The 72,089-nt window shown below is 36.3% G+C and overlaps 5 protein-coding genes across 7 annotated transcripts in view; 3 read left to right on the top strand and 2 right to left on the bottom strand.

Moving 5' to 3' along the window:
* Positions 1-227: 227 nt before the first annotated feature.
* LOC306846996 (histone-binding protein RBBP4) lies at positions 228-5,835 on the bottom strand. The gene is made up of 12 exons (XM_079380729.1): positions 5,676-5,835; positions 4,885-5,032; positions 4,342-4,487; positions 4,059-4,232; positions 3,607-3,722; positions 3,285-3,445; positions 3,020-3,146; positions 2,843-2,920; positions 2,683-2,759; positions 2,528-2,585; positions 2,296-2,406; positions 228-1,289 (listed from the first exon to the last, which is right to left on the bottom strand). The coding sequence occupies exons 1-12, from the start codon at positions 5,689-5,691 to the stop codon at positions 1,227-1,229; spliced, it is 1,275 nt and encodes a 424-aa protein (XP_079236855.1). The 5' UTR covers positions 5,692-5,835; the 3' UTR covers positions 228-1,226.
* A 1,698-nt stretch (positions 5,836-7,533) lies between these two features.
* Positions 7,534-25,873, bottom strand: LOC306847167 (eIF5-mimic protein 1). 3 transcript variants are annotated; one of them, XM_079380971.1, is made up of 12 exons: positions 25,822-25,873; positions 21,908-21,978; positions 19,662-19,838; positions 14,680-14,783; positions 12,139-12,204; positions 11,875-12,010; positions 11,598-11,707; positions 10,228-10,398; positions 9,958-10,104; positions 8,185-8,323; positions 7,981-8,103; positions 7,534-7,897 (listed from the first exon to the last, which is right to left on the bottom strand). In XM_079380971.1, the coding sequence occupies exons 2-12, from the start codon at positions 21,969-21,971 to the stop codon at positions 7,869-7,871; spliced, it is 1,266 nt and encodes a 421-aa protein (XP_079237097.1). In that variant the 5' UTR covers positions 21,972-21,978; positions 25,822-25,873; the 3' UTR covers positions 7,534-7,868. The 3 variants fall into 3 exon arrangements, with proteins under 3 accessions (XP_079237097.1, XP_079237098.1, XP_079237096.1); XM_079380972.1 differs by lacking the exon at positions 25,822-25,873 and adding an exon at positions 22,173-22,384; XM_079380970.1 differs by lacking the exon at positions 25,822-25,873 and adding an exon at positions 25,432-25,746 and having other exon boundaries at positions 7,535-7,897.
* A 370-nt stretch (positions 25,874-26,243) lies between these two features.
* Positions 26,244-32,588, top strand: LOC306847029 (ankyrin repeat and MYND domain-containing protein 2-like; the record flags this gene model as incomplete). The annotated part of the gene is made up of 10 exons (XM_079380762.1): positions 26,244-26,319; positions 27,120-27,184; positions 27,912-28,050; positions 29,143-29,241; positions 29,312-29,472; positions 30,835-31,049; positions 31,133-31,268; positions 31,595-31,723; positions 32,085-32,205; positions 32,449-32,588. The coding sequence occupies 10 exons, from the start codon at positions 26,244-26,246 to the stop codon at positions 32,586-32,588; spliced, it is 1,281 nt and encodes a 426-aa protein (XP_079236888.1).
* A 3,422-nt stretch (positions 32,589-36,010) lies between these two features.
* Positions 36,011-37,592, top strand: LOC306847110 (sclerostin domain-containing protein 1-like). The gene is made up of 2 exons (XM_079380893.1): positions 36,011-36,225; positions 36,695-37,592. The coding sequence occupies exons 1-2, from the start codon at positions 36,030-36,032 to the stop codon at positions 37,105-37,107; spliced, it is 609 nt and encodes a 202-aa protein (XP_079237019.1). The 5' UTR covers positions 36,011-36,029; the 3' UTR covers positions 37,108-37,592.
* Positions 37,593-70,769: 33,177 nt separating this feature from the next.
* Positions 70,770-72,089, top strand: part of LOC306847054 (homeobox protein MOX-2-like) — a gene marked incomplete at both ends in the record, with an annotated part of 8,097 nt that continues 6,777 nt past the window's right edge. The window contains one exon of the mRNA XM_079380795.1: positions 70,770-71,259. Within this exon, the coding sequence (XP_079236921.1) occupies positions 70,770-71,259 (490 nt within the window). The remainder of the gene's footprint in view (positions 71,260-72,089) is intronic.

A 72,089-nucleotide genomic window follows, 5' to 3' on the forward strand; every position in this document is an offset into this window, starting at 1 on the left:
CCTTAGTAAGATTCTCATTGTATCATTATAAGCTACTTGCAGCTTCTGTAAACTAGATGTTCTGTAGTTACACCACACATTAGCAGTATAAAGTGTTGTAAAGTATGCTTTGAAAATTGACACTTTCACCTCATCTGAACAGAAACTAAACTTACGTAAAAGTATATTCACCTGCATATACATCATACGGCATTGCCTTTCAATATCCTCATCATCTGTCATGTGTTCAGTGATAAAATGTTCAAGTTTATTTGTATAGCGCTTTTTACGATACAAATCATGGCAAAGCAGCTCTACAGGAAATTAAGTTTTGCAGAACCTTAATATATTTAACTTAAGGCAAAATTTGGTAATTCTGCATGATGTCTGAACTTTGGCATCCTCTGAGGTCCTCTGAGGGGTTGGCATCATCTCTTCTCAGGTGTTTTTCCCGGACTCGCACACCATTAGCATGCAGTCGCCTACAACTTTTCTGATTGGTTAACAATGGTAATTTTCTGCTGCCTGGTTCAGGCACAATTTCTCACATTTTGGAACTTGGTAATTTATGTAAGAGATATACACTGCACTTAACGTAAAAAAAAATCTTACAAAAGCTGTCACCATAACAAAATAAATTATCAAAAACAGTTTATTCATAATGTTCTGTACAACGGTATGGACATACAGGAGAAAAACATTGAAAAGTCACAATATTAAAAAGACATTAAACACCACCTGACTGATCCATGAAGCTCAAAGTAAAAAGAGTGCACAAGAGCTTAAGTTATCAATACATCTAGCCAGTAATTAAATGGATACTTAAATGGGAAAATGCATTTGTAGGGCAAGTTTAAAATAATAATAAAATAAAAAAATCTACTGAACATCAACATTGTACCACTGCACTCTGGTCACAATATACTACACACCTGTATACACTTTTCTGATATCAAGTAATACTTTAAGTATACTTGCAGTTTAAGGATATCTTCATAAGACACTGGTGGGAAGGGATGAGAAGGTTCATTTGTCTCATTCAGATATTGACAAATGATCCACTGACATTTTTCTTAGAAAAATACTCTTTTAACATAGTAGTAGAAAATGCCTGGTGGGGAAATAGTCAATTATTCCTTTTCCATTACTTAGGGGGAGAGCAGTTAAGTTCTTCACTTGAGTGTAGCCAGACAGTTTTTAGAAGAGTTTTGTCTTATGCTGAGAGTGGGGTGGTATAAAGAGCCGTTTTATCCCTGAACCTCAGTGTCTGCTGCCCCCTCTGGGTCCTCATCATTGTAGATGTTCTCTGCCTAAATAAAAAGAAATATGCATATAAAACAGAGCTATAAGATAAAACGGTAACACACTATAATAACTGCACGCTGTGAATCATTAGGTAAGCATTAGTAAATAGTCAGTTCATCCTTTATAAAGCATTGTCCCAACATTAATAGTCATTAGTAAGCAGTTTATAAATAAATCCTTGATCTTGATTTATAAGCATATCTATTACAAAAGGAGATTTAAAGGCTCCCTTATCTTCCTAACAGAAAAAATAAACACCAAGGGATAGAGAACTCAGAAACATTTATTTCAAGATGCAAAAAAAAAAGAAACTATACTACTGTACACTTGAATTTTTTTTTTCTTCTATGAAATTGCAGAGGTTTATTTTTCATTTTTTATCAAGTGTACAGTTTAATTTTTTACATCTTAAAAAATGTGTGTGTTCTGGATCTTTCTGTGTTGTGTTTGTTTAACTTTTCTGTTTGGAAGATAAATGAGCCTTTAAATCTCCTTTGTAAATGCTTTACAAGGTATAAATAGTCCTCACTTTAGATGAGCTCACAAAAATAGATGGCTGGCAACTGCTAAATGTTTTATAACTACCTGACTTAATGAATTACAGCAGGAATGTGCGTTCATAAACCATTTATTAACACGCTGAGCAACTATTATCATGCATCTAAATAAGATTTATAAATGTACATTTAAATAGTTTATTAATCATTTACTTAAACTTTCTAAATGATCTTATGAACCACTGACGACAACTAAATAACTTTCGTAAATAACGTAATTTAGAAAAGATAAAGGATGAATCGACTATTTACTAATGCTTAACTAATGATTCATAGTGTGCATTTATTATAAAGTGTTACCGATAAAACTAGAAAGGTTATGCTAAAACTTTTTCCCCCAACATCCATATTAAGGGGTGGCATACACTTGAGCTGATGTTTATTTATTGCAGAGGAGCTGATGGAAAATTCAAAGTTGTAACAAATAGGCTTAAAAAGCTGAAAGTGTCCTTACCATCTGCCAGACTTGCATGATGTTGTCCTCAGACACGGAGCAAATCACCCACGGTTCATTTGGATTCCAAGAGAAGTCAGAAATCTTGGCTGTATGGCCTCCATGGATGAACTAAATTTTTTAGAAAATAAAATGTGAATAACATGACCTCAGAGAACAGCACAATAACTTTATCTAAATATATATATATTTACATACACTTAAAATAAAACTGAACAACATTACTACTCACCAGTAACTCTGGAGGTCCATCCTCTGCATCCTCTGGTGACTGTTCCTCACCGATTTTACTACAAAAACAATGAATTCTTGTTAACCATGTAAAAAGATACTAATTATAAAGTATTTTACATTTCAGGGAAGTAAAACAAAAATGAGACAACCCACCTGAGGTCCCAAACATTGAGTCGCCTGTCTGTTCCACTAGAAGCCAGAATGGTCTCATTATGGGGTGACCACTGAACCTGTGGACACATTTGAAGAGTTTATCACCACACTCATTTATCTTTAATTTCATCTACAATCATGGCAAGACGGGATTTGATACCTGAAAGATTTCATCTTTGTGCGATTCGAATGAGTGAAGTTTCAGCTTCAGGTTCCGCAGATCCCACAATGCAACAGTCTGTGAGAGACAAAGCACAATTCAGAGGTCTAAATATAGAAGCACATTTAATAAGTGTTCACAGGTGTGACAGAACCAATTGCTCAATGTAGTTCTCACTTTGTCAGCAGAACCGGTGGCCAGAATGAACTCGCTGTAGGGATTGAAGGACAAACAGTTGACCTCTGCAGTGTGGGCATCTACTGCATGACTGGGTTTGGATGTGTTATTGGAGCGTGTGTCCCAGCTAAAGAAAGGGGAGAAATCAGATTAAAATACTGCTCGCACTATATAACCACAATTCAAACTGTTACATGCCTTTTTAAATTACATGTGCTAAAAGTCATTCAGAGTACAGAAACACACAGGAAGACAAGGAACTTACATCATAAGCTTCTGGTCATCTGCAACAGACCCAAAGAGGGACTCATGCAGCAGGTGCCAAGACACGTCCTCCACTACAGCCGTGTGACCTGTGAAAATGGTCTTAGCATCCACTATTTTCCCCTCTTTTGGCACTGTACTAATGTCCCACAGACAGATGGTCTGCAGAAAAAGCAGAAGAACTTGAATATTTAGTGTTGGCTGAATTTAAAAACAAATGAAGGGTACAAAAAGTAACATCTGAAACCTCAGCATGTTTGCAAATGTACAGCTGTGTTCACCATATAATTAAGTCAATGATAGCAATTGTACAAATGGCGTACGTGATCATCAGATGCACTCAGTAGGCAGCCACTGAGGTTGGGGTTCCAGGAAAGACCATATCCTTCTTTCTGATGTCCCCTCAGACGCAGGTCAGGAGTGCACTCTCCAGAGGGGTCTTCCAGGAGCACAGGAAGGGAACACAAAGAGAACACAAATTTAGAGGGAATACTTAATACTGACATGTGACACCTACACACAAACACTGAGTTGACAAGTAGCTTGGAAATAAAGTGTTAAGTCTCCCATTATCATGTTTTCCCTACCAAATAAGGCTTGGTCATAACCACATTGAAAAACTAGTTGATTAGTGTGGGTAAAAACCTAGAATTAATTTTTTCTTGCAGTGCTTTAAATAGTGTGCTATACTTGAGCTAAAACCAATCGCCGTTTAAGCAATGCTGCTAGATACATTGAGCTAAAAGTGACATAACTTTTCCAGAATTGCTCATACCAGGTTTGGAGGGGTGTTTGGTGTAGTCAAAGACCAGCACATCACTAGTGGGGGTCTTGGTGGCAATGATGCAGGGGTTCTGTGGCATGTAGCGAGCCCTGTTCACTTCTCCCTCGTGATTAATCTTGATTTCAATCTCTATCTTGCCACTTACTGAACCAAAACCACCAAACTCTGTGAACAAACAGAGAAACAGGTGTGACAACATGAGATAAGTACACAGGTGGAGATGATGCAGTCACAATTTAGCTCATGATCTGAACATCACATATAAGCCACTCACCTCCTTTTTCACTGTCATAATGCGAGGCATCAAACTGGGCATCATCATTGGGCAGCTGGACACTAGCAATAACCAGGTGATTCTGCTCATCAGAGGTATGTGTGCCGAGAACCAGACGGTGTACGCTAAAATCCTTCCCTTCAGGTCTGTGAAACAGATTACATGTGTGCTTATTTACACTGACCTATATGAAAATGCAAATTGTACAGCTGTGATGAAACAATCACTATCCACACTATATTCATTACCCACATCCCTAAAGCAGTGAAGCTGAAACATCACCATTTATCAGGACATCATGGGAAAAGCCCACCAAACATGTTGAAAAGATTCACTCAATAAATGAAATGTTTCAAAGTAGTGCTGCAAAAACTAATCTAAATCAATAATAAAAATAATTGACAAATTTGCTTATTGATAAATTGCATCAGTCATGTCACGTCACAGCAGTGAATAAAGCGGTTTCCTTCCACTGAATTAATAGCAAAATAATTGGTTTCATTCCCATTTCAAAGCCAGTGTCAGTAGGTGTGAATGTGTTACCTGGTGACATCTGGCAACCACTGAGCAGTAAGACTGGGCCACTCCAGCGCGTGGGTCATCACCAGATCGTAAAGAAACGGTGTGTTTTTCTTCCATATTTTATATTCTTCATTTATCACCCTCTCCTCCACCGCGTCATCAAATGCAGCTGTAACAAAAAGGGGCGGGAAAACAAGATGAGATCTGTCAAAACGCCTTCAATACAAACTTTTTTTTTTAAAGCAACTTGAATATGTAGTTAATATCATAAAGTTTTTTCCCCCCACAATTACTGTACGACACTAAATGACTTTTCGTCTAATCTATAAGTAACTTAAGTCTACTGGAAGATGAAGATGCAACCAATATTATTCAATATGTCATAAACTCTCTGGAAAGCGACTTAATTTAGTGCACATTGCCTAAATATTTTTTATTTATTATCAGTTAGCAACACAAATCCAAAACAACACTGAAAGTTTCCTGAAAAGAAGCGACGCATCCCACATTCACACACTTCAATTTAAAAGCCAAATAAACAAACCGCAGCTAATTTAACTAAGTTAAATAGCTTAATGGTTTAGATAATTCCTAACACGTTCCCATCATAATAATAATACATTTACGCCGCAAAACAGCTACTATGTGTTCATAATAAGCGAACTGTACTAATGTAGCAGGACTGTGTCGTTATGGCGGGATTCGGCCTGTGCGCTAAATTCACAGCAACAAACACCTCGCAGCCGCTACCGGCTTCATTCAACCACCGCCGCTAAAAGACAGAACCCCGAGTACCACGGAACCATGCTGACCTTCCTTATCAGCCATAACGCCTCGACAGACAGCTACCACTCGTAAACTTGACCGATAACAGGATACCGGTGTAGTTTCCTCGGGAGTGCAGGATGCTCTTTGTCTCGCGCCGGCGTGCACGTTCGCGCCAACTCGGACAGACACAGCAGAGCACGCGCCACCAATGAGCGGAGAGGAGAAGAAGAGCGGCTTCTGCGGAGGAGGATCTCACACACTCTACATTGCCCTCTGCTGACAACACGCCACCAAAATCTGGACGATGAAGAAAAGGAAAATATATCATCCTGAGACACACCCAGCTATGATGTTTTTGTCTCAATAGAGGACATTATATTTGAGTAAATTTCTCTGAGACCGGACATGTCACCGCTTAAATTCGAGATGCCCTGTACAAAGCACATTCAGGGCTTTTCAGAGAGACCAAATGTTTGGAAGTTTCACCATTAAAACTCCCTCTGCTTGGTCTTTAAAGATGACCGACATTAATTGAGTGATAAAATTCTACATCCTTATGGAAATATAATAGTATTTTGTAATTACCATTTAAATCTGATTACTTTTCAAATTGTTTGTCATAAATCAACATGTTATGGGGTTTCAAATCAAAATATGACTTCCTGTTATGAAGCGGGACATCTCGTACAAGTACACTGTAGAAGACACTGGGACTAAAAGCGTGTTTATTACACATTTTGGGAGACATAAAAAAGTATAGGGAAATGATATATCAATAATCTTATGAAAATCTAGCCAATTATTACTCCCAATATTACACTTCCTTTTACAACATGCTGTCCCAACAGCACTTTAATATGCAAATTAGATGCAGTGTATAGATAAGATTGTGTTTGATGGGTAAACCAGTTTATGGAAATTTTACACACGTATTGTATAAAGCAAAATGGTATGTCAAATCATTCTGTTATATTTTTATAACACAGCTGAGAATCATCCTTACAAAGTTTGGTATAAAATCCTGAAACCTAAAAATGTATTGGTGATTTAAAAAATAAATAAAAATAAATCCCATTGTTTATGTCTTTTTATTTTTTTTAGAAAAACTGAGTCCTGGTGTCCTTTACAGGGGACATAGCATAACATATGAATAAAATATTTAAAAAATATATATTTTTCAATTTTTTTTCTTATGTCTAAATGTAATGACATGAAAAAATACTAAATTCACAAAGCTTTTTTTTTTCTTCTGGGTTTCAGGATATAGTATTTACAAATATACAGCATTTTAGTATTCTATATGATTTAAATAAATATTTTTACATTATTTAATTACATATTACTTTGTAACAGTATTGGGACTCTAATGAGATTAACAATTAAGAATGATGGATGATACAAAAATACAATATTTACTATCATTTAAATTTGATTTTATATATATATATACATATATTTATACACACACACACACATGATTATATTTCTATGTAACAGTATTGAGACTAATGAGAATAATAATTTTAATAACTAAATAAAAACCTTCTGGTTAAATGACCACTGAGGGGAAATGTGCTTATTTCCCTAAATAAATAAAATAGGCCAATTCTAATTAGCCCTAAAATTACAAAATATTTTTGGGTGATATTTGCCCAGTTTAGAGGCTTATTCAGAAACATTATTTAAAAAAATAATTTATCTACTCTGAATGATAATGAGCCAGCTCTATAATAAAAAAATATATATATCTTAATGTTAATGTTTAAAACACATTAACCAATCTGTGAGTGAGACAGTAAAGGATTTGTCCTTGGCATAATTTGTAGAACTAAAAGGCTTTAATATAGTCCTAATCAACATTTATTCAACTGGCAGGAAATAAAGAGGAGTCAGACAAAGTAAAAGAGTCAAATTCTTGAAATAGAGTACATCTAAAACACCTTTTATTCATAAAAAGATTCAAAGCAGTCCCATACGACATATACACGTGTTTGTTCAAATGAAAATCAGTTGCAGGAAACGCAGTACCTGAACGGCATTAATATAAAATCCATGTTAAAGTGTTTGTTATTAAAGGCTGTCTATATGTAGCTTCCTCCACTGGATTGGGCCTCAGTGTATGTGACTTGTCCCTCTGGACACAAATGTAACGACAAAGAGCCTAAATATGCACTAAAAAGCTGGTCACAGAGAGCTTTTGTGTAAATCCCAGAAAATCTTCAGGATCCTCAAAATTATTAGTCGTCTTCCCCCTCTGACTCAGACTCTGTGGGAGAGAGAAAGAAAAAATGTGCTTGAGATTTACATTTTGTTTGGCAGAGGATATTTTTATCCGATATAATTCCTCACCTTCCTCCGCATTCTGAAGCCACTCCACAAATTTCTTCATTTGCTCCAGAAATACACTTTTTCCTTTGGCAGCATGGGCGTCTTTGTACCATTTCAAAATGGCTTCCTCACTAAGGACATCAGCTGTGGAATGAGAAACACACACCATGTCTTACCTTGCCTGTAATGTATTGTTAAAACGCTGATCAGGTGAGACAAGGGTACCTTTGTAGAAGAGCATTACTATTTTGGAGAAGGATTTCATGAAGTGGATGTTGTCGTAGCAGTACTCCTGAATCTTGAGCAGCAAGACCAGCTCTGATTGGCCCTGAGTACTGAACACAGCCAGGAGAGGTGCAAAGTGCTACAGAAGAAACAATCATGATTATCATTCCAGCATCACTGTATCTCTCTTACACAGATCTATACTGCCCTACAAAGGCAAAAGACTGCTAGAGTGTGAAACTGAGAAAATGTTTTCATTTGTCCAGCCAAATTAATTATAGGTAGGACACTGGAAATTTGGCAATTAGATGTTTTAGTAATGAAAATTATCTATACTTACATACATTTTTACCCCTATTTTGAAGTTACTGTACTCTGCTTTTGCATTGTCTGCAAAAAGTGAGAAGTCACACCAAGGTAAAAGGCAGTAACTTCCACATTATCAATATTTTGTTGCTGATCACCATTTACAAAATCGTTACAGTAACACCTGTATAAAATCTAGTGATCATGGGCTCTCTCATATTGGCTATTGCATAGTAATGTGACTGTATTAAATATATACAGTATATATATTTTTTTTTTGACCGTAACAAGCAGGCTAAAAGTAAAACGTGACCGTTTTGCAAACAATTTATTTGCTATGCTTAGTAACGGAAAAGAATGCTAGACATAGCATAATTGCTTTTATATTGACTTGAATGAAACAAACGACTTGTGGATTTATGTGAATGCCAGCAAGCAGGAATAATGCTTAGAATGGCTGAGGATTAAATATCTCTGACGACGCTTATCTCCATGGATTGATTTTAATCGGTTTACAAGAAAAGGTAGGATAAGGATTTAATTGTGAACTGTTAGTAGGCTACTGATTTTATGATTGATCATGCTAAGGCATTCGAGTCCACACACATTCAACTAGAAGTGACAGCCTGGTGAATAATCTGCATTATAAAAAAGAAAAAAACTAAATCTTTAAAGGTTATTTACGATTATGTAGCTATTGCTGCCAAGGTGTCTAGTCTTTACAGTGCTTTGTTATATGGAGCTGTGTGGTAGATCGCGATCTATCAAATCCGTTTGTCTACACCATAATTTAAATGCGGCAGACTTTAATGGACAGTAAAAAAAATTATTTTCTTGGAAAAACAACCAAATTGACTCAAGATACTTACGCACATGATAAAGGATGTCTCGAATGTCCCAAAAATATCAATAACTAATTTTCGACCAAAATCGAAGTTACGGTCTTTTTCCTTTGCACGGCAGTATACTGGAAGCACGTGCATTGTTGTGATGTGTTAAGATGCAATGGCTGGAAGCTGCCTACATAATCATCTGATACAACAATCAAGTTCCTTCATGGACCAATCAGCTGCAAATTCTACACTTCAGAAATTTGGAAATAAAAGAAGTTCAAAAAGTTGTTATATAGTTTTTTATATAACAAAAGAACAAAATAAATTAATCTCAAGTAGTTGATTGTTGTATCATCGAAAAATGTAAAATGATATCATAGATAGATGTGTATCGAGTATGATTCATGTGTATCGTCTGTAACAGACTCTCAGTGTAGACAGCTTCAGTGATTATAGCTGAAGCGATTCAGCGGTGATTATTGTAGTGTAAGAATGGTGTAATTTAATTACTTAAAAACATGTAGTATTGCTACAAAACACTTTGAAGTTTAATGATGATTTAGATATGAGAATACATATATGAGCATTATAAATATCAATGTAGCATTATAAAGTCTGGGTGTTGATACTGTGCCTTCAGGTGTTTGAGGGCCTGTTCGGTGACCAGCTCCTCTTTCTTATTCCATTCAACAGCATTCATAAGGCAGGTCCACAGTAAGCCAATCACAGCCTGCTCCTGAAGATCATTCTTCTTCATCTCCTCTTTCACATACACCACGATCTGAGCACAATTCATACCAGAACATACGGAACATTTTAAGGACTGACGTGACAATCCTTAATGCCCAATATAAAACTTAGATCTTGAAGCAAAAGCAGTGTTTAACATGTGTGGATGCTTCACCTCTCTGATGGGACACTGCTGCGACAGGCGCTCCTGCAGCTCTTTCTGAAGCTCCTTGCGTGTGCCCAGAGACTGCTGCATGCGCAGGAAGTCTGACAGCTCCTTCAGTCCTGCCTCAGTGAAGTACTTTGAGAAATGCTCCACATTCTGCTTATTGGCAGGGAAGAGTTCCTGAAGTCACGGCAGATTACACAATTAGATTAACTACAGGAGGAACTCGGAAGAACCTTTAACCTTTAAGACGAAGAAGGTAAAGTGTGTCAATAGTCCCATGTTAAAATACTTTCTCATTTCCCAGCTCGATTTTGATGGAAGACGAGGGAAAGAAGGAGAAAATGATTGCATCATCACTGTTTTTGCAATTATTTTTAGGGAGGCTAGTGGAACAGAAATTACACACTTCAGCATCAGCACTCTGGGAAACAAAATTTCTGCATTTGTTTAAGCCAAAAAAAAGTTCAAAAGTTTGAGGCCTATAAGATTTTTTGTTACAAAATATTTGTATTTTAAATAAATTCTGTTCTTTTGAATTTTCTATTCATCAAAAAACGAACAATGTTTTAAACATTGATAATAGTAAGAAATGTTTCTTGAGCAGCAAATCAGCATAACAGAATGATTTGTGAAGGGTCATTTGACACTGAAGATTGAAATTCAGCTTTGCATCACAGACATAAATGACATTTTAATATATAAATATACAGTATCTCACAGAAGTGAGTACACCCCTCACATTTTTGTAAATATTTAATTATATCTTTTCATGTGACAACACTGAAGAAATGACGCTTTGCTACAATGTAAAGTAGAGAGTGTACAGCTTGTATAACAGTGTCAATTTGCTGTCCTCTCAAAATATTTATATATATATATATATAATTAAAATGGAAAAGTCATTGTAAATTATAATAATATTTCACAATAATACTGCATTTTTGATCAAACAAATGCAGCCTTGGTGAGCATAAAACACATTTTTCAAAAACATAAAAAAATCGTACCACCGCCAAACATGATGTAGTTCATAAACTACAGGTAATTTCAGAAACCTTATGAATGTAGACATAGCATCATAATTGTGATTGTGTCCAAACTGTTTTCAATTATTTACAACCTGTGATTGAACATCAAAACCTTTATTTTTTGTTATACAATCTGAATGGATTTTGTTGTACTGTGTGCATGAAGGTCATGAGTGAGTTTAGGGGTGTTAAGACACATCTGCCAGGTGATGAACATCTCCATGGAAACATAATTTATCTGCAAAATGATTCATTATCGCTCATAATTTTCAGAGGTTAATGAATTCAGTATCAGAATTGATCTCGAGTGTAAGCCAACACAGAACAGATGAGCATCAACAATCATACCAGGAGCTTCTTATCCAGGTTAGCTTTTCTAAGGGCAGATGTCACCGAATTGGCGTCTTTCTCTGCTATCCACGCTTTAAACATCTTCACCGCAAAAGAGGCTGATATTCCTACAAAGCAGACAGTGGGGAAAACAGCATATACTCTAATAAATTTCTAAAATCGTCAAATCAAGAATTCACTGCCAATGAAAAAAAAAATTCTCTCAAGCCAATAATTCATTCAATACATATTTTGTTCCCCTCTCCTTCTAGACGAAGAGACATCAAGCACAAACCTTCTTTGACAAGGTTATCGCTGAAGAGGCTGGTGAGGATAGGTGGCAGCAGTGTGCCGTTGGCCAACAGGATGCCTGTTAACATGGCTAGTTTGGTCTGCTCAGACTCAGTGAAGGCCTTCAGGAAGAGAAGAAGCTATGAGAAGACATATGGATCAAAACAAACAGTATATCAACCTATGTGGAACATCCACATTACCATTATTACACTACATTCTCATTCTATATTGATAATAGCAAGACCATAATCTGCAGATTAGTTACCTTTTTGATTTCCTCCTCAAAGGTCTTCTCCAGATATTTGTACCTTCTGATAAGTTTATTGAAAACCTGTATATAGACATGAGTCACATGCATTAAGGTTAATAATGGTGAAATAATTAAAAAAATAAAGGGGTCATATACATTTGGCATACTAATAATAACAAAACCTAAAAACAAATATTAAATTCCAAAATGTAATAATAGTAATAAATATGTGCCATTACATATTATAGAATTTTAGATGTTAATGTTATTGTATTTTTATTATTTTTAGATACAGTATATTAAAATATGTAAACATACTGTAACAAAATATGATATATAATAATGAACAATAAAGATTTAATATATATATATATATATATATATATATATATATATATATATATATATATATATATATATATATATATATATATTCAGTGCCCTCCAAAACTATTGGAACAGTAAGGCCAATTCCTTTATTTTTGCTGTAGACTGAAAACATTTGGGTTTGACATCAAAAGATGAATATGAGATGAGAGATTAACATTTCAGCTTTTCAGGTATTTTCATCTGGATCTGATACACAACTTAGAAGATAGCACCTTTTGTTTGAACCCACCCATTTTTCATGTTACCAAAAGTATTGGAGCAGATAGAATTAACATAGATTAAAGAGAAAAAGACTTAATATTTAGTTGCAAATCCTTTACTTTCAATAACTGCATCAAGCCTGTGACCCATTGACATCACCAAACTTTTGCATTCTTCTTTTGTGATGCTTTTCCAGGCTTTCACCGCAGCCTCTTTCAGTTTTGGGGGGTTACTCCCTTCAGTCTCTTCTTTAGCAGGTAAAATGCATACTCTACAGGGTTTAAGTGTGGAGATTGACTTGGCCAGTCTAAAACCTTCCACTTCTTGCCCCTGATGAACTCCTTTGTTATTTTGGCACTATGTTTTGAGTCATTATCTTGCTGCATGATGAAGGATCTCCCAATCAATTTGGTTGCATCTTTCTGTAAATTGTCAGACAAAATATTTCTGTAGAGTTAATTTTGCTGCTGCCATCATGTGTTACATCATTAATGAAGATTAATGAGCCTGTCACAGAAGAAGTGATGAAAGCCCAAGCCATTACATTACCTGTGTAATGTGTACTATAATGTACACCTGTGTTCACTGTGTTTCAGATGAGCTTGTATGTTTGGGATCATGAGCAGATCCTTTCTTTCTCCAAACTTTAGCCTTTCCATCACTTTGGTCCGTAAAATCAGTCCATAAAACCTTGTCCCAGAATTTTTGAGGCTCGTCTCCTATTCTTCTTGCTAATGAGTGATTTGCATCTTCTGGTGTAGCCTCTGTACTTTTGTTCATGAAGTCTTCTGCGAACAGTAGATTGTGATACCTTCACTCCTGCCCTCTGGAGGTTGTTGCTGATGTCACAAACATTGTGACAGCTGTAAAGAAATACCCTAAAACAACTGTTACTGTCACATGTTCCAATACTTTTGGTAACATGAAAAATGGGTGGGTTCAAACAAAAGGTGCTTTTTACAGTATAGTGTCCCCGTCACTATACTGGGGCATTAGGACCCACACAGACCACAGGGTGAGCACCCCCTGCTGGCCTCACTAACACCTCTTCCAACAGCAACCTAGTTTTCCCAGGAGGTCTCCATTCCTGGTACTGACCAGGCTCAACCCGGCTTAGCTTCAGTGGGCAACCAGTCTTGGGCTGCAGGGTGATATGGCTGTGGCCATAAGGATTATCAGGATTAGAAGATGTGGAATCTTTCAAATTATCTCAGATGTTATAAGCGACGTACGAAGAACGGGCCCCTGTTTTGCTGTGTTTTTATTCCTCATGTGCCCGTGACCTAGATTTCCCCCCCATGTCTGATTGTATCATTATGTTCAGGTGTGTCGTGTCAACCATCCTCGTTTGCCCTCCTATTTAAGTTGTAGTCAGTTCACTGTGTCTTCGTCCGGTACTGAATGTGAATGTTACACATGTGTCTCCTGCCTGCCTTCTGTTATTTACCCTCTTGTGGATTATTAAAAGCCTGTTTGCATCGATCTTCTTCTTTGTGCGTGTTTTATGGACCACCCTTGGTGACAGTAATAAAATAACATCATATGTACTTTATATATTATACTTTTATGCTATTATTATTGTTATTATTAATAATTTACTTTTTTTAGATCCTTAGTTATAGCATAATACATCAAATGCATCAAACTCTTCTAAAACCAAAATCAAATCAAATTTGATTCCTTATGATATGGCAAAATCAAAACCCTGGACACAAGAATACACTTTTAAATTTACAGTGGCTGGTGATGGAGAGACAATGTAATCCAAGGCATTATTTCAAAATGGCACAGTATGAGCGGCATACTGGCTCTACCTGAGGATTTGGGAGCCAAGTACATCTAATGCAATTTTGAAACAGGATTCCCCGCCTTCCTGCCATCTTGGTTCAAGCTGCTTATTTTTCATATACTGTACAACAAAGGAAAAATAGCATCTCATTGAACGGGGTGAAGTGGGCTGTTCACCTGAGCATAGCTGCGGACAGCAGTGTGGTTTTCCTCCGTCCTGAACATGCAGTACTCCGTCACCTTGGTCTTGTCCCCATCGTCAATGCGTGTTCCCCCGGGAGCTGAAAGAGGGAAAGTGAGGTTACAGGTTAATGCTGTAAATCCTTTGAGAGCACAGTGCTGTCATTGTTAACCCCTATTGAGAAAATGTCACTGTGCCCACTGCACAGTTATAACTGAGATGAGCAGATGTCACAGTCATCAACCAGCTATACAACCACACTACAGTTATACCAGAATGCTTAATTCCCTGTATTGTATGCTTTGTTTGGAATGTTTACAGTTTTATTTATGTATAATGCATAATGTACAGGACTATGCTGTACAGCTTTATGTATAAGAGAAGTATAGTGAAGGTCAAGTTAAAAAGCATTAGCCTCTGTACTACAGAGAAGATGCATTTCCAAAGCATTTAATCAAATAAGGAAAGAAATTGAATTACAGCATTGCTTACACCCCAAAATAGGACATGGTTTCTCAATGTGCTCTGCACACATAATAATGCAATGCCTCATGGACTAATCCACAAGTGTCTGGGTTAATACCATACACACAGTTAACTTCACATCCCCTTGAGAGGTTTGCTCCGGATTACAGTGTTGAGCCACTGATCGGTCAATGTAATACTTCCCATCTTACCATTTCATAAAACACTAAACTGGCTTTTCTATGGAGCACCTAAGAGGGCATGATGATGGAAAAAAAATATACGATTGGAAGAAAAAATAATTCTCCCGAAAAACTTTGCATTGGCTTGAAAATATAGTTTCTGAATATATAGTTTCCTCCATCCTCATATTATTTCCATTACCAGTTTTGCCTTCACTCACAAAATTTATCCAGAGAAACTTGCAAATGCAGTGTTGTTTTGGAAATGTCAAAGGTTAGCAAATAAATGCAAAAGCACTAAAATACAATTTTTCTTTCCACCTCATATTATTTCCATCAGCAATTTGGCATCTGCTCGCAAAACTTTTAGGTTCTCCTGAGAAATTTGCAAACTTGAAACTTGTGTTCCCTTGCTAAATGTGTGTATTCCCTAGCCAAAGTACTATATCCCCTGAGAAACTCTGCATTTGCTCGCAAAACCTTTGCATTCTCTCATGCGTATACAAACTTTCTTAGGGCAAAAGTTTTGCAAGAGAACACAAAAGAAACATTTTCCATGTGTTCCTTAGAGGCTTTGTATTATTCAGGCAGAAATATTCCAAATATTTAAATAAGTTTTCTTTTTCAGGTCAACAGAAATTTTCTGTTATTCTTCTTTTTTTATCAAATTACTATGCAAAAACATTTTCAAATATTTTAACAAATTTTACTTAATGTGACATATTTCTGAATTGACAGTATATTCAATCATTTAAAAAATCTAAATAAATAAACTGTAGATCAGGACCAATTTTATTAATAAAGAACTGATTGAATCATGTAAAAAAAAGTGTTCTAGGGCAGTCTTTTGAAGGGTCGTTTAAGAGGTTGAAAAAACGCAGATTTAAAGACATTAACAAATTATTTTGGTGAAAATTATGAAGAAAAATTAATGTCTACAAATAAATAGTTCATTATAAGACCAAAAACATTAAGAAAGTAAACCGAGTTTATTTTCATGTTAAGTTGAATGTAGTGCTTTCATTGTGTAATAGGTCTGTTTTAACAAAGATCAAGAAAACCAGTCTGTTAAGTACTAATAAGGGCAAAGGTCAGAAGATTTGGACTTAATCTCTATTTTACAGAGTTAAGGGCTCTATACCCTAGCTGGAGTAATCTGACTGTTGACTGGATGTTTGATCAGGCTGCTGTTCTTCCTCTCTTATATGCTCTCACAGCTATTTGGGCTTTATATAGAGCCAGAGTAAACCTTTTAGCTCTAATTGGGTTGACAGAGACAGTCCCATGCTAAAGACATCTCTACCAGTCTTTGAAACTGAACTCATTCCACATAGACTGAACAAAAAGTGTAGTGTGTGTGAGGAAGAATATAAACTTACTACCTAATGATTCTTACTAGCAGAAGGAGTAAAAAAAAAAAAAAAAAAAAAAAAGGAGGAGAGGAAAAAATAACACACAAACACAACTACACCTAGGTCAAGCTGCTAAAGTATATAGTATTGATATGATCACACTTAATTTGTTTAATAAAATAACAATGATTATATTATATTATTATAACAAGTATCTTATGATTACAGTACAACAGTAAAATCTTGAAATATTACTACAATTTCTATAATTATTATAAACTGTTTTCTATTTGAATATTTTTATGGTAATGGTTTTATGGTTATGGTAAAGCAAATTTTTCAGCATCATTACTCCAGTCTTCAGTGTCACATGATCCTTCAGAAATCATTCTAATATGCTGATTTGTTGCTCAAGAAATATTTTATTATTATTATAATTACTATTATTATTATCAATATTTTTGTGTAAACCATGATACATTATTTGGAATTCTTTGATGAACATAATTTTTAAGTGAACAGCAATTATTTGAAACATTTTGAAAGAAACCATGCACAATTTTTAACATAAATGTTTACATTTAATGCATTGTACCAGGTTTAGTCAGAGGCTGATTTTCATCTGCATATTTTATTTTTAATTGATAATTTAACGCATGCTTTTTTGAACAGTATATTTAAATGTCATATTTCTATAGTATATTGGTTTGAATGCACTATATGATGTAACGTTATGAGAGCAACATGGGTCAGTACACAATTAAAGTAAACTGCTATAATCTAATTATGTGCTGTCTGATCTGCCAGCATATGTGCTTCACAACCCTTTACACGTATATCATTTTAAACGCACAAAATGCATATTCAACTCCAAAAACCCTTATAATATGCTGTTATCTACTCTGGCTTCCCATATCTGCTCCAACCAATTTCAACACTGTTTCTGTCCCACAGTGAAGCCACCCACTCACTCTCTCAGCCTGCTTATGTGCAAAAGATCTGAAGATTTCCAAATGGTTGTGACCGCTCCTAGGAAACAACTAAGACAGGCTAAAATCGTGTTGTGTATTCCCTGCTGTCCTTATCTTTAACCATCAATGGGATTTGTAAGTTGATGGCCTGGAGGTACTGCACTAAACACTTTGATTCAGAGATGAGCTGGAAGTGGAGCAACAGCCTGCTGTCACGGGGGAGTGAGCTAATGACCTCTCATTCTGTTAATCTGCTAAAAACGCCAGTGTCTGCGTGAGCTAACAGCACAAAGGATGGTTCTACAAGGGTCCACAAAGTGATTTTCTGTCCTTTATGAATATTGCTTGTCAGATTGTACAGTATGGCCCCAGTGATATCTTGAGTAAAAGATGAGGCATTTATTGAAGAGAAAGCATGTTGAATGTGAATTACTTGCGTATGAGTAGCTTTTATTGATATTTTATAAAAAATTATATCACGATATTTCAAGGATATTTGCGATAATGATATTTATGATGATATACAAAAAAAAAAAAAAAAAAAAAAAAATGGAACAACGTTTTATTGGTGATTGCAGCTGGCAGGCAGCAGCATTTATTAGTGTAAACACAATGAAGGGCATTTTCCATCCTCTTCCAGTGAGCTACTGTCACTGATGACAGAATACCTAATTCGAAGTGTAAATCTATTATCATAAGGTGGCAGAAGCAGCATTATAGTGCAATAGTAGTGACCAGCGTTGGGCAAGTTACTTTAAAATAGTAGTTAGTTATAATTACTAGTTACTTCTCACAAATAGTAACTGAGTTACATCATTATAATAAAAGTAACTAAATACCAAGGAAAGCAACTATTGTGTTACTTTTTTTATCAAAATGTTCAAATATGTCAAATAACTTGGATGCCTCCAATATTAAATGTTAAATGAATGAAATGGACACTACATGGAATAAATTATTATTTTTAAACATTGTACCCTAATACAAAACAACAATTTAAAAATACTTATTTAACACTGATAATTTTTTTTAGCATTCTAGCAGACATTATACCAACAAAGCACAATTTAACTTAAAATTAATAAGTTAGTAAAATAATATTTTGAGGCCATTTTTGAGACCCCCTGCTTGAATCAGGCTTGCAAATAACTGCAGCCTTGCTGAGCAGAAGGGAATTCTTTTTAAACATTAGAAAATATTACAGATCCCAATTTGAACACTGTGTGAACGTTATAATAAATGTATTAATAGAGCTGTTGTAATTATTATAATTATCATTGTCTTTTTAATTTCATTTAACAGAACAACAGTAGGCTAATATTACAATACTAACATTTATGAATGTTGAAGGAGCTTTTATTTTGATGGAAACCCGCAGGAAGTCCTCAGTGCTTCTTTTTGTTGACAGCAGCAGATTTATAAATTATTCTCATTACTAATTTGGGAAGATGCACGTATCACATTGCCACACCTTGTAAGAATTCATAAAAGTGTTATTGAGCAACTGACGAGTAACAGTTTAGTAACGAAAGCTGTGCGGATGAGGCTGTGCGCAAGACGGAATGGAAAACAGAAAGTGAAGTATACGCAGGCCTTGCGAGTGCCATTTTACCTTACAAACCCTAAAAATTGGTCTCAAAAAAGGAAAGGAAAAAAAGAAAAGAAAATGATCTCAGGATCTGAATGCTGAGAAATGAGCTTTCAAGCCAAGGACTCAGATTAACAGGTGTAATTTAGTGCAAAACTAGTTCTATGGGCCATTCATAAGAATTTGTTGAGTTTAAATTCTTTCGTATGATTTGAACTAAAGAAGCAAAAAAATATGATAAAATTGTGTTGCAACTTAATTATTAACTGCATTTCTGAAATAAGAGAAAATAAAATAGTATCTTTAAAATCACAAGAAAGCTCTCAATGTCACAACGATGAAACATGATCTACAAAGCAATAATTAAAGCAGTATTAAGGCAACATTCCAAATTATGCACAAGGTTTTGGACCTTCTCACCAAGCATGCTCCCAGTCATGAGGATGTCAAACAGGGTGTCTGCATAGCGGCGGTAGTCTAGTTTCGACCCGGTGACATCCAGAAACTTGGCTACAGCATCAAGATCACCACCTGCTTCGTTGAGGCCTTGAACAATAGTGTCTCGGAAAACCGTAGGCTCAAACTTCTCCTTTTCATCTGTGAGAGAGGAAACACAAGAAAGACTCTCAGTCAAGGTTACCACAGCAGAGATTCAGGATTTATATTAGCCACTTATAATGCTTTAAATGATTTAGAGTTGATCCTTGATTTGTATGCATCTGCGTAGAACGCTTGATAACGAAGCAGGTGGTCGCACACAGAAATACGCAAGCCGCACTTATAACTACCATTATGTAAATGAGTTCCCTCGCCTCACTGCTGGCTAGGAATTCTGATTATAGCACACACTAAAGAGCATGTTGAGTGTCTTCCTGTGAGATCTCACATTTGAAGAGCCAGTCACACCTACCTCTAATGCTCTGTTGAAAACGCCCCCACATTTGTCACAGTCAAAAGCCATTAAGTGATGCTCCAAAGCTGTCTGTAATGTCTAACGGTGTTCACCTTTCACCCGTATCATACACCTACATGGATGATGCAAATTAGACCTGTATGGCGGAAACTGTATGACTTCTTTCGATGTCAAATAATTAATTGTTTACAAAAAGATTGACCTACAGTATATTGTTTAAACATACGCTACCAGTCATTTTTGTATAATTAAATTAATATTTTATTATTATCAGCATGGATGCATTAAGTTGATCAAAAGTGACGGTAAAGATGGTTACACTTTACTTATATACTCCACTTTAGACATTCTATTAACTATTAGTAACTTTGAAACTACACGTCAACTAACTCTCATTAGAGTATTAGTAGACTGTTTGGGATTAGGGTTAGTAGAATAAGTTGGCATGTACTTGCAAAATTACTTATAGTCGGCAGAATGTCTAAAGTGGACCACAGAAGTAATGTGCTACTGTAAAGACATAATATTGCAAAATATTTATTTTTCAACTTTCCATTATTTTAAGAAAATGTATTAGATTTGCTACAAAAATATTAAGCAACACAACGTTGTTTTCAACATTGACAATAATAAGAAATGTTTCTTGAGCAACAAATCAGCATATTAGAATGATTTCTGAAGGATCATGTGACACTGAAGACTGCTGAAAACTCTACTTTGCCATCACAGGAATAAATTACTTTTATATAAATAAAAAATATATACTTTTATATAAACGTACATATATTTAAACAGAAAATAGTTTACAGTTTAATACGTATATTAATGTCACTTTACTAATCTTACTGTTTTTACTGTATTTTAACAACAACAACAACAACAAATAAAAATGAAGTGTTGGTGATCATTAAAAACACTTCCAATCCCAAACTTTTGAACAGTACTGTATTTTATGATATGTTTTATGTCTGAGAATAAATGTGAACCGATTTTATGTTCAAAGAAATGTATGATAATACTGTAATTATCAGTACACCACAACAAATGATATATAATAATAAAAATAATAATAATAAAATAATTCCTATGATTTTGTTACTGGAGATGCATAAATGAGAAAAAAAAATTAAATAAAAAAAAAATATATAAAATACTAAAGTATTTTTATAATAAAAAATACTTATAAGTATTTATAAAAATACTTATTTATACAAGTAATATAATTTTTTTGTTGTTTTTATAATAAATATATAAAAACTAAAAAGATAAGGGGCTATTCACACAAAATTGTGTTTTTGCTTTGACGCAGGAAATGGAATGAAAAAAAAAATCCACCTGAGACTTGTTTTTTTTAAAGTTTTAACTTCTTTTAACGCTGCATTTTAAGAACACTGTCTCATGTGTAAGAGTGCAGTGGTCAACAATGTCCAACAATGTTTGGGGGGAAAGTAGAAATGCCCAGTCTCCTGTGAGGGCTAAGTTTAAGTGTAGGTAGGTGTAGGGCAATAGCACATACAGTTTGTACAGTATAAAACCATTACGCCTATGGGATTTCCCCACTTTTCACAAAAACAAACATGCGTGTGTGTGTGTGTGTTTCTGTATGTGAACAAATATTAAGAAAAATCATCGAACATTTGCCATTTAACTGTCAACACAAGTTTTTTGTTTTTAAAAGTTAAAAGCTTTGTTAAAGGCCACAATTAGTTTCTATGAGGTAGAATAGGAAATATAGAGATAAAAAGTGACTCACCCCTTTTCCTGGTCTTAAACCGCTGGCCTGTAAGCACTGGCTTCTGTTGCTTACCGGTATTCATAAAAGTCCTTCACATGCAAAGAAACAGACATCAAATTTATTCAAATCAGCAACAAAAACATAGATGACCCATTTTTTGTGCTATGACAGATCCATTATTGAAATCCATTATAAGCCAGATGCCCCACAAGACAAAACAATGAAACAACTCCTGACCCAATAATCTGTGCTTTCCCCAACACTACACCCTCCACTCACACACCTTGTTTATAATAGTGCACTGTACTAGGAGGAACAAAAAGCTTGCGATCTAAAAGCTCATCAGCTGAGATGTCCTCTCCAGCATGCAGTGAGTGCTCCAGCAGAAAGCCAGTGCTCCGGCAAGCCTTTCGCTGTACTGTGCTAAATATAGAGAGGCTCATCCCAGACAGTGTAAACTTCAGTCACCCAGGCCTGGGACACGTGTCGTATTACAGCAAGGACATGTCTGATCACAGCTTACAGCCCTCTGCATGTGTGTGTGTGTGTGTGTGTGTGTGTGTGTATACAAGCAAACTCACAAAGTATACACACATACAAACATATACACAAACAAAATCAACATTTTTCCATCAACTGCCTCAACAACTTATTGATGCCCAGAGTGACAGAGTGCACGTCAACATTGTGTGTAAACTTATGACAAAAATCTACAAAAAATATGGGGTAAATAAAGGCAGTTGTTATGAGCTCTGAATAACCAGCAAAACCAAAAAAAAAAAAAATGTTCCTTGATGTCCTTTATTCCTTTATGTCGCAGTAAATTATGCACATGAATATTTCACCATGTTATAATATGGTACCAAAGTGAAGATGAGGATGAGAATGATTTGTGAGTTACAATGAGTTAAATATAATATAATATAATGTAATATTAAACTGATTTAACTAAATAAAATAAATCAAATTTTAATAATACATTTTAAAAAAACTCCAATGAGGGCAGATTTATTTTTGAAAGTCAGCTTTAAAAAGTTCAAAAGTTTGGGGTCTGCAAGGTTTATTTATTTAATCTTAATACTGTCAGTCCTGTGTCTTGTTTCCCCCTCCTCTCGTGCCCATATTTGATTCTTCCTGTTATCAAGCGCAATCTCCCCTTCGTGGAGTATGCCGGGGAGCTCTGCGGGGCTGCACGAAGTGGCCATCCTCCACCTGTTCCGGCTTGGGGCCTGTTACCACCACCCAATGGACCTGCCAGACACCACAGGATTGTGTTGGAGAGAAGGGATCTACTGGTGTCTGGGAAGTGTCCGGGCCTGAGCCAGATCCAGCCCGCCGCCAACCGCGGCTCTCCCAAGCCTGCCGCCGTGGCTCTCCCAACCCCGCCGCCGTTTGCGGCTCTCCCATGCCAGCCGCCGTTCACGGCAAAAACAAGCTCGCCGGCAGAAGATATGGCAAGCCCGCCGTCCGAAAATATGGCAAGCCCGCCGTCCGAGAATATGGCAAGCCCGCCAGAGAGTGGCTCCCAGAGGGGAACTTCCCCAAGAAAATTTTGGTTGGGGGGGCCATATAGTCACAGCCTGTGTGGCCAGGCCAAGGGCCAGGGCCACGGAGCTCCCTGACCCACCATAGCCTCCCGAGTCCCCGGACCCGCCATGGCCTCCCGTGTCTCCTGTCCCGCCATGCTCTCCCGAGTCTCCTGTCCCGCCATGGCCTCCCGAGTCTCCTGTCCCGCCATGGTTCCTGCCCCCTGATCCGTGGAGGCCTCCAGAGCACCCACACCCCCTCCCCATTGGATGGTGTATGGCGCGTGGACGCGCCTTCCAGAGGGGGGCGTAATGTCAGTTCTGTCTTGTTTCCACCTCCTCTCGTGCCCATATTTGGTTGTTCCTGTTCCTGTCCTCGTTTGTTCTCATTAGTTTATTGGTCCCCAGCCCTGTGTCATTAATTATCTAGTTTTCTCCTGTGTTCATAAGCCCTGTGTTTCCCTGCCTCTGTGTCCGGGCTGATTGTCTTCATCTGTGTCTCCTGTAATCCCTGAGTTTCGTAAATAAAGTTCTAAGTTTAAGAAGTTCCTCGCCTCCGCGTTTCCCTGTGACAAATACTTTAATTCAGCAAGGATGCATTAAATTGTGCAAAGGTAACAGTAAAAACTAACCACAATATTGCGAAACATTTAAAATTACTGCTGTTCTTTTATAAATTTCTATTCATCAAAGAATCCTGGAAAAAAGTCTATAATGTTCAAAGCAGATCAACTGATTTCAACATTGAAATATTCAACATTTTTTGAGCACCAAATCAGCATAAGAAATAAATTGAGCCTTGGTCCAAAAGACACTTCTTTCAATAAGTAAGCAAATAAAGTAATTAATAAAATAAAAAAAAAGATTACCAATCCCAGACATATAGTTTTTATAAAAAAAATTATATATAAAAATCTGTTTCTAAAAAATCAGTCAGAGGAGGTGAGTCTTCTCATCCATGCTCTGTAATGCTGCTCTAAAATAACAGATAACATATTTCATACCACACAAAGAATACCCTTGATTTGTCCTCAAAGCTGCATGAACTCATGACTCACAGTGATAATTAATTGAAATCAGAACAATTGTTTTTAAACAGCATTCTGCATCATGGCTCATTGTTTTTCTAACATTGAGTCCTTTCACACAGCTCTGAACAATATGTACTCATGTGCAAGTCCCGTGTGATTTATAAATGATATCAACAACCACATTCACCAGGGATGAGCCCACAAAGGGGATGATTTAGCTGATTGTCACCAAACCTTAATCCATTACAACAGACAATGCAGTAACTGGCCCTTAGATCAGCTCAAGTGGAGGATGTCCAGAGCAAAAACACCTCACAGGACCAGTTAGTACCGGTGTCGCTGGAAAACCAGAAACTCTGGAGAGTCAAAAGTCAGAGTCAGGTCTTAATTAGATTACAACAGTCTCTGAGGAGTGAGTGGGGCTTACAACCAGCAAAATCACTCCCAATCACTCTCCAGTTAATGTACCACACTGCTTATTCAACACAGCTCTTTGATTTAAACACTTTCTCACAGTGTGTAAGTAACATTTCTTGTCTTAAAACCAATTAAACAAGGACAAACATCACACTGCACTTGGCAACCACAAGAATATGTTCTTGGAGGCGTGTTCTTGTGTGTGCTGTCATATAACTGTAGGTTTATTTTCCATGACACACTCTTTAGCTAGTGTCGCCGGTCCCAATTTATAAGTGCTTCAGTGCCAAGAATAACACACAATGGCATTCCTGGAAGAGAATGCAACCTGGTTTCAAAGTCGGAATGAGGTGCTGGGACACAACACAGGACGGAAGCTTTGATAGAATATACATATTATACATAGTATAAATATTATACTATATTACACTATAGTTCAGGGGCATTCATATTTATATATAAAATACCTTTTATCTTTTACGTTCAGCATTGCACATTCTATAGTCAGATATTTCATATATACATGCAGCACATATGGAAATTCTGACCGGTAAATATCAGAACTTACCAATCAGAATCAAGTATTTCAGAAAGCTGTGTAATATAGCCTATATTACACACACATGCAGACATACTTTTGATCCCCTGAAATAATAGTTTTCTTGTGAGCTCGTGTAAAGCACAATGTAATTGTGTCAAGCTGTCGACCTGTGGTTCAAACAAGTGATTAAAATCATTACAACACGGTTTCATAAATAACCAAGTAATCCGACTTTATCAGTAAGTTAGTTAAATGCCTCCGTCTGCTTACAAATACTTATCTTATTAAATTAATTGCAGTTTTCAAGACCAGCAGGTTACGCTTCAAAACTCGTAAAAGCTCAGAAGCTAGGTGTTCAGAAGAAGTAGGAGAGAATCAGGCTTATAGTAACATAGCGCATCATGTGATTGTATTTACCTGTCTGTGATTAATTTCTGCCTGTGATGATCTCGTGCACCGCTCTGTGCAGTATCTCACGAGACAGTTTGAGCAGGCAAGTTAAGTACAGCTGGGCTGAACTACTCCCGAAAGGGGTACTTCGTAAGACATGATTTATTACTGTTGCTATTAATCAATAAATCGTCTTGAATAAAAAAATTAATAACCAGAATTTACAAAAGAGTTTGAAATAAAATATTTATTACGGCTCGTTCACATCATGTCACTCGAATATCCACCCTCCCCTCCTTTCAATTTCCAAAGTGGTATGAACCAAGGATGCTTTTCTCTTTATTACTTTGAGTTCTGTATTATAAGGTCGGTTTTCTGAGGAAGCAATTTTCACGTCGATGCACTATTTATCCTATCCTTAACAATAATAACAAATGACTGGTGTCAATATGACGAGCATGACCGCTGCCAGGAAAGGTGATCTGACATCTGAAGAGAAAGTGATGCTACAGGTAGCTGCTGCAGGTACTGGAAATCACTAGTTGTAATTTATTTATTTTCACTTTTTTTTTTTTTTTTTTTAAGAATTTAGTACTTTTATTCAGCAAAACACATTGATCAAAAGTGACACAGTAAACAAATTCATCACAAAAGATTTCTATTTCAAATTAATGCTGTTTTAAAACTTTCTATTAATAAATGAATCCTAAAAGGTTTCCACAAATATATTAGACAGCACAAATGTTTTCAACAATGATAATAATATGTTTCTTGAGAAGCAACTGATTTCTGAAGGATCATGTGACACTGAACACTGGTAATGGCTGCTGAAAGCTTTGCTTCACAAGAAAAAAAACAAAAAAACATTTTACTATATATTCAAATAGAAAACAGATATTTTAAATTGTAATAATATTTCAAAATATTTCTGTGTTTACTGCATTTTTGATCTAAAAAATGTAGGCTTGCTAAATGGGAGAGACTTCTTTCAAACCTTAACATAATCTTACATGCCCCAGTATAAACAGTGCCTGTTTCATATTATACAGACTTTGATATTAAATGTAAGATTTGTTCACATAGTCCACTTTATCTATAAACTAACCAGCATAATGAAACTTTCTGTTTATCTTAGAACAGTATTTTACTGAATCCTTGCATAATTTGAAAAAGGTAGATAATAAAAATACCCTCAGTATACTTTAAGTGTCTTTATACAAAATACAGTTGGGTGTGTATCCAAGGGAATACGATGGTGGATCATCATGAGTTGTCCATGATCCTACTGTTTAGTTTTTAAACTCTAGACTGTGTTTTCTTAAAAGGTGATGTGCAAGAGGCCACCCAGCTGCTCAGCAATCCAAATGTGTGTGTTAACTGTCTGGATGAGGTAAGAACATAAAGATGATGTATATGGGTAGTAATTTACAGGCCATTTAAGCTCCAATTATGGCTCATTGGGGTTCACCAAGCTGTAACACAACAAAACATAAAATCAGACATAGGGCTACTGGCCAAACACAACCCATACTTATTGCTACGTTTATTAATGTTTATGCTGTTTTTCTGTAGCCTGACAACATAGTCGCAGGCTTTACACTGTAAATAATGGTATTATTTAATTGTTTTCTGACGATCAGCGCTTATGTAAACAAGTGCAGTGGCTGGTGGGCTGGTGAAGTGACAGCATATGTTCCACATTGTTATTCAGGCATATGGCGGAGACTCTTGAGTGGCGGATGTGGTCCTTAAAGAGGTGTGATAATGAAGACATGCCACTAGATGTAACCTACAGAGTACTTGAGGTCCTTTTGGGGCCAGAATGATTAGAAACAGAAGCTGATAAGTGTATACCACCTGTCAAAATCAGATGTGCAGCTTGTTCGCTGTGCCACCAACGCAGTCTTTCGACTTTTCTCTCTTTCGAAAGATTATGACTCACCCAGCTCATGTCACTCTCAACAAGTGCCAGTGTTTTGTCAGAATCTCCATCCTCCAGACACATTTCCTAGATTTTCACAATTTGTGAGGGGACTGAACAAGGCTAAGTGTCATTTGCTTTTGAGTCATGCAGATGAAAAGACATTTCTGAAGTATTTTCCTTCTTGTCGTTTTAGTATGGCATGACCCCTCTCATGCATGCGGCCTATAAAGGTAAAGCAGACATGTGCAGACTGCTGCTGCAGCACGGAGCTGATGTCAACTGTAATGAGCATGAGTATGGTTATACTGCCCTCATGTTCGCTGGCCTCTCAGGTAAACTCATGTCGATATACTCTACCAAGTTTCATTTTATCTAACATTTAGCTTCACTAAGTTACCTTTTCAAAAGGTACACCTTTGTATCTTATTTACCCCTAAAAGGTTTGTATTAGTACCTTAAATACACATATTATTAGCTAAAGTGTACATATTTTAGTACCTTTTGAAAGAGCAATGCTTCAGTAACAGCTTTTGCAAGGCCATTTATGAATGAATTTCATAGGATGACCTTGCATTGGGTTGCACAATTAGCACAGTCATGAAAAAAAACACAAATTGGACAGAAAAGTGTGTAAAAATTGAATAATATCATCAAACATATTGTAAAATGCATTTACATGTATTGGTGATTTTTCATCAACTGTTCATAAAATAACAATAAAATGATCCAGTTTTAAAGCAATAAAGGCATAGTTTTTAGAAGTCTCCTAAGATCAACAAGATTGCATTCATTTGATCAAAAATACAGTAATATTGTGAAATAATTATTACAATTTAAAGTATATATTTTTTTAATACATATTAAAATGTAATTTATTCCTGTGATGGCAAAGCTGAATTTTCAGCATCATTACTCCAGTCTTCAGTGTCACTTGAGCATTCAGAAATTATTCTAATATGTTGATTTGCTGCTCAAGAAACATTTCTTATTATTATCAATGACTACATTACATGTGTATCAATGATGTGATTATTTCCAATTATCAGTGTAAGGAATTAATCACAGTAATATGTTTACGTATCTGTTTATTGCGATTACAATCTGTATATGCCACATATTGTACTATGATTATGAGGTTAATCACATCAATTTGATTGAAGTATTGTGTTTACATGAGAAAAGTTTAATCGCAATATTGCCTAAATCTCATTATAATCAATGTTGCAAACAGTTCAAATCTATGATCCTTTTTTTAGAATTCTTTGATAAATAGAAAGTTCAAACGAACAGCATTTATATGAGAAGAAATATTGTAACTTTATAACAATTTAATGCATTTATTGAACAGTATTGTATATAGTGTAGATAATCTGAAAATGACATCTAAAGTTTTCCCAGCTCATCTAATCTAAATAATCCCACAGGTAATGCAGAAATAACAGAGATGATCTTAGATGCTGGAGCAGAGACAGATCTGGTCAACTCCGTGGGACGGACTGCTGCTCAGATGGCTGCCTTTGTGGGTGAGTGATTCATACGCATACTTAATACTTACTAATGAATAAATAATCTTAATCTTTCTGCCCTGTGCAGGTCAGCATGACTGTGTGACAGTGATCAACAATTACTTTTCTCGTGCGAGGCTGGAATACTACACCAGACCCCAGGGCTCAGAGATTGAACCTAAACTACCCCCCAGACTAGCAGGACCCCTACACAAAATCATCATGACTACTAACCTCAATCCTGTCAAGGTAAGAACTGCCAAGTGAGTTTCTATAACTCAAATTTTAAGCAGCAGTAAAGCACCATGCTCACACAAACCAGACAATGTGAGTGAAACACAGTAACCTATGCTTTTATAACATGGACCCATAAGAATACCATACAAGGTCACATGACTGGAGGAAGCATCAGTTTGCACTAACCAACACCCCCCCCCCCCCCCCCGCTTTTATTCCATCTAAATATATCCTTGTGATATTACAGAGCAACAACATGGCCTGCATTTCAACACAGGCTTGGACTTCTGTTATAAATCTGTTATACTGATAAACAACCTTCATTGCATAACATATGAAAAATGGAATGACATTTGCATGTGACATTGCATTGAAATACATAAATAACACCGCCTTGCATAATATTTGCTGAGTGAAATCCAGTACTTGTTTCGTACTAATTTTGGGGTGCTGATTCCAAAAATAGTGCCAAAAAACAGTCAAACTTTCTCACAAAATATGACACAGTTTGTAGAATTTTTCAGTTCTTTCTGGTCCTCGAATCTGATTGGCTGAGAGGAGTGCAATATTCTAGTGATAACAGAACTCTAACCGTTCACCATTTGTATCACTCTGCTTGTGGTATGTCTCACAGCGGGTTTTGTGGCGGATGCCCAGATCCACTATAATTTTATAAATAATACTGTTTTTGTGTCACGGAATGTAGTTTTAAGAGTTTTTTAGGTGAAGATGTACTTCAAATGCGCGGTTTGTTAATTAAGATACCTATTATCTATTTGAAAATTTGCTTCTGATGCTGTTAGGATTTTACTACATCCAAACAGCAGCAGAAAAATTAGTTTTGTGTTCAAAAAACTTAAAGTAAAGTAAAGTTCTTTGACAATGGAGTATGTGTTTGGCAGTTGACTTTTTTTATTTTTTTGAAAAATCTTCATTCTTATTTTGTGAAAACAATTGTATGTGATGAGAGGTTTTAGTGATATTTTTTAAATTCAGCGTCATCAAAATAGGTAATGTTAGGCTTTTTTGGCAAATCAGCAGAAATGTATTTTCCAAATGCAGGCCTGTGAGTGTCAAATCAAAGGTGTGTGTTAGTAATTTAGCACACAGTTGCTCTAGTAGAGACTTGCGTGTGTGCTTTGTGGCAGATCTCGGATGGCATCTATGTGCGCTATCTCAGCTGTCTCACATCCAGTGATATCTGATGAGTAAGGTGTCTCAGCGCCATACTCAGCAGGGATCAGTTTAACAGAATCATGTAGCATGAGAACATGTTTCCTCCATGAAACTTGCATTGTAAGTAAGGCTAGTGTCTCTCTGACACTATCTCACTTCTCATATTCTGGGGCACATTTTTCCATCATGTGTTTTCAGATGGTGATGCTGGTGAAGCAGGACCCCTTATTGGTGGATGTGGTTGCCCTGGAGAAGTGCTACCATGTGATGGATCTGCTCTGCGAGCAGTGCGTGAAACAGCAGGACATGAAAGAGGTTCTGGCCATGAAGATGCACTACATCAGCTGCGTTCTGCAGAAGTGTCTGGCCTTCTTGCAGGAACGTGATGACAACCTGGATGCCCTGTTGAAGAGGTGACATCATCATTACGGTCCTTCCATCTTAGACAGTTTTGCGAATGGAGTCACAAAAACATATATTTTTTCTTCTGCCCAAGCCTTCTGAAAGGAAGAGATGGTGATGGCTTCCCTCAGTACCAAGATAAATTCATTCGTGATTGTATCCGGAAGTTTCCCTATTGTGAGGCAACCCTGCTGCAACAGCTGGTCCGAAGTATAGCACAAATGGAAATTGTCAGTACATTTTTAAACATATAAAACGGACACCTTATAATTTTAAACAAAGTTTACAGGGTCATATGATGTGGAATTATTTTAAATAATACTTATTTAAATCATTTTTAATATTTAATAGGTAATATTAAATAATAATCACTATTTCACAAGTTAACTTTAAGTTAAATATTACTGTTTATTACTGTTTTACACTACATTTGGCCTTTCTATTTATCAAAGAAACGTGTTTCTTCAAACCATATTAAGCTGCACAACTGTTTTCAACATTTTTAAGAATAAAAATGTGTAGACATTTTATTTCACAACCTCTCTCTTGTTTCCAGGGGAACGACCCCACAGCCTTCTCGGTTCTGACCCAGGCACTGACAGGACAGATGGTGCTTATGGACACAGAGTACTGTGCTACATGTGGAGAGAAGGGTGCTGACAAGAAGTGCTCCTTCTGTAAAATGGTATAATGTGTTTCCTCTTTTCCTTAAGTAATCATGACTTGCCATCAGCATTCATTCAATTAATATTGACATTTTTGATCATTTTTCTAGCCAAACTTACAAATGTTGTTAATGTGATTTATTTTATAGTTAATCACACATAGTGACCATCTGCAAAGTATAGCCAGATTTTGTCAGAAATGCAAGAAAATTAAAATGAAAAGATATCTAACTTCAAAACTGAATTTAAAGTGCACTGTTGAGTTATATTATACAAAGATGATTGTTTTGTATTCTTAAGTAAGCTCTCTTGTCATTATGTTGGAGTTTCACATGTTGCTGAAACACTCTGTTTTCCCATAATACTCTGATCTCTTTGCAGGTGGTCTACTGTGGGCCGACGTGTCAGAGGCTGCACTGGTTCACCCATAAGAGGCAGTGCAAAACTCCTGTCCCACAGAGAGGCAACCGCCAACCCAAACAGAGAGAAATCTCTAGCAATGGTAAAGTGTTAGCATATTAGCACATCAGTGGTTAGATAAGAAATGCTTGATTTGCTTGAGTTAGATCTTACTGGATCTTACCAGTGTATTTGGTCATCATGACACTGAAGGACTATAAGGACTGATGATAAAATGTTTTTTTTTCACAGAAGCTTTGTTCTTGTCATTTTATGATACGTTATAAGAGTTTTAGAAGTGATGTATGAAGCTTATTTCATTTGTGTGTTTTCTGTTTCCTATCAGTTGCTGACAATGATGTAGTGAACACCGCCAGCTCCATGCTGGCTCTGTGTCTGGGGCTGTCAAAGTGTGCACTTCAGAACGGTCCCTCTGAAGACCACAGTGAAACCTCTGAAGATCCTCCTTGTGCTGGAAAGGACTGAGGAACAGAACGATATTGGCTCTTGTTTCTTTGGTCAGGTGAAGTCCGCTGGGCATCCAGTTCAACCTCAGTGTGCTGTGCTGTGATTGGTGCTCTGCATTTTATAGGAAACAGTAAACTATGATACTGAAGTGTTGGATTTTATACGTATTCTAAGCTGTGTAAGTACCACACAGAAGACAAGACATGTAGAGCACATGACAAACTGCTAACCAAAAGACTTCCTATTTTGACTGTGGGCAACTGTTTGATACTCCAGAGACAGAAAGAAAAACTTTGAGGATTTTCTCTACCACTTTAAAGGAATTATTCACCCAAAAAATGAAAATCTGCTAAAAATGTGTTCACCCTTAGGTCATCTTCGATGTAGATGAGTTTGTTTCTTCGTCTGAACAGATTTCGAGAAATTTTAGCATTACATCATTTGCTTACCGATGGATCCTCTACAGTGAATGGGTGCCGTCAGAATGACTCCAAACAGTTGATAAAAACATCACAATAATTCAAAAGTAATCCACCTTGTGAAGCGAGAAGCAGTGTGTCCATCATTAAGACGTTTTAAAATCATTGTTTCCAGTGAAAAAGTCATCTCATCTGAATCAGGGGAGAAATATACACAGATCAAGCATTGTTTACAAGTGAAAACAGTCCAAAAGAGTACAAAAAAAATATGTTGGTGGATTTTGGATGGAGTTATTCACTGGGATGGGCTTCACTGGATTATTATAGATTTAGAAGTGACAGTTAAAGTAAAAAAAAAAACATCTTAATGATGGATTTGTTTTTTTGCAAACATGCAGCATTTCGCTTCACAAGATGTTACCTGATGGACTGTAGTCATGTGGATTACTTGTAGATAATTGTGATGTTTTTATCAGCTGTTTGTCATTCTGACGGCACCCATTCACTGCAGAGGATCCACTGGTGAGCAAGTGATGCAAAGTAAATTTCTCCAATGAAGAAACAAACTCATCTACATCTTGCTTGACCTGAGGCTGAGTAAATATTCAACAAATTTTCATCTTTGGGTGAATTATTCCTTTATGTGCTTTTGTTTAAGTTTTACCTTTTTCAACCTTAGTGTTTCTATTTTTGCTTGTTTCATAACATAGTATTTTAAATCTGCTTTTTGCTTCTCACATAATTTGCTTTTAAAGTAGAACCTCTAAAAGAGTTCATGTTGAAGGCTTAATTTTATCTAAACTTTTTTTTTTCTTGACTAAATAAAGAAATTGATGTAATACATACATTTTAATTCAGTAGTTTTCCGCTAGAGGGCAGCGTCCATCCTCTGAAGATCAAGTGTGATCTTAAATCTTAAACTTCTGAGAATGAGTAGCATACATGCTTTACTTGATCAGAATCACAGTGTTTATTACAAACATAAATCACTTTCAGGTGAAATTTTGATCTCAATAATGATCACCTAATGAAATAGGCACCTGATGATGTTTATTTAAAATTCAAAGTTTAAAAAAAGATATACATTTTTAAATGAATATGCATCATTATCATAATCATCAATCAATATATACCAATACATTCTCAAAAAATGTTTGGAAAATATCCAGTTTAAGCTGGAGTGTGGTAACTGCATTATACAGTGAGTTTTGAGAGAGCAGGGATCTCCTCTGTGGACTTTCCCACACTTGGTTCTGTTGCACACATCCTAAGGCACTCGCTCAGAATTCTATAGACGGCTCTGTCTGTTCCTGAGCGCTTTGTTCCCAGTCTCCACATCCCCTCATCCCAAGGGACTATCTCACCCTGTGGGCTAAACGAGGATCTATTTAGCACACGGTTGTCATGTCGCATGTCAATATACCTATAACTCAGTGCCGTAACCTCTCTGTTTCCCCTGAGATTCATCCCTCTCCTATCTCCATCTATGAGCATGTCACGGTCATTACAGGTGCATGAAAGGACTATCTCAAATATCCGGTTTTCAGATGCAGAAATTAGCGAATGCCGCATCGTATGACTTTGATATTTCTCTTTCAAGCCCTGAGGTTGCATATTCAGTGATCCCCAATAAACCCCCCTTTACCAATATGACTAACAGTGCTTTTTAGGTAACAAGAGATCATTTTGACAGCAGTGGCTTTTGAAATACAATTTAAAAAAAAATAAAAATCAGCACAATATTAAAGTGTTTTTTTCGTCCAAATCAAAGAAGTGTACCTGGGAGCAAGCGGAATGAATTAATCGTAAATGCCTGAGGAGTGAGTGAAACTAGACTCTTTTTTGGGGGAGCCACACATTTTCGGTGGAAGAAAGCAAGCATTGGGCTTTTGTGTTTCCTCCATGTCGTTTGTGTTATGCACATTCATTTGGTGAGCTCATCGGAGGCACCTGTTTGGATAATTTTGGGGTAAAATAATCCAGGGCTATCCCATTTCATAGGTTTTGTCATGCATGCCTGTACCTAGAGTTCAATGCATCAGGTTCACCTGTAGAGGATCTAAATACGCTTGAAAACTCATTCACACCTGAGAGCGCAACATCCTCAGCACAGTGTCTCTCTGTTTGAGAATGTTACAATGCAGAGTTTGCTCACATATCAACTGAGCTACAATAGGTGTTTCCTACTTAAGATAAGCAATACAATAATAGTGAAAGTTTGTTTGCATTAGTAAAAAAATAAAATAGCATGCTGCTAATTCTTTATTTAAAAAAATTGAGAATAAAACAAATCCAACAGCAAAATATGAAAATTCAACAAAATGTAATTCAAGAATCCATCCAAACATTCTCCAACCTGATTGTCCTCTGTAGGGCCATGGGAATATAAGAAAATATTATTTAAAATTATTGAGACAAAAAAAAAAAAAAAAAAAAAAAAATATATATATATATATATATATATATATATAATTATGGTCAAATTAAATATATTAATAATAAATAAATATGACTTCATATTATATGATTATGTTAGAATGAAAGTAACATTTGAAAGTCAGGCAGACTGAATCGAGTAAAATTAGAAACTATACATTTTTCACAGCAAGTGCGTTTTGGTATCTAGTGTTTCTTCTATTAATGTTGCAGTTTTACACAAAATGAAATTTATAAACGTATTTTTATTGGTTTTCATAATCATATAAATAGGCCATTACGTACATATAAATAGGCTATTACGGATAATAAATGTAATCGTCTGGATACAATATATTTATAATGTTTTTTGTCAGATTTCATGTCGTGTTTCTGCAACGATTAGCTCACATCAGTATAATTTTCCATGTGGATGGTGCAGAATACTTTAGCTGTAGGTGGGCGTGTACTACATCGTGAGGACACGCCCATTTCCAGCACACTTCATCATTCCACTCACTGCTGCTGTTCTGGAATTGGGCGGCTATATAAACATGGATGAGAAACAGGTAGGTATAATCATTCTCTGAGTTTTCAAAGAGACACTGAACCGAACTCTTTTGCAATGCCCCTCAACACATGCGAATACCAGCTGCTGTTTCTGCTCTGCTTTCTGATAAAAAGCTGTCATGCTTTCAAAAATGATGACACTGAAGATTTGTATGGGCACATGGTCGCACCGTCTCACCAGACTCCAAATAATGCCTCTTTAAATCGAGCGCGCAACGGAGGAAGACGAACAGAGAGCCGTGACCAAACCGGTACGTGTTTACCTTTAAGTATTTACTCATGCGTTTATCGTACTTTTGTAGGGTTCATAATCATATCTTTAATAATATTACACGATTCAAATCTTGATCCCCGATATTTTTAAAATCATGAGCTGATGTATATTTTTATAACTAAGTGATATTGCATTAGAGGTTGTGTTATTTTCAACTAGTCAGAAGATCTATGCAACACCATGCAACCTGCCTGAACATCTATCTATCTATCTATCTATCTATCTATCTATCTATCTATCTATCTATCTATCTATCTATCTATCTATCTATCTATCTATCTATCTATCTATCTGTTCATGTCTGTTTAACCTTAAAACTTAAAGCCTTTAAAACTGATTTAAACTTTCAGGCTATTGTATTACTGTAGAAGTTACTTAAAGTGTAATGTATCATATAATTCCTTCTCCATTCACTGATTTTTAAAGCATGCAATTTTCTTTTGCAGAGCAGCACCAGGTCGGTTGCAGGGAGCTGAGGTCCACTAAATACATATCTGACGGCCAGTGCACCAGCCTGAATCCTGTCAAGGAGTTAGTGTGTGCTGGAGAATGTCTACCCACCCACCTGCTGCCCAACTGGATCGGTGGAGGTCACTACTGGAGCAGACGGGATGCCCAGGAGTGGCGCTGCGTCACCGAACGCACACGCATCCAGCGCATTAAACTCCAGTGCCAGGACGGCAGCACACGCACCTACAAGATCACCGCAGTCACATCCTGCACCTGCAAGAGATACACGCGCCAAAACAACGACTCCTCTCATGCACCTCAGAGTCCCTCAAAGGATCATCCGCTGCAGAACCCCAAGAAGAAAAAAAGCAAAATTAAAAACTCAAAGCTTAACTCTAAAAATGAATAAATATTAGAGCCTCTGGTTTGTTGAGGATGAGCCATACTTGTGCAGATTTAACCAATACAGCCTTGCGCACGGAAGGAAAGTGACTTTGAGATAAATGACTCTGACTTGGACTGAAACAAGATGTACAGCTGTTTTCTTTATATTTTCAGATGTGGATTCTTTTATGACTGTATGTGTGAGAGTATATGCACTTTTTGAGTGTAATATGGTAATGTTTTTTTATAAATAACCTAATTACATGAAGCAATTATACTATTTCAAATGACAGACGGAAGTTATAGGATAGTTCACACCAAAATGAAAATATGTAATAATAATGTCATTATTTACTCACCCTCAATTTAATCCAAGCCTGTATGAGTTTCTTTTTCTGGTGAACTCAAAAAGAAGAATGTTGGGAAACATACAGTTGCTGGTAGCCATTGATTTCCATAGTATGGAAAAAAATACTATGGAAGCCAATGGCTACCGTCAACTGTTTGGTTACTAACATTCTTCAACATATCTTCTTTTGTGTTCAACAGAAGAAAAAGGAACAGCTTAAGGGTGATTAAATAACACAATTTTCATTTTGGGTGAACTATTCCTTTAAAAACTGACTCATTACTACAGCTATGTAAATATTTGCATTTCATATGTAGTCGTTTTTTAATAGAATTATATCCATATATTTTTATAGAATTGTTTTATGAAAATTTCAAGTTGATATTTACACAGTTGAATACCCATTTATACAATAAATTAAGTAGTTTACTTATGCTGGTTTGTATTTTGTGCACTGAGTCCACTGACTGTAGCTAAAGGCAAGGTTGTAGAATTTCACGGACTGACAGAAACTATGTAACAAATGAGGAATTAGTTCAAGAGCAAGTTCTTTCTCACTGTGTTCGTAACTCTACGCTGCATTGTTGTGAAGGGCTGCCCTCACCTGCAGGCACATCAGCTACTTTTTGGCAGCAACATGTTAAAGCTGCTTCATTGTATCCCATATCTTTTCACTCTGCCATTCTGAAAGTCGTGTTGCCATGCCTGAGGTTATATTCCCAATTTATGAATCAGATTCCTTGTGTTATGAATCCAGGAATCCAGAGGAAGGTGACACTGCACAGATTACACTGCAAGTCACTGGAAGATGAGATACTTTGTGGATCCTGTAGAAACAGCAATAAAAGAAAGTGTGAAGCAAACTTTGGGCAATCAAGAAAATGCTTTCCAGTTTTGTAAGCGAGATGCATCAGAAGGTCAGCAAACGGACTATGGGCGGTCCTGGGTGTGCTGTCTGAGATAAAATGAGGTTGAGAAACTAAGGCAGGTAATATCATGAGTCTAACGGAAGACGTCTGTCTGATGTCTCTGGTGTGTTGACAGGTGCAGTCAGAAACGGGTGCTTTTGTCTGTACTGATTCTCCATCTCTATAATTATTCCTGACAACAGATTCGCCTCCAGAGAGTTTGAGATGCAGGGACCACCTGCTGTTATTTATAAGCTCAATTACCAAATACATTCTCTAAAGAGAGGGTTGCTCTGATCCACAAAACTTGCATACTCCCACATACTGTGGTATTCAAACACACGCTATCCCTTGGTATGTGTTATTTGTTTACTCAAGATTCTGAGCTCAGAACACACTAAATTGGCTTTGCCAAAGTTTGCAAGGTTAGTTGCGTATAGGGTGGGTACATGGTTCTGTGCATCGTTTGTTGAATGGATTTTGAGATGTGAAGGCAGATGAACGTGAGCTTGGACTAAATGATTGGAAAAATCTGGCATATGTCACTGGAGACAAGTCTGTCGTTTAACCAGAAGATCCAGTGGTGACACTTTACATAAACATAACTCAAAACCTTAAAAAAAAGAAACACAATCATGGATGAGTTGCTCACATAAGATCTATAAACTGTGTTTAGAAAACAGATGAGGTGAATTTTCATGCCTTTTATTCAGGATATTGAGAGATGTAGTAAGTAAACTGCATTCACAAGTAGAGCTGCATGTTCTGCTTTGAGTTACTGTGAAATGATCAGAATGTATTACTTGGGCAGAAATATGGATTACAAAATCTACACTCATTTTTCTGTACAAGCAGTTGCTGTTACTGTTTTTAATAAATTTCCCAAACATTTTGAAACTCATTTGACCTAAAACACATTTTCATGTTCACATAACCCAGTTTGAGAAACCCTGTTCTTGGTATTTCAAATAACCTTACGCTATTTAACATTCACATTTATGCTGTGATTAGTGGACCAAGAAAATCCCATAAATTTACATGACACACTGGCATAAATCATTTTTATACTTTTATTTCACCCTTGTCGCGAAAGAACAAATCTCTTTGGTTCTTTTAATTCAACAGTTTATTTTTTCATAGTTCAAGAAAAAACTAAAAAACTAAATCCTCTCTTTGTAATTCACACACCATTTAATTTGTTTCTTCTCACATGGTTTCATCACCCCATTTAGTTTTATGTTGCTGTGCATCAATTCACAACAATTGTCAGTTCTCAACAAATTGTCTTTGTTTAAACCATACATTTATAATCATATACCATACAGTCCTGGGTAGCGCTTAACTTCAGCTAATTCCTGCAGCAAGTGATGTATAACTCACTCTGTCAACACAGTACAATGTGCCAAAATAGCCGAAACTCCACCTCACCTAGGGTTTGGACCATTACCATAAACAACATAGTAACCTCACAGTCACACAACTTTACTGCAAAAAAAGCTAAAACAAAATTTATGTGTCAGCCTTAAAATTTTACTTTGTGTCAACTTGAAATAGTTGTTTAAACAGAACATATAGTTAGACTAAAAATTTCAACTACTAAATTGAACATAGAGTGTCTTTTACATCATGTATTGTACAATCATGAATTGAATGTTGTCGGTCTAAACCAACACACAATAATGTTCTATTTATTGTGAGCATGCATTGCAGTATGTCGTCTGCTGCTTTAAATGCCCGAGCTCTTTTAAAAGAATAGCTCACCCAAAAATAAATATTTTCTAAAAATGTACTCACCCTCAGGCCATCCAAGATTTCAATGAGTTTGTTTCTTCATCAGAACAGATTTGGAGAAATTTAGCATTACATAAATTGCTCACCAATGGATCCTCTGCAGTGAATGGGTACCGTCAGAATGAGAGCCCAAACAGCTGATAAAAACATCACAATAATCCACAAGTAATCCAGACGACTCCAGTCCATCAGTAAACGACTTAATGAACTAAAAAGCCAATAAAGAAACAAATTCATCTACAACCCGAATTCCGGAAATGTTGGGACGTTTTTTTTAAATTTGAATAAAATAAAAACTAAAAGACTTTCAAATCACATGAGCCAATATTTTATTCACAATAAAAAATAGATAGCATAACAAATGTTTAAACTGAGAAATTTTACAATTTTATGCACAAAATGAGCTCATTTCAAATTTGATGCAGGCTACAGTTCTCAAAATAGTTGGGATGGGGGCATGTTTACCATGGTGTAGCATCTCCTCTTCTTTTCAAAATAGTTTGAAGACGTCTGGGCATCGAGGTAATGAGTTTCTGGAGTTTTAGTGTTGGAATTTGGTCCCATTCTTGCCTGATATAAGTTTCCAGCTGCTGAAGAGTTTGTGGTCATCATTGATCTTTTTTTCGTATAATGATGCGCCAAATGTTCCCTATAGGTGAAAGATCTGGACTGTCTTCAACTACACTTTGTCTGGAGGGGAGCATATGTTGCTCTAATACCTTTATATACCTTTCAGCATTCATAGTGCCTTCCAAAACATGCAAGCTGCCCATACCGTATGCATTTATGCATCCCCATACCATCAGAGATGCTGGCTTTTGAACTGAACACTGATGACCCTCTGGAAGGTCTCCCTCCTCTTTAGCCGTCCGTGATTTCCAACAAGAATGTCAAATTTGGACTCGTCTGACCATAGAACACTTTTCCACTTTGAAACAGTCCATTTTAAATGAGCCTTGGCCCACAGGACATGATGGCGCTTCTGGACGATGTTCACATATTGCTTCCTTTTTGCATGATAGCGCTTTAGTTGGCATCTGCAGATGGCACGGCGGATTGTGTTTACCAACAGTGGTTTCTGGAAGTATTCCTGGGCCCATTTAGTAATGTCAATGACAGAATCATGCCGATGAGTGATGGAGTGTCGTCTGAGGGCCCCGAAGACCACAAGCATCCAACAAAGGTCTTCGGCCTTGTCCCTTACGCACAGAGATTTCTCCTGTCTCTCTGAATCTTTTGATGATGTTATGCACTGTAGATGACAAGATTTGCAAAGATTTTAGCAATTTTACGTTGAGGAAAGTTGTTTTTAAAGTATTCCACAATCTTTTTACGCACTCTTTCACAGATTGGAGAGCCTCTGCCTATCTTTACTTCTGAGAGACTCTGCCTCTCTAAGACATCCCTTTTATAGCTAATCATGTTACAAACCTCATGTCAATTAACTTAATTAGTTGCTAGATGTTCTCCCAGCTGAATCTTTTCCAAATTTATTGCTTTTTCAGCCCTTTGTTGCCCCCGTGACAACCGAGACCTGTAGCAGGCATCAAATTTGAAATGAGCTCATTTAGTGGATAAAAGTGTCAAATTTATCCATTTAAACATTTGTTATGTTCTCTATATTCTATTGCATATAAAATATTGGTTCATTCGATTTTAAAGTCTTTTAGTTTTAATTTTATTCAAATTTTAAAAAACGTCCCAACATTTCCGGAATTCGGGTTGTACATCTTAACATTTTCAGCAATTTGTTTTTGAACTAGTCCTTTAATGTCAAGTCAATATTGACTGACTTTATCATTCACCATCAGGAAAAAAAAGTAGTTTTTGAAAGTGATTTCAACTAAATTGTTGCTTTATGTTGTTTCCAGTAACTGTTATGTGGCTTTCACTATTCTCATAAAATTAGCATAATTAAAACTTTATATAGTTATAGTTATTGATCTTGGTAAGAACAGGCCATAATCCACATTTATTCATGCCTCAATACATTCTGGGAAATATTGTACATAGACTTGAGTATGTGATCTGTAGTATATGATCTTTTTTTCAGGAGTCAAAATCATGGATTATCCATGATACATTTTAAGTTATTGTAACAAATAGACAAAGAAGGCATGTTTAGGTGCACTAAACTTCGTAATATCACTTTGACCTTTGCTAATTTCAAAATAGTGTGTGATTAAAAACTCACAAGGTTGATGTTTTCGTGATTTAACACACCTGTGGAATGGCTAATGAGGGTATATTTGACTCTTCCTCTCAGCTATGGCTCTATGCATGTGGTAACAATTCTCACAGTAATGATGCACAATTAATCATGATAAACTCTCTAGTTATAACCTGGAAGAGGGTGAGGCAGGATCTCAGAGAGTTCACCTACAATACTAATACTTCCTTTAACTAGCCTGCTAACATCCAGACAAGAGGTCCAATAGAGTGTCAGTTTATACTGTGTGTGAATGTAAGAAAATCTACTGTAAAACTGGACTAAATAAGACAACCACATTTGCTTCGTTAAAAATATCAAAACACAAAGCTACAGCATAGCCCACGGCTATGAGTTGCAATGACAGGTCTTTACCTAAGTTGGAGAGGTTGATGATTTTACCTCATGTCTTTTAGAACACAAAGCAAAACAAAGTTTTCTGAGATGTCTCAAGGCCATTGTCTGGACTTTTTCTGTTCAGTGTTTACTATGGATACTTCCCACTTTCTTGTAACCATAGCAGCGTTGTTACATCACATTTATACCACTATCTGCAAAGATTTTCATGTAGAGGTCAACGAATGTCACTTACATTGTATAAGAGCAGCTGATGCAGCTTAGCCCATCCACCCACAGACATGAGAGAAAAAGCTTCCGAACGCCGTCACACCTGTTTCTCATTCAACCAAGATGCTCTTGAGAGATGGTTTCATCCTCCAGCTAGTCCATCTTGTGTAAAACAAAGACCCTCAGTGTTTCTGGGGCCCCTTGTTCCTATGTTAATACATCCAATTATGAGACTGTTACTGTTATTTGAGTTTGGGCTTCGTAGGAGCAGAAACAGAATGAAGTAAAAATGACAGTTGGAATGTTAAGCACCGAGATGCGAAATCTGAGTAAACAATGTACTGGAAACTGGACTGGTCTTAGAAACACTGTGTGCAGTTTGGTAACTTGTAATGAATGGCTAAGATGGCAATACAGGTAGCTTGTTAAGGAAAGAACAACATGAACTAAAGATTTAGTTTAGTGTACGGTGATTTGATTTAATTTGGCAAGCAGTGATGCTACATTCCACTCTGTTTTCCCTGCCCTTTTCATTATGTTATTGACATTGATCTGTTTATATTTTCACAGGCATGTCTCAGCCGAGAGCAGTATGAGGATAGGAACAAACCTGCTGAACGCTAACGTCTGAGCTGAGTGACATGTTAAGTAAACAGTTAATCTTTATGGATGTATTTGTTACATATCAATGATTTTTTTTTTGAAAGCCACAAAACAGAAGCCGATCATACAACAAACCAAAACTCTATTATTTAGTCATTTATCGGACTATAATTCAATTAAACATTTTAATTACATTACATGAACTACTGATTAATCACAATTAGGTTAGATGAACTAAATGGCTCTTTGAAAACACATTACACAGCGCTCTGGAATACTTGATTCTGATTGGTCATTCACACCTTTTAGCGGTCTGATATTTCCTGTTTGCCTTTGTGCTTAGCAACGTTGTATCAGGATAAAGAAACTTATGCTACTTTATTATCTCTCATGTCAAACTGTGGATTTGCTTTATTCTATCGTTTTATATAAACAGAGCTGTGTCTCAGCTATCGATTATAGGGGAAATCTCTTAGATCAATTAATGGTTAATATTCCTGCAATATATTGCAGTCCATCATTTGCTCGGCCAGATGCCGTAGTGGACTATTTTTCTAAGAGGAAGCTTTAATATTATACACAGGTAAGATTTTAAAATCATTTCAACCACGCATTTGTTTGGTGAACACTTTCACTCTCTTCCTATGTGGATTTGGCAAAGTTCTCTCTCTGTGGGTTTGGATTCTTTTAGACTGCTGTAAATTCATGTTACATTTGATATTTAAAACGTGTTTGGGTTAAACAACAATTACCTCAACCATCAACAAGCAAGGTGAAGCAACTAATGGTAATATATTACATCTTACATCAGGCCACAGAGTCAAATCATTAAATGCATTTATTTTTACACTTTTTATTGCTTAAGGAATAATAACTACTAATAATAAAACCTTGTGTAGCTAAAATGTAGTCCTTTTTTCAAGACACCTCAGATGTAGGCCTATTTCTTCTTTGACTGTGTTGACACGCACTAAGAAAATCATAAATTCTGTACCTGGCAACTAAGGCTTCTTCTGTCTTGAAACTTTTAAGCCTTATTAGGACTACCTGGCACTATAATCACTGTACTCTCTAACCAACTGCTATTTCTATTTCATTCATCATCTTCATGACAGCAGAGACTGTGCGTGCACTTAATCCTTGTTATTAATGCAAAGTTGACGATCAGTTCCTTCGATGCCTAGATTTAGGGTCTTCTGGCAAAATGGTGTATTTTTCCATCATTAAAAGACGTGTTGGTTCTGTCACTTCATTTGAGAAATATGACTTGGAGTTTGGTATGGCAGCTGGCAGTAGTATTGAGGGATAAACAGAATGCAGTGTTGCATGGCAGTTGGCAGTAATTTTGAGGGAAAAAGAAAATGACACATTAATATATTGCTTTCCTTTGAGACTATTTTGAGGTGGTGCTGTGTGTTTCTTTCAACTGGCAGTGAAAACGCCGTCCCTGGAACATTTGTGAAGATCCAAGCAAGGCACCAGAGCAGGATTTATAAGACGCTCATAGCTGTTAACAAATGAATATCAGACTCTGCTGTGGCCGCAGGATTATTTGGACGAAATAACCCTGCATCATAGATCAGATTATTTATTATTACTTTTAGTATTAGTATTTATTTATTTATTTTTACCCCAAAAATCATTGCAGAAATAAACAAAGCAAAATCTCCCAGTAAGGAAAACTCTATTATATTTGTGCTGGATTTGTTTGCATGTCTCTGACGCTGTGTAATCATTCCTGTGGTAATTCCCACCAGAGAGTGAAATTTAAATGTTGTTATATTTTGTAAATTACAAATTTGGGACATAATGACAAAGCAGGATATCCAAATGTTATTTTATTTTATTTTTTAAATACAACAGCATACTGCAAACATTTTAGTTGAGGCAGAGAAAATGAATAAATAAACTTGACTTCAAGTTGGTAAACTTGACCACCCATGTAAATATTGAAAACAGCCAGGAGAAGATTATTTTGCTAAGAACACAATTAGGAAAGTTTCAGCATGTCTCCTTAACCCCCTTAAGCAGTCAAGTTTTCACAGTGAAGCATTTTCTAATCTCTATTTTATATTTGGACATATTTATATAGTTTTTTCTTATATTTAGCATTTGCGTAAGCTGCTTGTGCATTTACCTTTTGTATGCCATGCGTTTAACTTTAAATGCCATGTTAATGTCAATGAAATGCAAAAGAAAAATGCACACTGCTTCAGATAACAGTCTGTTCATTGGATATTAAAGACCGTCATCTGAAAATGTATGGCTCGTTTAATTTAAAAATTCATGGATCTTCTAGTTTTGCCCATGCAGCTTATCTGGTTGGTGCTGAGTGTGTGTTTGTGTAGGCTATGTATGCATATATATACAGTATGAGTGTGTGTGTTCGTGTTACACTTTGTTGCATCAGTGATGATAAGCTTTTTCCTCTCGTCTTCTGGTCTGAGCTCTTGTGACATCATCATTCATCGCCATCAGAGATCACTGGGGCCAACGTGGGTGGGCCGGACTAGGCCAACATCTGCAGGCAGAGAGCTTCCAGGACTCTTTTCATCTTTCTTCTCTCTTTTCTTTCTCTTTCTCGTAATTTCATTGAAAATCCTTTTTGTTAATGTTCATATGAGTTGATGTTTTCTGCATTTTATATATGGCATGATCAATCATGACCTTTCTCTCAAAATATGTATTTTGAAGTCAATGCTATTCTAGAATTGGACAGATGTCTGATGGTTTACTTTGTAACAATTGGTTTACTTGATTTGGTGTGCACAGTGTAATCAATTTAAAACAAATTCCATTAAAAGGTAAATAGATTATATCTATTTAAAGCTTCTTTTGACAATACTAACCGCATTAACATGCACAAGAATAGACCAACGTTACTCAAAATTTTGTCATAATCCAATTATGTAAGCATGATTAACCTTGCTGTAAGGCAGTATTTTCTAGAAATCTGAAACTGAATATTTGAAATAGTAAAAAAAAATCTGAAGACAGTTGGTATATTAATCCAAGTACCACTTTTCCACATTATTCAGAATATTCACTGTTCTGAGCATTGTCATATAGCAAAATAAACAGCAAGATCAAGCATCTCCTGTATTTCCAGAAGAAGAAAAAAAAACACATGCTGTTGGTGTTTCTGATTTTACTAACTGCAATAGGAATATGAAATAGCCTCTTTCCAAATAAAGGCTTAACCATAATTTAAAACTTAAAGGGATGGTACAACCAAAAATGAAACCATGTACACAAAATAAGATATTTTGAAGAAACTGTTGACTTCCCATTGACTTCTATTGTATTTTGTCTGTGCAGTAGAAATCAATGGGAATCAAAGCTGTTTGTTGTACCAACATTCTTCAAAATATATATGTTTAGGTTCCACAGAAGAAAGAGAGTCAATCAAGTTTGGATTGAAATGAGGATGAGTAAATGATAATGGATTTTTTTTTTCATTTTGGGGTGAACTATCCTTTCAATCAAAAAATAAAATAATAATGATAATAAAAAAATTACCTAATTAGACTGTTACACTTAAATTCAAAACCAACTTTTCTAGAAATTAAATTATATTATTTTATATCTGCACATGCTCATACAAATTCAGTTCTAGGGCCTGACAAGAGTGTATTATCAGTTTGTCAAGCTTACCAGATGACAAGCAGCCATGAGATCAAGCATACATTTTGGAATGAGGAGTTTTTAAATAATTGAGCATAAAACCTCCTTTTGGAATAAGGACCTTTTTAAAACAATCATGTGCTTGTAAACATGGCAATTTTTTTTTCAAGGTTGTCCATGGTCATTTTCATGTGGAGTAGTTCATCCAAACATGATTTTTTAATTTTCTTTTCTTCTATTGACTTCATTTTGTTTCAAATCTATATAGAGAAGATTGTTGCATAATCTTCACCTCCACTGTAGCTCTCAAATCAAATATAACACCTATGGCACAGATGTGATGTTATGATGTCACAAAATAAAATGTAAAAAAAAAAAAAAAAAAAATCCTGAAACCCCTCAAAATGATAATCCTGTAAATCTGAGATACACTGAGACTGTTGACATCTATTAATTTTTATGCAAAATCGCGAAAGAGGGAGTGGAGGAGGAAGCTAAAACAGCCATTATGTAGCACATCTGATTTTAAAAAATGCACTCTTCCCATAGTACAGTCACAGTGCCCCACGGTCATTGCTGAAGTCTATAGACAGCTTTGTGGGACTGCTTTTAAGTGCTGCGAACCCACTGATCCTCTGTATCTTGGGTAATGATGAGACTACTCATCACGGCAAATGCACGAGACTGTTTTTGTTGGTAGAAACATTTGATCCAGGAAGAGAGGAAATGCAGTTAAAAAAACAGCACTATTTGTTCCTCATTAAGTATTATGTGTCAGCTCTGTGTATACGGCACCACATGATACCACTGTTCCTCGCCCTGTGACCTCATGTTTGGAGCCATGCCTTTCTTTGGTTTTCTGTATTGCATCACACTCTGAAACCTGCCTGAATGGGATCACACCACAAAGAGACTGTGGCTCGTTTCTCTCTCTCTTTCTCTCTCTTTTTTTTTTTTTTTGGTAAAAATGGGTATAAAACTTCACACTTGCTCTGTAGTGGTATCAGAAATCCATCGCACTTCCCTCTGCCAGTAAAGATGTGCTGTGGCTTGACAGTTGTGATTGTATTTGGTAGTGATGATGACAGGATTTTGGCAGGCCATCATTCCCCCTTTTTTCACCTGGCATTAAGATCAGGGTCCAAAATATTTTAGGAAGGCATCAAGGCACGTCCGAATCCAAAGTTAGCTTCACTTCCTGTCTCATGAGATACCTTCATCTGATCGATTTTTGAAGGCAGCATAGATGTATCCTTCACTGCCTTTGATATCCCACAATCCTGTGCGTTCCATTCCGTTACGGTTGAGCTACAAAAATAAAGATGGCGTCTGAAAGTTGTGTTTGGTAGTTAGTTTGTGTGTAAATGTATATTTCTTCCGCTTCAAGTCGAACACACCTATTGTGTTCTGCCCCTTGTTTCCTGTCCGCTGTTATTCGACTGTTCCCCCTGCTACGTGTGCATCTTACCCCAGGTAGCCAGCGCAATCAGACCAATTGCGGCTGAGTGTTGGCTCACTCGGCTGTGTTCTGGCAGCGGCTTACCGATCGTAAGCCAGCTCTGGCCCAGTAATGGTTGCCAGATTTGACTAGGCTTTGGATGTGCGGATCTGGCCCGATTTGCACTGAGACACGGCACATTTAGCCACATTGGGCCCGATTACGGACCATAAGGGTGTGGTCTGATTTTGGCTGTGATATGGGCATGGATACCCGGACCAGATTAGGTGGAGCACATATGGATGTTATGGGGTAATTCATGGGGTAGTTGGTGGGGATGCCATGAAAAGAAATGGGGTAAGGGTCAAACCCTTAATCTTTGTAAAGGTGACATATTTAGTTGACATGCATACGTACATGTGGGCTTAACAAGGATACTGCAAAAAATATATTTTATTTTAGTTGGAAGTAGATGCCATTTTATGGTAACAATGTCATTTTGAGAGGACATTTTTATTTTTATTCAAAGCTCTGGTTTTATGTAAAAACTGGAAGGAGCCTTTAATTCACACATACAAGTCTGGCAACTACAGCCGGGCCGAGTTATTTCTTCCGGCCTGCCAGATCTGGGCCATTATCAGGCCAAACCGTTTTGGCTACCTGGGCTCTATGTAACCCTTTATTTGGAAAATAAAGATGGTTTTTGTGGAATTCTCCAACGTCTCCTCGCTTCCTCGTTGTCCTACACAGTAGCAGCAGCCGAATCGTGACAGAACAGCGGACCCAACAAAAAGTAGCGGAGCCCTTTCTCCCCTGTTGTTTTTTTTTTTTTTTTTAAAGTCTTTTGTTTTTCTTGTTTTGTCCCTTGACATGGAAACCGCCGCATGATTCGCTGCCCTAGCCCGTCGAGATCTCCCCTTCTATGAGACCGCTGGTTAATTCTGCGTCATCACGGCGACGGCATGGGATGACACCACTCTCACTTCGCTGTTCTGGCCCGGGGCCAACTACCATCCCAGGAGTGTCCGGGCCCGAGCCAGAACCAGCCCGCCGCCATCAGCTGCTCTCTCAAGTCCACCGCCGTCCACGGCACACTCAAGCCCTCCAGTGTCGGCACCAGAGCCCATTCCACGAATACGACCTCCAGACCCCGCTCCTCAAGAGCGCCCTCCAGTGCCCGCTCCTTCAGAGCGCCAGCCAGAACCAGCCTCTACTTTCCCCAAGGATTTTTTGGGGGGGGGGGGTGTATTATGGCTCCAGCCGTAGAGGCCGCGACGGGGGCTGTCCATAGTTTCTAATTCATTATTATGTTTCTTAATGACATGAATCACATTAAATACCCACAATTAAACTTTGATACTTAAAACTAGTCAGGAATTCAGTTCAAAATATAACTTTGGCACAAATTCTGAATCTGCATAGATTTTTTTTCATGCTTTCCTCCATGCTTTCATGCTCTTTAAATAACACAATGGTGTAGTGAGTGATGCATGTATTCAAGAAATCAAAGACCATCCTCTCGAAATTTGATCACAAGTGGTCAGAGGAGACGCATGTTACTACCAGGTGTAAACAACGATGCTTCTTGGCTGACCACAGATCTATATACCAGGTGTAAACAAGGCCTTTTTGAAGAGATATTGAACTTTTTGAACCGTGAAGTGAAAAACTGTGATGTTTACATGCCCGACACTTCCAGCTGGTCAGACGGTTAAGGTAAAACCCTTTAAACCTGATCTGTTAGAAGAGTCTCTGGTTACAGACAGATCTGAGGTCAACTGACCTGCTCATCTCACCCAACCTTGCTATCTACACTGAAAAGACCCAGACAGAAACTAAAGCTGCCCCCAGTGACCTCTTCTGTGGTTTACATAGCAATGAAGCTCAACACTTCATTAGTGTGTTATAAAGGTTGGGAGTGGATTTAAGGTTTCACAGTATGTGTTATTTCAAAGCCAAACCATATATTGTCCTATAGAATCAGATCCGGCCTACATTATTTTAAGGATTTTAATGAAACATAATCCACAGAAGCATAGTTTGCTGAGATGAAATGTGCTTTTAAGTGCTCTCAACACATATCATAGACTGTGAGGTCCAAACGTTACGATTAGGAAATCATGGGAAAGCATTTTGAATCATTTTGAAGACAAATCGTTAACTGATAGATCTGCAAATAAGTGTTTGATTTCACAGGGGTTGTGTTTGTGAGTGTTTGGTACACACTTTGTGACCATTATGTGATCACCTGGCTGGCTCTCCTCTTGTCAAGTGCTGTGGCCACCCACAGAGGTCATGGATAGGATTTCTGTCTTGGTCCACTGCTCTCCTGGAAGCAGATGAGAAGAGATTGGCAAGGACACTTTGGCTGATCTTTTTTTCCTTTTTATTTTCTTAAAGTGTCAGTGATCTCATTGATGATCTCTGTTTCTTTGAGAACATTAAATCACTTTGCACTAAAAAATTGTAAATCGTATTGATCATTTTCAAATGTTCATGTCAAGGAATAAAATAAAGTTTGGCAACCATCTGGTAGCAACACTGTTTGTTAAAAGAACTCATACAAAAAAGGGGATGGGCAGTTATGATCTGACAGTTTTGACTGTTATTTTAAAATTTTCCATAGAATTATTTTGTTAGATTTTTTCCTGACACCTGCTTGCTGAATGTTGGTCTTCTATGGTAAAAATAAAGGAAATATGCTTAATTGTATTGAATATGCACTTGCAATATACTTCAAATCTTAAAAGTAAAAACTGTACTTGAAGATACAATATTTTGATAAAATAAAAGGCCACTTATGTATACTTAAATAGAGAATAAACTTTTATGACCAGAATTAAGTACAATTTAAAAAGTTAACTTTGTAAAAAAAAAAAGTCAAATTAAAAGTTTTACTTTAAAGTACATTTAAATCATAGTTTTAATAATCTTTTGTCATGCTTTAAAAAGTACACTTATTTTGATGCGTTAATTAACATACTAAAGCACATGTAAAGTACTTGATCATAGTTTTAACTGTAGTGTGTTATTCAGTATTACATTTAAAGTTAATATATTTTAAATGGTCTAAATTGCAGCTTCATCACAAATGTATTTCAAATATAATATAAAAAAACGACACATAAATTCAGCAGAAATTAAAGTATATTTTGGTTTAAACAAATGCTTGTCAGTACATTCGCCAGTACATTTTAACCGTATTTCAGGCAATAGAAGTACTTATAAAATACATAAAAAAATTATATAAAGCTAATTGCATTTAATATAAATTTATAATATAGTACATTTTCATTCAGTTGCATTTAACATGCAAGTAAGTGCCTGATAACATTACATTCAGTTTGCACTCAAGACATTATTATAATAATTCCCTAATAATTACACTTTAAAAAAAATAATGTGTACTTCTTTTTAACAAGGGTAAAAAATAAAATAAACACAATTGAACTGCCGCCGTTTATTCATGTTCAGTTTGATCTAATAGTACTTGTTGTTTAATGCAATAATTTTCCCCAATCAAACTGACTATAATAACACCTCATACTTGAAACAAACATGTCCGTGTCTTTTTCGTATACAGTAAATGGAAAAGAAACAAATCTCTGACATTAAAAGCCTTCCATTCAGAGCATGTTATAATTATCTGTCTTTTAGATCTTCATGGTGTGCTTGAAGTTCAAAGCCATTGAATATGTCAGTGTTTTCTGAGCATGCTCAGTCCTGATGCCAGGATAAAGACAGCGATGTGTGTTGTTTGTTAATTGCTAGTCTTGGTCAGAGCTTGTTGCCGTTTTGTGAGGTCCATTCCCATATTCATAGCGTGGAACATTTTGTGTATGTTTTGCTAAATTCTGTTTATCTACTCCAATCAGCTGATTATTGTTGATTGTGTTTTCCATTGTTTTGCTGAAAAGAAATGCATACTCTGTCTTTCCAAAATAAATTGGTAAAATGTTCTGGCAAAGCAATGCACATACTTGTTTGTGTACCCCAGAGAGTTTGTATTTGGTTGTCCCACTTTGTTTATTCATCAGGGTTTCTTTATACAGCCGGGTTAAGATTGTGACTTCTCCAAATTTTGTGTAAAAACACAATGACGCAAAAATAAAAAGTATGCCAGCTCTGACCTCGGTCACTAATATTAAAGGTCGCGTCAGATACAAATCCACTTCCAATCCTTATATGTAAGGCTATATAAAATAAGAGGCAATGTTATCATTGCCAGACAGACCCTTAAAACCGTCATGGTTACTGTCAACACCTCAAGTGTGATGGAGCCATTTAATAAACATTCCCTTACATTTCTAGCAGCATTGACATGTTCTGCAGCCCTAACTGCCCCCTTAAATATCACTATGGAGGAAAGGGAAGGGGAAGTGGTGTGTGGCCAAGTATGGTGACCCATACTCGGAATTTGTGCTCAAATGCTGCGGTGCCCGGGGAGCAGTTGGGGATCAAGGATCTGTGAATAACCAACACTCTCTCCACCATCAATACCACGACTGAGGTGAGACCCTTGAGCAAGGCACCGAACCCCCAACTGCTCCCCGGGCACCACAGCATTCGCTGCCCACTGCTCCGGGTGTATGTTCACTACTGTGTGTGTGCACTTGTATGGGTTAAATGCAGAGCACAAATTCTGAGTATGGGTCACCATACTTGGCCACACACCACTTCCCTTTAATCTTTAGTAATAGTATTAATACTAGATAGTACAGCCCCTTGGGGAGTTTTCCATTGGTTTGAAGGAATGGATGGATAAAAAGCATATGAAGTGAATAAATATATGGATAAAAATTTCCCATCTTTTTGAAATGTGCACATAAATGGAAGCCAAACCTAATTGGCATAAAAATAATGTGTTTGATATTTCAATTCAGTGCTGATATGTTCATGTGTACCATCAGTCACATCAAAGCAGAACTGCGGAAAGATTGTTCGTTGCCATGTAATTAATGTAATTATGTATACATGTCTCCTAGTAACTAAAGACCATTTTGCACAAACATTTGGAATAATTTCACAAGTGCGAGCAATAACAGGTGAACACACTGGGTGTTTCTACAGTCATTGGATGCGTTTTAGTGTTTTTTTTTACCAGGGCTATTTAAATTCCCTGGAACAGTTTAGTGTGAATTTGTCAAATAATGTAAACAAATGATGATCTCTCATAAGTGAATAGTGCAATCCATTAGTACAGTGTTTCCGTGTGTACATTAGTGTACAGATCAAGCACCCCTTCATCAACACCAATCCAGAAAATGTGTATATTTTAATTCATATAATGCCAGATATTGTTCTAAATTATCATTCATTTTACTAATATTAGTAAGGTAAAAAAAAAAAAAAAAAATCAAGTAGGATATAGCACATGTGGTTAGGCATACTTTTCAATTTTTATATATTTTTGGTTTGTTTATTTTATTTTATTTTTTTATCTGCTTTATCTGCTTAATGGCCCAAATACATTAGCCCTGATTGGGTTTCAGTTTATTAATGAACATCAGAGGTTCTAAAAATGGAAAACTTTCAAACAAATGATTATGCAACATGGAGTGAATGTAGGTTAATTTGAGCCAATCGGTGGCCACAATGTGTGGCACATTAAGGAATTTAAATCAAAAGATTTCTGGATGTTGGCAAATGTTGTTGATTTGCACTACATGAGAGGGTAGGTTCTCCCCACTCAGTGACGCACCCACTGAGAAACCTGATGAAAGTGCTCTAGTTATTGGCGATTCTATTGTACGGAACGTGAAAATAGAGTCACCAACCACCATAGTCCAATGTTTACCGGGAGCCAGAGCGCCTGACATCTTGGCAAATATAAAAGTGCTGGCTAATGCTAAACATAAATTCACTAAGATTGTTATTTACATCGGAACTAATGATATTCGACTTCGCCAGTTGGCAATCACTAAATATGATGTTAAAGAGGTGTGTGAACTTGCAAGTACGATGTCAGACACTGTAATATGCTCTGGTCCGCTCCCTGCTTACTGGGGTGATGAGATACATAGCAGACTGTCGTCACTCAATGGCTGGATGTCCAAGTGGTGCCCGCAGAATAACATAGGTTTCATAGACAATTGGAAGAATTTTTGGGGCAGACCTGACCTGTTGAAAAGAGATGGTCTTCATCCCTCCTGGGGTGGTGCCGCTCTTCTCTCTAGAAATATGGCACATAGTCTTAGAGTTCGTACTTGACTAACTGGGGCCCAGGTCAGGAAGCAGACAGACTGGCTAAACCGACCGTCTGCTAGCTGCCTCACGTCACAGAAGTCAGTTAATTCTCAGCACATAGAGACTCTTTCACCTAGATGTCACACTATAGAGATTGTGTCTGTTCCCCGAAATAGAAAATACAGAAAACATCCAAACCAAAGTAAGAGTAACAATTTAATTGATGTTCAACAAATAAAAAATAGATATAATACAGATAAACAAATGATAAAGCTTTATTTATTGAATATTAGATATTCAACCCTAACCCTTTCTAGAGATTTGTTGGGATCAGCATTTATAGACATTCTAAACTCCAGTGGTTAAACAACACGTTTCAGGACCTACTCATTGTCAAAATCATACTCTAGATTTAATACTGTCAGATGGAATTGATGTCAGTGGCGTTGAAATATTGCAGCAGAGCGATGATATCTCAGATCAATATCTAGTTTCGTGTATATTCCATATAGCTAAAGCTGTAAAGCCAACTCCTTGTTACAAATATCACTTCTACCACAAAAGACTACTTTATAAATAATCTTCCTAATTTATCTCAATTCCTCAGCATATCCAATAGCTCAGAACAACTTGATGATGTAACAGAAACTATTGACTCTCACTTTTCTAGCACTTTAGATACGGCTGCTCCTTTACGCCTAAGGAAGATTAAGGAAAAGAGTCCAACACCGTGACATAATGAGCACACTCGGGCCCTAAAGAGAGCAGTCCGGAAAATGGAGCGCAGCTTGAGAAAAAAAAATTTGAGGTATTTCATATTGCTTGGCGGGAAGGTACCCTATCCTACAGAAAAGCATTAAAAACTGCTAGATCTGCTTACTTTACGTCTCTTTTAGAAGAAAACACAACCCCAAGTATTTATTTAATACAGTGGCTAAATTAACAAAAAATATAACATCAACAGGTGCAGACATTACCCAGTAACACAGTAGTATTGACTTTATGAACTACTTTTATGACCGATCATGAATCTCCCTTTTCTGTCAAAGATATTAGAAAAGGTAGTATCATCAAAACTATGTTCCTTCTTGGAGAAAAATTATATATGTGAGGATTTCCAGTCAGGTTTTAGACCATATCATAGTACTGAGACTGCTCTCATTAGAGTTACAAACGACCTGCTTTTATCATCTGATTATGGTTGTATCTCTCTAATAGTGCTACTGGATCTTAGCGCCGCGTTTGACACTATCGACCACACCATTCTTTTAAATAGACTAGAAAATTATGTTGGCATTAGAGGAAGTGCACTGGCATGGTTCAAATCATACTTATCTGACCACCATCAATTTGTGACAGTAAATGAAGAAGTGTCATACCAATCACAAGTGCAGTATGGAGTACCTCAAGGCTCAGTACTTGGCCCCTTACTTTTCACGCTTTACATGTTACCCTTGGGAGATTTCATTAGGAAACATGGTACACATCATAGGAAACATCATATACATTTTAAGATCTTGCTAATTACCTATAACACCCTGAATGGTTTGGCAACTCAGTATTTGAGTGAGCTCTTATCGCATTATAGTCCTTCACATCCGCTGTGATCTCAAAACTCTGGCCATTTGATAATACCTAGAATATAATCAACTGCGGGCGGGAGATTATTTTCCTATTTAGCGCCCAAACTCTTGAACAATCTACCTAACACTGTTCGGGAAGCAGACACACTCTGTCAGTTTAAATCTAGATTAAAGACCCATCTCTTTAACCTGCCTTACACATAATACACCATCGCATTTCTATAATTCAAATCCGTTAAAGGATTGTTAGGCTGCATTAATTAAGTCAACCGGAACTGGGAACACTTCCCAAAACACCTGATGTACTTGTTACATTGTTAGAAGAATGGCATCTACACTAATATTAGTCTGTTTCTTTCTTATTCCGAGGTCACCGTAGCCACCCAGATCCAGACTGTAACCAGATCAGATGGTTGATCAGCACCTAGAGATGAGCTCTACAGCCAGGACACCTAGATGAGCCCCAGAGACTGATCTTCAGGGAAGACCCTGTCTCCAAGACAGCCATCGGGACAAGACCACAGGAACCAGATGAGTCCTTTGCACAATCTGATTCTGCTTTAGCCTAGATTTAAACTGCTGATTTTGTTTGGCCAGAGGAGAATGACACTATTTCGACAAACTATTTCCCCGTCTAAATACTGTAAAGCTGATATAAAGCCACCCAGCTTTATATCAAGCCGATGTAAAGCTGCTGTGACACAATTTGCATTGTTAAAAGCGCTATACAAATAATATTAACTTGACTTGTCTAGTAAACTACAATAGTAAGAACTTAAACCCTCATTAGTTTCAGAGCAAAAACTCAAAATGTAAATATTTCCACCACGCCTTTTTAAGGAAGAGCTTGCATATTATTGTGCACACTAACCCATTTTTATGTTATTTACTGTTTTGGGGGGTCTTTGTTCAATTTGATATGGTGCAAGTCTGATTCAAGGCCACGAAGACACAGCTGTCCCCATGTTATTATTATTTTTTAATAATAACTGCTGTTTTCAGTTCAAATCCTCAAAGGTGGCCCAAATAATTTGAGTCATATCATAAGGGTGACACCTGGCGTGATATTTAGTTAATACAGTGAGTTTCAGCCTTGTGCAGTACTCCGTTTAAACAGCAGATGGCAATCTAAACATACGCAAAGTGTTTTCCAGCTCAGTGTTGACAAACCAGGTAATTCACATTTATTGATCAATTACACAGTCATTAAATAAATAAAAAAAAAAACTTGAATGAAGTTGTAAATGTTTAAATGGTGTGGTTCATGTTGTCAATTCAGAATGAATATGAAGTATTTCATTAAAACTAATAAAAAATATATGAACTTAAATTAGAAAACAATAATCATATGTTAAACAGTACAGTTTGGTAATGGAACAACAAATTATAATATTTGCTTTGGCATTAACTGAGCAAATTGAAATATTTAATATCTAACATAATTTATTGCATTTGTCTTAGTGTCATTATTTTTAAGTGTATTATTTATATGTGTGAATATATATACACACACTGTGGGATTAGTAAGATATTTAATGTTTCGTATGCTCATCAAGGCTGTATTTGATCAAAAATACAATGCAATTTTGTGAAATATTGTTGCAATTTAAAATGACAGTTTTAAATATACTTTAAAAATATAATTAATTCATGTGAAACAAAGCTGAATTTTCAGCATCATTACTACACTCTTCAGTGTCACGTGATTATTCAGAAATCATTCTAATATGCTGATTTATTGTAGTCAATGTTGGAAATAGTTGTGCAGCTTATTTTTTGGGACTTGTGATACTTTTTTCAGGATTCTTTGATCAATAAAAAAGTTAAAAAGAACAGTGTTTATTCAAAATATAATTTATTTGTACAATATACTACTTTTCAAAAGTTTGGCATCAGTAAAAAATGTTTTAAAGAAATTAATACTTTTATTCAGCAAATGTGTTAAATGGATAAAAAGTGATAATAAAGACTTAATAAATGCTGTTCTTTTAAACTTTTTATTAATCAAAGAAAAAAGTATCACAGGTTAAAAAAAATTAAGCAGCACAACAGTTTCAATGCTGATAATAAATCAGTATATTAGAATGATTTCTGAAGGATCATGTGACACTGAAGACTGGAGTAATGGCTGATAAAAATTCAGCGCTGTGCAACAGAAATAGATTATATTTAAAAGTATATTTAAATAGGAAACAAATATTAAGAAATTGCAATAATATTTCATTATTGGTTTTCTGTATTTTATTTGTTTATTTTAATTCAAATTATTTTATTTTAAATACAATTTTGCATATAAATGTTTACTGACAGTAAAATGGGATGTTTTATTTATTTGACTCCATTAATGAGGATTATGAGACAAAATCGACCAAAACAGCTCAAACACCAATGCAGTTCATTTAATAAGAATTTGCTGCAAAATCCACAACATCATTCGTATTGCTGTGAGGCAACTCTTGATATGAATGGCATTCCAAGAACAGATTACAGTGTGTTTCTGAGAGATTTCCCTGCCACAGGATGTTACCGTTTAGATAGATCTTCTGTAAAATACCTTTATTTCTTGTTTTTCAGCTGTCCATGTCCACCTTTCTAACGCAGTTCACAATGAATCACACTACTAATTATACCCAAAATCCTGACATTGACCAAGCGTCTAGATTATGATCCACGGTACTGGTAATGGATGTCTAACTGCCGGTCCGCAGTGTTGATTAACGGTAGGCTGACCTTGTGGTGCCAATGGGCAACTAGTCAAGGCTGTGTGCTCCACCACACATGTCTGCGATGGGAAGTGAACAATAAATCTATAGACTCAAAATTAGTTATCGTCTACATCACAGAAATGCCAGCCTATTGCTTTGCTTGGTTGAGGTATTTTTTCTAACCGACACTGATGTCATATCCTGGTTTGAGGTACATTTGAATATATGAAGTTGACTTCACTCTGTGTGTGTGTGTGTGTGTGTGTGTGTGTGTGTATGGCCAGGTCTAATTACAGGCTGGGTAAAGAGGCCCGTTGAGGGACATAAGTAAGCTTCTAGTAGGCCTAAGGTCTCCCAGATTTACCACAGCATGAAAAGTGAGAAATAGACAGAGAGAAAGAGAGAGAGGAGCCAAGAGAGAAAGCTGTGGAGAAATTTAAGGACATGTAGGCGGAAAGAAGGAGTGTATCAGTGTGTGCGTGTCTTCATGTGTGAATCTATTCTGATTCTGAGTCTTCTGTAACACATCTGCCCCTAAACCAAATGTTCTGAATATGAGTAGAATAAAATCTAAAATAATTTTTGCATTTACACTGGTGGCCATAAGAAATAATTAAGGTAAGTTTTTGTAAGTTTTCTACAGAAATCATTCTAATATGCTCATTTGCTGTTCAAGAAACATTTCTTATTATTATCAATTTGAAAACTGTTTTGTAGCTTATCTTTTATATTGTTATGGAAACTGTTATAGGCTATCAAAAGTTGAATTTATGATATTGATAAAAAAGTGACAGTAAGACATTGATAATATAACAAAAAATATATTATAATAATAATTCAAATAAAGCTTGTTTAAGGAACTTTCTGTTCATTGAAGAATCCTGAAAAAATTATTGCAGTTTTTCACTAAATATTAAGCAGCAAAAAGTGCTTTCAGCATTGATAATAATAAGAACCATTATTAATAATTGACCATCAATAATAATTAAGCATCAAATCAGCATATTAGGATGATTTCTAAAAGATCACTGAATACTGGATTAATGCTGAAAATTCAGTTTTGACATAACGATAAATTACATTTAAAAATATTTAAATCCAAAACAGCAATTTTACATAGTTATACTCTTTCTCAATATTACTGTTTAATTGTGTATTTAAATAAATAAATAAATAAAGCAGCCTTAGAGAGCATATAAGACTTTAAAATGTAAAAATCTTAAGTATTCCAAACTTTCATGGCTAGTGTAAACTGTCATAGGGCAAATTCTCTAAACTCTTTTGCCACTTTACAGCATATTTCAGCTCAAACCCTTATTACACCTTAAGTCTAATTCACTGATTATCTGCAGCTTGTTTGCACTGGTTTAGTTGTGATTCTTTTCCGTGCAAACACACCTCCTTTTTGTGCATATGGTTGTTTGACTTTTGTAGTCACAAATGATCAGAAGATACAGATCTTGTAGCCTGCTGCATCCACCTCAACTGAGCATCTAGAACAATCTGTATACTGAGGATTTGTTCAAATTGTTGCCAAATGTCTTTAGTGAATCAGGTGCTTACAGACAGTGCATGTGAATAAATCCCCTATTGTGCGAGTTAAGTCGCTAGCCAAATAAATTACCGGTTTGTTTATGTTACTTGTTTGGCACGTTCACTCGCTTGCATGATGATTCTCAGAGAAACTGATCTCTGGTTTCAGTTTAACATTACACTCTCTCAGCTGTCTGCTATTGCACAGGTTCAGCTTAGTACTTAAGCTTCTTGCTAAATAGCCTTAGGTTAGGTTTAGTATTGCATTTTTATATTAGAATGTTTCTTTGCATAACATATTTAACATAATTTGAGAAAAAATACATAACTAAATAGAATTACATTTTCAGAAATAGGTACAAAGCTAGGGCAGTATAAGATACAAATGTACAAAAGCTAAATTATTTGCCCCTAAATGGTACATATTAGTACCTTTTGAAAACTTACTGACTGTGGGTTTCTGTAGGAGGCAAATAACAGCACTACAGCAGTATTTAGCAAGAATTGCAGTCAGGTTTTTACTACTTCCACCATCCATGGACCAGAAAGAGGGATTGTGGGATGGAGGAGTAAGACTGAACTGTGGATACATCATGGGGACAGAGGTTGGTGTGTTCTGATATTCACTCCAGCTGTGAAAAAAAAGTGTAAAGCAGTATTGGTTGTTAGACTAAACCCAAATTCTACAGCTTTGTCTGAGTGTTTTTCATCACCTCCCTCACGGCTTTAATTATATATCTATGGAATGAAATTCAGTGCCAATTGTATATACTGGCTCAACAAATTATATGTTTGTTCTGCATTTAACAGTTTACAAAGTTACTGCACAACAAATACAGCCCTGAGTGTCAAATCCTTAACTGGAAAGTCTCCCACTAAGCAAACGTACATAGCCATGCTTTGGATTTAACCAAGAATAAAAAGCATGGGAAATTGTGGTTGCATAAACCTGATGCATTTAGGCACTGAGGTCTATTTGTAGACATGGACTTGATTATAGGGAAAATTACATTGCCTTGTCGTTGCTCTCCTCACACATTATCGGTGACAAAACAGTTTGTTGTGTTGTGTTTTTGATTGGTTGCTCTGTTGGCATCATGTCATTCATAAATGTAATACTTGCAGTCTGGGAAAATGAATGGCTTTGGTGGTGCTGTGCAACCTAGAGCTGCAGTCTGGGTGCAATTCTAGAGCTCGAGCAATTCAGAACATTTATGATGTTTTGGATTATAATATTAAAGGAAACCTTATTCATAATTATAAACATATTTTTGGAATATTTGAGACAGAAAGACTCAAGACAATTGTACTTCCCTCACTGCGCATGAATAAAATGTCTCATTAAATGTGTAATAAAATCTAGCCCTCAGACTCTGCATGAAAAGCATGTTCTGACATGGAGGGGCCAGCAAGGGGTTTCTGAATCATTGAGATATTATTTTCTGCATCACAATTTCTGTATTTTCCATTTAGATGCTACGGCATATAAAATGTGTGTGTGTGTGTGTGTGTGTGTGCGTTTTTGTGACAAATGAGGACATACATTTTTATAATGACATGGGTATTACATAGGTATTACAAAGAGAAGGTGACTTATGAGGACATTGCCCCATGTCCCCACTTTTCAAAACGCTTATAAATCATACAGAGCAAGTTTTTTGGAGGAAAGTAGAAATGCACAGTCTCCTGTGAGGGCTAAGTTTAGGTGTAGGGCAAATGCACATACAGTTTGTACTGTATAAAAACTATTACGCCTATGCGACTTCCCCACCTTTCACAAAACGTGTGCGTGTGTGTGTGTGTGTGTATATATATATATATATATATATATATATATATTGTGACGAGTCGGCTGCCTCCCCCCTGTCCATCTTCACCACCCCGTCCCGTATTCGCCGCCCTTCACCAGGGCCGTCGAGTCCCCCAGAGACGCCGGGACCATAGCAGATGGAAGGAGCCGCGCAAGAGACGCCGCCGCCACTAGCTCGCCCGGCCCCAGGAGGGGAGCGCGTGCGACCACCGGACTCCGCCCCTTCCCTGGACCCTTCCCTGACGAACACTACCCTCCTTCACTAGCCCCGCGGCACAGCGAGGACACCAGGTTCCCCATTCCTTTGGACACTTTATTTTCCCTGGACACTTTATTTTTCCCCTTTATTTGTTTAATAAAAACCTCTCCGAGGCTTGAAGCCACACCCACTGTGTCTGTCGTTTGCTCCTCCCGCCACAATATATATCTATATATATCTATATATATAGTATAACATGATATTAATCATAAAATCACGTCTGAGATGTTCTGCCTGGAGGGTGTGGAGCAAATGAAGCCAATATCTGAATATCTGTATCTGGATTTATTACACAACTGGCCAAAAAACAGGCCCTTTTCAGAGGATTAATTTAAATTTGTTATATTTATTTATTTATTTTTGTTTTTGATAACCTGTATGTAAAATAATGCTATTTTTCTCGTAAAAAAATATCTGTCTTTGAGTAGTGGTGATTTTTATTCATCTCAGCGACATGATTCTCTTGAATAATTAGTTTATATTAATTTACTGACTTTCTGCATATTACATTCTTATACTACTGTTATTATACTACTGTTGTTAACCCAGTGAATTAAATATGTTCTACGAATGTTTTGCCAACAGTGCCATTAAGTTATGAATACCCATTAAGTTATTTCTGAATGTTTTCGGAATGTTCAAAATGTCCAGTTTCTTTACATTTTTAAAAAGAGAACCCTGCCAGAGCGTTGTGAGAATGTTCCCTGTTAGCTGGGAAGTGATGTACGATGTTATTTTCATGCCACAATTCTGTATTTCTGCTCAAGTGAGTCATTGAATCATTCAGTCAACCAATCAGTTAAAAACAACTGAGTCTTTTATTAAACTTTGTGTGTACAAATCTCCCAAGAGACTCCCAAAGGAGCATCCTGCAAATAACAACAAAGCAGATAAAACATTTTTCTCATTGATTCATTAATCTAAAAGATTTTTTTTCTAAAACAGTGATTAATTTACAGGCAAAACAACAACACTGTGTGTGACGTTACAGACATTAAAAACATACGTGATAAGTAACATTGTGTAGATATTCTCCTATTCAATTATCCAGATTTATGTACTGTAAACACATCATCGGGTTAATCTAGCTTTATCCTGTGTATGTATGTGTGTTTGTGTCTGTAACTGATTGTATATGCGTTGAAAGCTTCTTACAAAGTGTATGGAGAAGGCATTGGCAGATAGAGACTGTTTGTATACAGTATAAAAAAGACAGAGATGGAGCGTGTGTTACACTTGTGGTTTGCTCTTTCCTCTTTTTTTCTTCCAGATTAATCAGAGACCGCAAGAGGTGAACCCTTTTCCACGTAAACATGGCATGGTAGTGTGACACGGCTCATTAGCAAAGAAAATGGTGTATTCAGAGCAATGTGATTGTGGCTTTCTGTTAAGAGCTCACATATTTACAGGCCCCAGCATCGCAGCAGCAGGATGGTGCCAGCCGCAAATAATGTTTACACTTAATCTTCCAACAGAATTAGCGCTCAGAGGGCTAAAATAGTCAATTACAGCCTGATTACAGAACAACTGAACATGTGGTAAAAAAATGCAAGCAGTCATTAGCTGGACGAATGAAGCGTTTATCCTATGTTGGTACGCTGTTTGAAAAGGCATGATTTTCTAAACTTTAACATGTAAACACTTGTTGCTGGATGAGGAAAGCATCTGTCGGTATCTACTGCTAGGTTTTTTTCACTAGAGATACATAGATTAGCAATTTCCATGGAAGACATTGTGTTCTGGTTTGAAACATTTAAACACAGTTTGTTTTTGTTAAATATTTATAAATAGTTGGAATAGAAATTTGTTCTAGGCTGAAGGATTTTCTGAGACTGCAAAAAGGTCTGACAACCAAAGTGTTTCCCCATTAATTTACATGGTAATGTAATTTGTGCTTCAGGAACCCCATCATAAAGGAAACATGCTTGAAATATTGTTTGTTTTTTAATAAATTGATTTTAATTGAGCAAAGGATGGAAAATGGTCAAAAGTGGCAAAGAAGACATTCGTAATAGTAACAACATTATAAACATTTCTATTTCAGATGAATGCTGTTCTTTTGAACTTTCTATTCACCAAAGACTCCTGAAATGGATCGCAGTTTCCCGAGTTCATTAAATATTATCCAGCACAACTGTTTTCAAAATTTATAATAAGAAGAAATGTTTATTGAGCAAATTAGTATATTAGAATGAATTCTGAGGGATCATGTGCAACTGAGGTATGGAAGCTCTCTTATGCCACGGAATAAAAAATAAAATGACGAAATTGCGATTTTTTTTTTTTTCCCCACAATTCTTTTTTTTTTAAATTTTGATATGTAAACTCATAATTGCGAGTTATAAAGTCAGAATTACAAGATATAAACTCAAAATTCTGACTTTTTCCTCTCAATTCTGACTTTATCACATGCATTTGTGAGTTTATATCAAGCAATTCTGACTTTATTTCTCAGAATTGCGACTTTATATCTAGCAATTCTGACTTTATTTCTCAGAATTGCGACTTTATTTCTTAAAATTGCAAGTTTAAATCTCACAATTCTGACTTTTTTCTCCCAATTGCACGTTTATATCTCACAATTCTGAGGAAAAAATTTTTGAGGGATAAAAAATCACAATTAACTTGTTTTGTTTTTTATTCAGTGGCGGAAACCTTCCATACCGAAGACTGGAGTTATGCTGCTGAAAATTCAGCTTTATAGTCACAGGAATAAATTACATATTAAAACATATTCTAATATAAAACAGTTGAATAGTAGTAATAATAAATAATAAAAATAGTAATAATATTTTTTATTAAATAAATGCAGCCTTAGTGTGCATAGAAGACTAAAAAAAAAAATAATAATAATAAAATAATTGTACAGACTGCAAACGTTTTATTGAGTATATATTGAAGTTCTTTACTTGTGGCACCTTTAAAGGCTGCCTAGAGATTCCCCAGACTAGCTAAGGGACCTAAGAAGGTGCTTTTAAATATTTTTTTCATTTTTACAGTGAATGTCAAATTATAACAAAAATATTCATAACAGCCCCAGGGCTAATAATCAGCAATGTGACAGTGATTGTCCTTCACAGTTAGCAGTAATTCTAACAAGCAAATCTTTAATCAGTAAATCTATAAGGAAAACTCCCTATAGAAGAGCAGTGAGGTAATGTGTCCTTCATGGTTTGCTAAAGAGTCCTGGTGGCTGGATTTTAGTAATGAACAAGAATGATCAAGGCGCATAACCTTGAATTGAGATTGATGTCGTGGCAGCAGAATCCCTGCAAGGAAAATTCTGAGATTGCGCCTGTTAAAGTCATATGTATGAAAATCATTAGAGTCAGTTCTGTGAGAAAAAAATGTTATAGTGATACAAAACCCATAGGCAAAGTAAAATCTAGTTTAGGATCTGGGCCATTGCATGAAGAATTGAATAGGAAAATCATAAGATATCAACTTCCCTTTTCTGAATTATTTCTAATATTAGTACAACATGTCGCACTAGAGGTAGAGAGCAAAGCTGGAATAGTCAGAGTTAATTTTTTTCATTTTCAGTTGCTAACATATGCCAGTATTCCTTCTCTGCGGCCACCAGAAACAAATCCAGTTTTAAAAAGGCATTGCAGAAGTGTAGGCTCTGCATGGAATGCATTAGTCTCAGCTCGTGTCATGACTCTACAGGCTCAATCAGATAGTCTGGCTGAGGAAACACATACCCTCACTTGTTATGTGTGTTTCAGGCTCTCTAAAACACAGGGAGTTTCAGATCAACTCTGATTGGATACTTTTTTTCATTAAAGTTTTTTTTTTTTTTTCAAATCGTAACTCTTGTAGTACAGTGGCCATTGCAAATGCATCAGTAACAGGTTTGGTAACTAAATGGTAAATCTAAACTCATGATTTAATAAATGGGTTGGTGGAATTATTAGATGGTACACTGTAAAAAATCGATGTAATAAGTAATGGCAACATTTGTTTTTTCCATTAAATTATCAAATTGGTTTAATTTCAACTTCATTTTTTAAGTTACACCGGATTCAACTTTCTAAAAAAAAATTTTTTCAACTAATTTCAACAGATTTTTTTTTCAACTAATCTAATATAATTTCAATTGAAATAACTTGTACTGCCAGTTTAAGTATTCGGTAACACTTTATTTTACGCTTACACCTATTAGTTGCTTATTAGCATGCATATTACTGGAATATTAGCCATGTATTAGTGCTAATTAAGCACATATTAATGCCTTATTCTACATGACCTTATTCTACATCCCTAATCCTACCCAATACCTAAATTTAGCAACTACCTTACTAACTATTAATAAGCAGCAAATTAAGAATTTATTGAGGGAAAAGTCATAGTTAATAGTTAACAAGTGTTACATATTCTAAAGTGTTACCAAGTATTCTTAAAAATGTAAGTTGAAGCAGCTGGAATTTATTTATTGTGAAAATAGTATGTAAAAATAACAGAATAGATAGAAATTAAAATATTAAAGGTTACATTACATAAATGTCAGAAAAGAAATCATGCCCAAAAGTAGTGAATCTTGATATTGACTGATATTTTTCTGTATGCACACCTTAAATATTTTAAAATTTTTACATGTAAAAATATTAATATTTCCTATTTACAAATATTTATGGTATTATATTCCTTATACGGTTCTGTTATAAAATGAAGTCACATTTTCTGTCATGTTTGTCCACATAAAATACAACTGCATTTTATTTATTTAAAGTATTCCATAATATTTTTTAATCATTATCTCATGTTTTTATTTCATGTTAATTTAAATGAACATTTAAAAATAATTTTCAGTTGCATATGTATTTGATATCTGTGAATATTTCAAGATTTCTTTTTTCTTTTGCGAAACAACATTTGCATTTTTTTTTTTTTGGCAATTTATCAATTTTGCTTTTATGAATGTAGGGTTTGAATAATGTTTTATCTATAATAGTATTTATTTTAGACATTCAATTATTGTCATACACACAAACAAACAAATGTTGAATAAGTAATAACTAGAAAGAAGATCAAAGATGTTGAAGAATGGATTTTGTTGGATCAGATGACAGCATTTTTTATCTTTAATAGCAGTACATAGTTCCTACGCAGTCTCTTATAAAGTGACTCAAGCGTAGCAGGGATTTCTGAAGACTTGATATTTTCTCAGTCTTTGTGTGTTAATATGAAACGCATCACTTACTCCTCCTTCGACTCCTTTCATCCTCTCATTACAAAGCAGCGCACATTACACATACACTAAAGCTGCTTAGAGTATCCTGTTAGAAATGTCTGTCTGAGGTCTGGCATTAACAGATACCAGAGTTAGTGGTTTCGTCTCTGAGCTCCTTTTCCACTCAGCTAATGAACGTCACGGGGCCTTTTAAAAATAGAAAGCGTTTTAAAACGAACCGAACAGAGTGACATGAAAATTACAATGTATAGAATGACAAACTAATGCAATTTACAAATAACTTTATAAAAAAACATGACACTAAATCACTAGAACTTTCATATATCACTCAAACTCTCAATTAGTTTCCAAAACAACTAAAATAAAATCCCAGAAAGCATCGCTGCTCTATTTTAACAATCATCTGTCTGTGTTTCCTCTCGCACATGTCTGATTGACTGCGACAGGCTGGAGAGGCCTCTTCAAAATCCAACAAAATCTAATAAGCATTAGCCTGTCAGACAAGCTCTACCTTGTGTCACCCACACATTCGACAATTGGCCACCAGGTGAGAGGAGTCACCTGCAGAAAATCCCTTTTCCCCCGGGGAACTGTCAAATTAGCAGCTAGCTATTATGGAGGCTTAGGCCTTGGACCCGCAGAGAGAGAGAGAGCGAGGAACGAAAGACAGCAGACTCGCATAACCGCTCGGAGGCCTGGGGGCAATGACATGGCGCAGGGTCTGAGGCAAAACCCAAACCATATGAACATTAATATGCACCCGGGGGCCATTCTCGGAGATTACTTTACATAATGACTAATTGGCCTAATTTGTTAAATAAACACTATATTTTCTTTTGAAGCTTAATACAGGACCACTGGACATAGCATTCACTCTGAGCCGAGCAGCAACACCCACATCGGATTATGGTGGTCTGCTAAAGTCATTTCCCCTCAAAATGAACCTAATTTCCTCTATGGGTTCAGGATCATGTGCGTGTTCGGTTCGCCACAGTCATCTAAATGTAGAGATAGTGCTAAATATAAAAAACGCGGGTCGAAAACGCAAGTTATTAAATCATGAAGTTGGGGTTGAAAACAGAACGGTGTTGTTTAAAATATTGTTGCCTTTCAAGTTAATACTGCTGAGTGGAAAGTCTACAACTACTTTTTATTTGATTTATTATTATTATATTTTTACACCAGCTGAGTTACACTGATCATAAAAGTGTTAAATTACCAGTCCAAGCGAATTCTGGATTCAATAAAACTGGGATGAAAGAATAATTTTTATCCACTGAAAAATTCCAATGGCTTTTATTTTTAATTAAATGTACAGCTAAGTAATCATGGACACAAGTTGCAAAAAAACGATCCTGAAATGATAAACAATGAACTTGCCACAAGACTGTATTTTAATAGCTTTATTAGACATTGAAAGGAGATTAAACATTTTTCCCCCCGTTTTGCCAGCATTTTTGTAATTACACTGCATTCATGAGCAACACTTTCTTCAGCAAGTTTCCACCACATAAAAAATGAGATCCTTTATGATCTCTGCATTGCTGTGAGTTGTTATTTCATTGTGGTTGAAATCTATAAAGTGAAATTAAACGGTGAAAAAAAAATGAATTGCTCCTCCAACCAATAACATTCATTTGATTGTTCTGATTTTTGCAGCATGAAAACTGAATAAAAGTCAATAAAATTGTTTTTGTTTTCAGTGACATGTTCATTAAAATTTGTACTTTTCCTGTACTGTCAGCTTAGGTCATTAAATGAGTTTTCATGTCTCAAAACCAAATACATTTGTGACAGGCAAAAACGCTCTTTTAAGTCTTCAGTTTCATGGAGCGTTCTGGGAGAGAATTATGGTTTTCCATCTGAGGAATACACATGAGAATGAACAGCATCTGTGTTCAAGGATATTTTTTAATGCGAGTGACCAGCAACACTCCAGCATATATATTGCTAGAGAGATTTATAGAAATCTGTTTCTCGTTTTGTGTCTGAAACAGCAAGTCCAGCTTGCCATTTGGATTAGTTATATATTTCTGAAATATTGCAGGGTAGACAGACTGTCAGTATGGAATCTAATTAGTCATGTTAATTAATTTAATTCAAAATTTATATGATTGTCCTTTTTATCAAAAATATAAGCCATTTTTAGCTATGCAAACTTAATGTGTCTCATGCAGTTAAGATGTTATATCAAATATTGTCATTTTTTGCAGTTATTATATTGGAAAATGATCCTATTCACAGTCTGAATGATGTTGGCAATATGGATAAACGTGCAGACAAACATACACCAGATAGCACCCCATTGCCGTCCCACCACTAAGACCCCCATAACCACTTCGATTCATTCCACGCTCACTTTTTGGCTGCTTATGCAACTCATTTCTTAGAAAAAGCATCCGTGGGATCGGATAGCCCATGTCCAAAATATCGTACCCCAGGGTAGCCCGGAACTAGTTGGCTGGCCTCAAATTTATTGTAACTTGCCGTTCTGGAGGAAGATCGTATGCATGTGGTCAGTAGCGAGGAGCCTGCGACCCAACCTCCCTCTCATGTTACGCCCTATATATAACATCCATTCCTCCAGTACCTCCGTTCAACTCCCCCTCCCTCGTTCCCTCGCTCCAACTCCACTTCTCCAGAAGCGCTGTATCCAGTCGGGCCCAGACGGCTCAGTATTTCCTTCTCCCTCTCTTTCTCTCTCTCTCTCTCTCCCGTCTGTCACCTGAGCTTCCTCTTGCAGGCTGTGTGTGTTTACCCTCTTTTTCGGCCTGGCAACGGGGCTGCATGCTCAGGATTACCAGAGGCTTTGCCTTTCATCGCCACCCGCTCCCTCTTCCTTTCGCCTGGACTACGGTGGCCACGGGTGCGAGGCTGTGTGATTTCCTGCTCACGGAGTTAAGTGGATTTGTAGATATTAAAAGAGACATGGATCACTCTCTATTCGGATGCCTTCGGAGCCCGCATGCCCCGTCCCAAGCCCTGCACCCGGCGTTCGCCCAGTCCTCCCTGGCCCTGCACGGGCGCTCTGACCACGTCTCCTACCCTGACCTCCCGGGACCCTCACCGCCCTGCAGCTATGCGGGGGAGGAGGGCGGCTTCGGCGGACCCCATCACAGAGTTCACCCAGCTCCACAGCATCCACACCTCTCACAGAATCAGCTCTCCTGGCATGTGCCGCAGATGCCCTCGATCGATGGGGAGCGCCACGGCCTCTGCCTGCCGCACCCTGACGCTGCGGCTCCAGAACTGTGCGGCACAGGGGGAGCGGGCTCACAGTGCCTATGCGCAGGTAACCCAGCACTCTCTGGAAGTGACCCTTCTGGTGTGTCGTGTGTGTCTGCAGAATACGGGAGACAGACCATGTCACCTGTTGAGCCAGAGCGACGGAATAGCAAAGGGAAAAGTGACAGTTCAGGTACGCAGCTCAAAACGTTTTCTTTCATGTTCATATGAGTTCAGTAGAAAAGGCATTGTGAACTTGATTTAATTTTTTTTATCTTGATTTTTGTCCAGTTATCACAGTATAAATAATTCAAGTGTTTTCTGTGACTCGAGAACTGAATATCGTCTCTTTTATGACTCATCAGATTTATTCAGAATAGCACAAGTAAAAGACTTACTTTATTGAGCAATACAACATTCGATTTATGTTATTTATCAGTAAAAAAAATAAATTATATATATATATATATTGGTTTTAGTAATATTTGTTGTATTATTGTCTATTTTCTGTCATCTTTGGAATTTAATTTTGATAATATGTTTTAATAAATCTGTGCACCAAATTATATGTTTAATGTAATGTATTGTTTAGAAAATAGCTTAGTTTTATATTAATAGTTTATTTTGTAATGTTCAGTAAGAATTCAAAGATTATTTTGACAAATACCTTAATATTTTGACAAATAAAATTATTTAAAATAGGAAACGAATTATTAGAGAATTAAAGGAATTTATTTTAAAATGTAAGTTTTAAATAGCATTTAATATTTTGTATTTATAGAGTTTAGTCCATATAAAACAAAAATCATTCTATATGTACTAAATGGATTTTATTTGTACTGCACTGTAAAAAATTTTTTTCGAAGATTGCAAGAAAATGCTATTTCTGTTTTTTTTTCAACGTTTCACATTTAATTCAATGTGTTACTTGTCATTTCTTTGTAATTTTTTTTAATTTACTTGCAGTTTCTTTTGAGTTCAACTGAGTAGAAATTGTTTCAAAGTAAATCCTACACCATTTTT

Source organism: Barbus barbus (assembly GCF_936440315.1).
Source record: "Barbus barbus genome assembly, chromosome: 27".
Classification (NCBI taxonomy): domain Eukaryota; kingdom Metazoa; phylum Chordata; class Actinopteri; order Cypriniformes; family Cyprinidae; genus Barbus; species Barbus barbus.

Coding starts and splice junctions, on each gene's coding strand:
- LOC306847110 (XM_079380893.1), top strand. CDS start 36,030: ATGCCCCTCAACACATGCGAATACCAGCTGCTGTTTCTGCTCTGCTTT. Junction 36,226..36,694: donor AGAGAGCCGTGACCAAACCG/GTACGTGTTTAC, acceptor TTTCTTTTGCAG/AGCAGCACCAGGTCGGTTGC.
- LOC306847167 (XM_079380970.1), bottom strand. CDS start 25,616: ATGAAACCGTGTTGTAATGATTTTAATCACTTGTTTGAACCACAGGTC. Junction 21,979..25,431: donor GAAATACTTGATTCTGATTG/GTAAGTTCTGAT, acceptor TTGCATGTGAAG/GACTTTTATGAATACCGGTA. Junction 19,839..21,907: donor GTTTAAGACCAGGAAAAGGG/GTGAGTCACTTT, acceptor CCTCTCTCACAG/ATGAAAAGGAGAAGTTTGAG.
- LOC306846996 (XM_079380729.1), bottom strand. Junction 2,921..3,019: donor CCACCGGTTCTGCTGACAAA/GTGAGAACTACA, acceptor TGTCTCTCACAG/ACTGTTGCATTGTGGGATCT. Junction 2,407..2,527: donor ATGGACCTCCAGAGTTACTG/GTGAGTAGTAAT, acceptor TAAAAAATTTAG/TTCATCCATGGAGGCCATAC.